Source organism: Varroa destructor, unplaced genomic scaffold, assembly GCF_002443255.2.
Source record: "Varroa destructor unplaced genomic scaffold, Vdes_3.0 BEIS01000001.1, whole genome shotgun sequence".
Classification (NCBI taxonomy): domain Eukaryota; kingdom Metazoa; phylum Arthropoda; class Arachnida; order Mesostigmata; family Varroidae; genus Varroa; species Varroa destructor.
Genome location: NW_019211454.1, coordinates 61,909,712 through 61,981,800, shown reverse-complemented (window position 1 = coordinate 61,981,800; position 72,089 = coordinate 61,909,712). Strand labels below are relative to the sequence as shown.

General features: G+C 42.5%; 2 protein-coding genes and 4 long non-coding RNA genes across 13 annotated transcripts in view; 4 read left to right on the top strand and 2 right to left on the bottom strand.

The window, feature by feature from the left end:
* Positions 1–5,620, top strand: part of Mulk (acylglycerol kinase-like protein Mulk) — a 13,966-nt gene extending 8,346 nt beyond the window's left edge. For 2 of the 4 annotated variants that reach the window (XM_022798033.2, XM_022798051.2), the window contains exons 2-9: positions 406–525; positions 769–964; positions 1,273–1,524; positions 1,981–2,210; positions 2,722–2,966; positions 3,511–3,679; positions 4,042–4,126; positions 4,493–5,620. In XM_022798033.2, coding sequence (XP_022653768.1) covers positions 406–525; positions 769–964; positions 1,273–1,524; positions 1,981–2,210; positions 2,722–2,966; positions 3,511–3,679; positions 4,042–4,126; positions 4,493–4,657 — 1,462 coding nt within the window. In that variant the 3' untranslated portion in view covers positions 4,658–5,620. Of the gene's footprint in view, positions 1–381; positions 526–768; positions 965–1,272; positions 1,525–1,980; positions 2,211–2,721; positions 2,967–3,510; positions 3,680–4,041; positions 4,127–4,492 lie in introns of all 4 variants that reach the window. The other 2 variants (XM_022798042.2, XM_022798060.2) reach the window with 2 other exon arrangements.
* Positions 5,621–5,718: 98 nt separating this feature from the next.
* On the bottom strand, positions 5,719–7,068 carry ubl (Ubiquitin-like protein 5). The gene is made up of 2 exons (XM_086979738.1): positions 6,864–7,068; positions 5,719–6,076 (listed from the first exon to the last, which is right to left on the bottom strand). The coding sequence occupies exons 1-2, from the start codon at positions 6,917–6,919 to the stop codon at positions 5,911–5,913; spliced, it is 222 nt and encodes a 73-aa protein (XP_086835864.1). The 5' UTR covers positions 6,920–7,068; the 3' UTR covers positions 5,719–5,910.
* A 13,001-nt stretch (positions 7,069–20,069) lies between these two features.
* Positions 20,070–46,522, top strand: LOC147758917 (uncharacterized). Of its 5 annotated transcripts, XR_015320717.1 has the most exons (5): positions 20,105–20,558; positions 20,708–20,845; positions 25,025–30,706; positions 31,706–35,278; positions 35,588–46,522. It is a non-coding gene; the product is annotated as an uncharacterized LOC147758917 (long non-coding RNA). The 5 variants fall into 5 exon arrangements; XR_015320708.1 differs by having other exon boundaries at positions 20,070–20,558; positions 20,708–20,815; positions 25,025–25,191; positions 31,706–46,522; XR_015320702.1 differs by having other exon boundaries at positions 20,070–20,558; positions 25,025–25,191; positions 31,706–46,522.
* LOC147758916 (uncharacterized) lies at positions 46,214–47,759 on the bottom strand. The gene is made up of 3 exons (XR_015320732.1): positions 47,479–47,759; positions 46,743–46,919; positions 46,214–46,345 (listed from the first exon to the last, which is right to left on the bottom strand). It is a non-coding gene; the product is annotated as an uncharacterized LOC147758916 (long non-coding RNA).
* A 346-nt stretch (positions 47,760–48,105) lies between these two features.
* LOC147758915 (uncharacterized) lies at positions 48,106–49,790 on the top strand. Its single transcript, XR_015318495.1, has 2 exons — positions 48,106–48,319; positions 49,446–49,790. It is a non-coding gene; the product is annotated as an uncharacterized LOC147758915 (long non-coding RNA).
* Positions 49,791–52,410: 2,620 nt separating this feature from the next.
* On the top strand, positions 52,411–55,356 carry LOC147758914 (uncharacterized). Its single transcript, XR_015318494.1, has 2 exons — positions 52,411–52,860; positions 54,186–55,356. It is a non-coding gene; the product is annotated as an uncharacterized LOC147758914 (long non-coding RNA).
* Positions 55,357–72,089: the final 16,733 nt, after the last annotated feature.

Below are 72,089 nucleotides of genomic sequence, written 5' to 3'. Positions count from 1 at the left end.
TTGGTGTAGGGTTATAAAGTAATATAATCCTAATGCGATGGTTCACTGAGGCCACTTATGGTATTAAGTAATCGAATCTACAACAATTGTCCGCCAGAGATATCAGATTTAGAATATGTATATATAACGTATTTAACATGATGCCGTATTGCATCATTTATCATAAATAGTTGAATGAAATAATTGATTGAAACGCATACTTTGTAATGAGTTTTTGTGAACACTAAGTACAGAGGATTTCACGTTTTTGAACTGTCTAACAAATTTTCTTGATTGTTACTGGAAACAGATACGGTATGCGTTACCATTCCGTAGTTAAGGCGCTCGATAAATTCTTGAAAAATTTAAACGACCCTCACGCAAGTGATTAATTTTTTTTAGTACATTCTGATAAGTGATTTGCAGGGTGCGGCTGATGATGCGAGCCTATTGCCGGGAAGCACAAGACTTCGGTGAACAAATCTGTCCCCAAGGAGATACACCTCGTCACGTGACGGTCATTTTAAATCCGAAAACGAAGGGCAGGTTGGTTGTCATAATTATCTTGTAGCTATCCACCACCATTCTGAATTACTTTACAGAACAACATTTCGTGCAAATTTTGCAAGTTTTCGTTTACTATGTTAGAAATATGTTAGAAATTGAACCAGGATGATTGGTCTTTTGAACTATTCTTGCGCACTTTTTAGGTTTTTCCCTGCTAAATTTTTCCTGGGTGATATAATTACAAAATTTGTTATTAAAACGCGCCTAAATCGACTTTTTCAGTAAAAACCTGTACGAGAATTATGCGGCCCCACTTCTGTATCTATCTGGCATGAAAGTGTCTGTTTTTCGTACTGAACATGCAGGGCAGGCAAAGGATCTAATGAAGATCATGGATAACACCGACGCCGTCGTTGTAGCTGGGGGCGACGGAACACTTTCGGAGGCCGTCACTGGACTCTTGTCTAGGGAAGATCGGGTATAGCGATGACAAACAGTTGTGAATTATACAGTAGTAGTAAGAGCAACTTTCATCAGAAATTATTTCCTAAAAAGTGACACAACCATTTCATTAGGATGAATAAAACAGCGCATTCACTTAGCACCCCTTGACTTTATCAGAAAAGCAAGGCGTGCTTCTTAATTATATATAATATTCTATATAAGCTGCTACATAGAAACGGTCATGTTCAAGAGATGGAGGCTTTGGGTATCATTGCGCCTATGACCGCAGATATGTCGGCAATGAATTAAATGTAACTTATTTTACACCGTTCTTGATTACAGCTGGAGGCATCGGAGCGATTCCCAATGGGTTTTGTACCTACGGGAAAAACCAATACGCTGGTGCGAAGGCTATTCTACCGAGACGGTATGAGAGAGCAGCAGCTAGCCGCTGAAGCGGCCATGGCCGTTATTCGTGGTGTAAAAGCCAGAATTTCTGCGTACAAGGTTGAATTCCACAACCAAAAACTATGGGCTAGTAAAGACGATCTGTATGAAAAGAAACTGATGCAACTAAGCCAAAAGGATTATGAAGTGAGTGTTGAGAAGGCAGAGCCACCTGCGCCACTTGCGACTTCGTCTGTTTTTCATTTATGTCTATTTCGGCATCTACTAATTCTAGTCTATTACTTCTTGTTTGTATTAGACGACATTTCCATAGCCACTTCAGAGTTTGATAGCTATGCTAAGCTGAGCTTTCTCCAAGCAGTAGCTTTACATACATGTACATTACACATTAGAAAGGTCAAAATCCGGATCGTGACTTCCGAAATAAATATTTGCTGAATTCAATGCATTCGAGGTTGAGTACTTGATGATTATAGGAAATATAATTGAATAAAGCGGAAGTTTAAATTTTAGAGAAATGGGTATTATGTTCAGGGATTCCTAACTTTTGCATTGAGCATTTAAATCAATCCAACTATTAGTATCCAACGGAGTTTTAATAGCTTACAACGATTCTCGTGCTTTTTAATGTTATTTTTCCAGGACGATGGGATCGTTAGTAAAGTAGATTCTAAATCCAATAACTTTCCTGACCAGTCAATGAAGGAAATCAGTAACATTACACAGGCGCCATCTGAGATTAACCAAAAAATTATTGAGGTCAAACAGGAAGCAGCTGAGAAGCAGCCAAACTTTAAACAAGTTGATCCCGTTTACGGGGTAGGAAAGATTGAATACGGTTTATTCCGCGATATAGACGCAAATATTGAACGGTAAGTTAAGTAAGTCCTATTCATACTACTCGACTGGAATTCAAGGTACGAACTTTACTGACTCATTTTTAAATTTACAATAAGGGCAAATTGAAAATATTTCTTATTTTGAACCTACCTGAGCAGTGTTGAATTAGTTTTTTAATACTATTTTTTATCGTATCACTATCATCTTATTCGATTAGGAATAGGGTTGCGATTGTTCGGTTAAATAATAAATAATTTTACTTATGTGCAGGATATGTATAAGGAATAATGCATTCAGAAAAGCCTTCCAGGCCTACACGACGTACGCATTTTCTCTTAAGTATTACAACGATCAGGAAAGCAGTAAGCGGTTCTAGAGACAGTCAAATTATATGGTGTCAACGGGCGGGTTGTTAACGAAAATCTATTTTTTTCGAAAAAAACGCAAAAATAGAAAATACCGAATGTTAACTGTTGTAACGCCCCGTTTTAACACGAACCTTATTATTTTGCATTCACATATGCAAATTCACATATGTTTCAGATACTGGTATTTCGGGCCGCTTCGCACCCGTGCAGCTTACTTCTTTCAGAGCCTGAGACGAAAAATAGCTTCCGAAGAAACCGAGATTCAGTTTAGTAATGCGTGTTCGGGCTGCAAACGCTGTGTGATGCGTGAGTTAAAAAAAGGCGAGATTAAAGCGGAAGAAGAGAAAGAAGAGGAAACCTTTTCTGGCGGAAGTAGATGGTGGAGTAGTTATGTCAAAAAGAACTTAAAGCCGAAAAAAGGTATGACTAGCGTAGAATAGATAAGAGATACATAATGGTGCGCAAGCCTTTCTGAAAAATACTATTCGATCTACTAGTCTGAATCACTCGGTCAAGTGACTCATAGTCTATCTCATGTCTTTGCTTTACGGTATACCGAGGCCACACATTGCTAATTTCAATTTATTGCACTTGAAATAAAAATGCTAACTTATAACTAGATTTTAAATCTAACTAGATAGCCCCGGTTGGATAGCCGGGTGTTGTGGGGCGTTTAGTTAGCAGAGATTTACGTGAATTCACTGTAAAGCATATCTTTTTATGTCGTTACATGGTTTTCCCGTGAAGCCGTTACTAAAAAACAACGCAAATTGCGACTTTAGGCACCAAAAACTCAATCACAAATTATCGAAACAACGCGTCACGATTCCTAGTGGCATAGCCTGACAAAAACGTTTAGTCCAAAAATTACAGGGTACCCAATGATGTCTGTTGCTGTAATAAATATATTACTGATAGCTGACAATCGTCTAATGCAAATAACAAGCGTCGGTTTCTCTTGCAGCTCCGGTAAACCCGCTTGAAAGATACAACTCAGTGGAAAACGAAAAATGCGGACAGATGTACGACACGTACATCTGCTATTCCAACCTCGAAATCGAACCTGTTAATGGTGCCCTTGTCGTACGAGCGTCACCAGCGAATCTGAGCACCTGCGCCGTAATGTTTGATGGGTACGTTGCAAACGAACGATAAAAGTCGTCGATATATTTTGTATAATATTAAGAATCGAATTATCTTTTACTTTCTTGGTTAAATTGAATGGGCACACATTACCTGATCTAGCATCCAAATTGTGTATAGTTTAGGAGGTTACTACCAATTGTCAGTTACATCACGGCCTATCAATAATATTTTTTAGAGATGCTTCTATTTTGTTCCAGTAGCTTTTTAGTTGTTGAATTATTTATTCAACTGCACTTGTACATGTCGTAGACCGTTGCAGTCTGTCACGATGGTTGTGTCGCAATATGACCGTCTGATTTATTACTATAATGTGAATATGAATAAACACATCGGTTGTTGACTTATTTAGTTTCAAGCGCCACAGTTCGTACGTAACGCCGTGCGTTACCGACCAGCTTCATGTTGGTGAAGTGCACTTCAACTTCCCACAAGAGGTATGTACTTGTCTTGACTGAAACCCCTGTTTCTATTGTTTTCTAGAGGTGCGATATGTACCTGAGCGCGCAAATAAAACATTTAAAGACGCGTAGTTTTTTCTAACACGCCGATACCGCCGTTAATATGCCTCGTACACGCTTTCAAAATTCTAATTATATATGTTCTACAAAGGGGGTAAAGGTTTGCAATGAGAAAAACTGACTGTCCTCGAAAGTCTGCGGACCTGGTGCAAAGCTTGCTTTGCACTAGGTCCGCAGACTTGTTGTGATTGAGATTTTAAATCTTATATACTTTTAAAAAAGTTATTTCGAACGTTACCTAGAAACTGTCGTAATTCACCTTTAATATTCTTCCCTTTTTAGGAGTTGAGCGGTTCTTCATACATTCCAACGCCAAAAGAAGACCGCAGTCCTGAGCTTCGACTAAAAGGCGCGAAAATCAACATCGATTCGAATGTATTCGCTCGACAACCCCTTAGCGTTACACTTTACCCACAGGCAATCAACGTATTTGTGGCAGCTAGATAATTTTAATAAAATTATAGAATTTTATAAATATAGACACACACACACATTTGGTTAAAAAAAAAATATTACAAAAGTTTTATATGGAGTTTCCAGTAGGATTTTCTTTAAAAAAACTAAGAAATTTTTTTTAAAAACAAAGAAATAAGATATGTTTAGTAGCACTTTACATCTGATGTTGTTGTATTTTTCTTAATTTCTGTATTTATTCTTCTTACCCCTTCTTGTAGATGATTTCAACGATGGGCAATAATGCAATACAGTCTCAACGAAAATATTTTCTGTTTTGAATTGACTGTAATATTCAATTTGAGGTTCTTTCATGTAGCGTCTTTCTGCCGATGTACAACAGGTCATCAATTTTTGGCATTAATGGAAACAATGGCGAAATGGAGTAGATCGTGTGTCCTGGCTTTAAACGTGAGTGGAGCAAAGATGTCGAGGGTATTTGATTTAGGTGTATGAAGAAGCTCGTTACTCAATAAAAAATACTATATATATATATATATATATATATACATATGTATATGTATATATATTAATAATAAGCAGATATATAAATGTAAAAGGCCACTTTTCAAAAGCTATTTATGGTTTATTGCGCTCATGCGCGTCCTTTAAACCGTATCGCTGCTAATGAAGTGTGGGCCAGGAATAATGTAGATTTATAAAGAACGGTGCCTAGGTTTTGGGATGATGTCATAGTGAAGCGTTGTTTGACAACAACATTGAAAACAACTGTTCAGTGTTAACATCAAATCATGTCGACTGCATCGACTGCAGTCGCCACGAGATGAACATGGAGAACGGTGCGCTCTCTGAGGAATTTTCTCGCTGGCTACGACTTTTCATTTTTGAAAAAATATGAAAATCACATGCATGTTCTTGACCTATATCGCCCTGCCACCCTTGCACCTCAAGGATCGGATCATATGTTGCGACCTTAAATAAAAATACCTAAAAGAATATACTATTTTATCTATGTAGATTCCTAAGTTATTAATAATAAGTTTCTAAGATCCTATGTAAAACCCTAGGCTATTTTTAGAATTAATGAAGAGCAGTGAAGAGCTATATACTGACGGCATTTATTCGTTCATTTACACAAGTAGAATAACATCAGCAATATAACTTATAGTAATTATTATATACAGGTCTAAACCAACACATGACAAGTGCAAAGTTTTGTTTCTGAACGGGTTAAATTCCTTAGTTTGCCTATTACGAATTTTTTGGCAAAATTAAAGTTTTGATTATTATTGATAGTATAGTTCCAGGTTCATACCATCGTGAATTTCGTAATCGGCGAGCGTAATGTTGTCTTTGAAGATTGTATACCACTTTTTTAGGACGATCTTGTCATATCGCGTGCCTGTCTGTGCTGCGATAAGTTTCTTCAGGTCTCCCACAGTATCATCTGGGCTAAAAGATTTTAGTTAAAGGGACATAGGTTTAGAATGTTTTATTCATGCCTATGTGTAAATTAATCATGACGCACAAGAGGGTGTAGTGTACCAGTAAGGTATAAATAGCGAAATGTCTCATGTGGGTTTATGTCATGTCCTCGTGTTTCTTTTTAAATTAATTTTTTACTACGGTTACACAAGACAACTATAAGATATTTTGAGAATTTAATGGCTTGATCTCTAAATAGCCCACCCAGAACGTCTTTTTAATTTATGAAAGGGAATATTATTCCCTGTAAACAAATTGAGGTGTCTCCGTAAATTGCATCGTACGGGACTTGTATTCTATGTGAACTTCTAAAATAGACTATAGACGCTTTACATTAAGTGCTTAGGCCATGAAATAATCAATATGTTTTGCTTAAAGATGTTTCGTTAAAATGAATTGCTAAATCCAGTTCAATCTCGAGTCGTGAATGGCAGCGAAAGCTCTACTTCAACAACTATATTGCAATTCGTAGGACAATAAATGAAGACAGAAAGCCTGGGTACGCAAGGAATTATATCAGTATTTATAATAAAAGTAATATAAGCGATGACGTGATGGAAGAAGAGCAAATATATTTATTACACATTTAAAAGGCGCACCTTTGACCTGAAAATTTGAAAGTCAAACTCTAAATACAGATTAATACGTCGCATATAGAAGTTAAACCCATTAGCTAAAGTTTCTTTCTTTAATATAAAGTTTCATTCTTGAGCTTTCGTCGATAACGATGACGTTTTCGTATTTAAATACTTACTTGCACTTAATGCGGACTTTTTTGCCCAGCCGATCGTTGCATGTAACCTCGATCATTTTTTTTAATGCACTTTGAATTTTAGTGAACAAATTCAAACAAGCATTAGCACTGCCGTTTGTCAAGTTTTGAGCAATGCACCTCTACTCCAACTTACGCAGCTAAGGAACAATATTCTGAAATGGTGTTGACAGCGTTAAATGCAGACCGGCTCGGCTGATTCTGTATGTAGTGACCCGCCAAATTTAAAACAAAGCTGTGCCTGCGTATTCCTTAGGTGTGCGTTGTGGGCAAGCACTATAGTATTACATAAAATAATATGTATTATGAACGAAGTCATTTTTTGTATTACATAATGTATTTTAGCCAATAAAATAAAATATGCTAGATGATATATGATTGAAAATTTTGTCAAATATTTGAATTCAAGCTTTCCAGCTATTTGGTAGGATTTGATTATATCAGTGATATCCTATTAACAACACAATACAAGGCACTTTTAAAAACACCGCACTAATGAAATCGTGCTTAAAAACTTCAGGTATTCAGGGATATAGTTTATGAAAACAAACTATTTCTTATAATAAAATAAGTGACCATTTTATTGCGCAACAAACATGGTTATAGTGATTCAATAAACGCCTTATTAATATTAATGTAGATCATTGCATTTCTGGTTCTAGAAAGTAACAACTATCCAAAGCGTCATTCTAAAAACGGAAATGTACATTGCTACAAACGATGATCACCACTAATGTTACATGAGTGCACATTCATATGTGCGTTTACTAGCTTTGACTGCGAAGTCCATATCTCGTATCATTTAGGTACCATATGGGTACTTGACGTGATGAACATGGCTTCAATTGTTAATGGGAGCTCAACAGTTATAGTCGTATGTTTTTTTGACAATACAAAACAAATTCATGCGTATTTAAATAGAGAAGCCTTAGAAACATATCATCTACCAAGTACCGTCTACCCACCAAAAAAGAACAACGGAGCCTTAAAGATGCTGCCCTTGGGATCTTTTTGATGTGACTGAAACGAAACTCTTTCGTCCTTCACTTTAACTTCGCTTACTTGAAGACTACTTCTGCATATTATGTCCAACGCAGATCTGTCAAGGGTGCATACGCGCCATAACGTAATCTCTCGCTTAAGTAAAGTTTTAGTTTCAGTAAGTAGTTCTCACATTCTGAACATCTTCCAAAATGGATTTGAACCAGTTGTAATGTTTACATCCTCCGTTTCGAAAACAACGACATAATTTAGAGAAGGCAGGGTACTCTGCGTATCTTCAGGGCCTATCATCGATATGGCCAGCAAGGTTTTCGAAGTTCAAATTTGAATCTTTCATAAGCTTTAGGGTGCTTTGGAATACCATGTACTAATAAATGAATCATGAAAGCATTTGGATTCCAGTAGCTAAGGACTAACCAAATGGAGCACAGAAGGGCAATCCAGTCGAAAAAACTGATCGACTGGTTTTTGCTCGCTTACCAGCCAGTCCATATCTTTCTATTACATACTTTTCGAGCTGAATGTTAGAGGCACGCCTTCGAGTTATACTGTACAACTGAAATATACTTTCAAGGACGTACCCAGCCTTTAAATTAAATTATTAATTATTTTATCTTTCTAAAATCTAAAATTAAATAAAAAAATCTAAAATTAAATAAAACAATAAAAGGCTAAAACAAAAGAAATTGCAATTAAAAGTTGGCATTTACAGTTTCGAAGCATTAATCAACCGCATTTTACTATAAATTACTTGTCGAAATGTTTGTCAAGCCTATTTGACCTTTAGACAATAAGTGCATAGATTAGCAGCCTACCCAGGCCAACTCACATTTAAAGATAGACGCTGTGGGTAGATAGCGCAAAAAATGCAGTTAACCCCTTGTTGTTTCCTCCTTGCTTTCCTCCTCGTTCATAACAGTCCGTTGCATGTCACGTACTTTGGGCGGGGGGGGGGGGGGTGCTTTACCCGAGGCCGGGAGACGGCTACTTAACAAACAAAAAGTTGCTTAACTTTTGCCAGCGGGTGAGTCGGTGTCAGTAGTCCATTTGCCATTTTAAGAGCGTTAGTCGCGATAGCGGCTATCATGAAGTTGACAAGCGAGCCAGTATAAGTGGTGGAGTACTGTGGGTGAAAAAAGGCCCGTTGAAAATCGCTCGGACGATGGGGAATAGCGAGGAACCGTTCCGGGATTCATTGCTGAGCGTCCTATGTAGCGCCTATTGCTCCCGATGCTTTGGCAAGCTTAAGGCCTGAGGCCTTGAGATTTAGAGTTCATGAGTGCCTTTACCACGCCGCGCAAGTCTGGGATCAACCAGGCGTGCGTGGCATCCGGTCTCTTCTGGCCGCTTAAATCCTGAAGAAGCCAGCTTGGTGTTCTGTCCGGACTGTCGTGTCGTTATTATGTGAGTGTATCTGTGTAATGTGTACGCTAGCTTAATGCTGCTCTTATTTTGGGTTCTTCTACACCGCTTGCCACGTCCCCGTTGCAGCTAGCCGTCACAGATGACAACATCACAGCGATGACGACAACAACAACAATAACAGCCGCGTTCGCACCAACCAAAACGACAATAACTACAGTAGAATGGTGACCTCAAAGGATGTTGCCAATCTGTTCCCGGCTCATCCAAGCCCATCCCTTGAGTACTCGTCGGTTTGCACCGTAATATTATTTTTCGGTCCCGGACCTCTTTGTTTTGAGGGTAACGGAGCTTCAGTTGAGGCTTGTCCTTGCTAAACTTGGCTAGCAAAACCACTATAACGGCTTCCAGCAGCACATAAAACAGGCAGACGGAAAGATGTACTTTCGGGTTACTTTGAAGCCCCGGCTTGGTGTCTTTTGATGGCGCATTACCCCTCGATGGCAGAAATTTAAGGCAACCTGGTCGACTAAGGATTTGCGGCTGGGCTCTGTTTGCGGATATTACTTCTAGCGGTGCCAAGGAACATGTGTAGCACCGAGTGTGCGAGGCCGTCATTTTGTTGCGGTGGATGTTTGTCTGTGTGTATGTAGGTGTTACTCGGGAGAGGATGAGCAGCTTGTCAAAAAAGCAACTCGACTGGTAGCGTCGTCGGGGTGGTCATCCGTTATCCTCGACCAACAACTTCTGCATTTGAGCATCGTATTTTCTGTAAAGTAAAAGACCGTCCAGGCGAAGCCAGCAACCGCGACATCTCGCAAATAACGAGTTAGTTTGCTCAGTTGCCCACCAGCTTTTATATATTTTTCAAGTTCAATCGTGGGACGTAAATCGATTAATTCTGTAAAACGTTTCTGCTGTTGGGTTGTATCTAATTCTGCCGAAATGAGCCGCACCAAATTAGGATAGTCGCAAGAGACAAATTGACGAGGATTTTAGATGAAGGAAAACGTACGGTGTTACTCAATAAACCGGAAAAAGGTGCAACAATACCTAAAACTTTTGGCTTGCACATAAGTTCCACGGTCTAAACACTTCTTCCCTGAAGTTACTGGATACAAGCTTGTTAGGCCATCAAGCTACTAGTCCGTCGTACGGTATCGATTTTCAAATCGTAGATATGTCGTACGAAATCGACTGGAGTGAATATCATTCGAATAAGAAAAGATATGTAATGAGTTTTAACGAAGACAATTTATAGCAGGTACATGAGTATTCATTTTTAGCGATTTTAGTGGCTTATGACAGTCAAAGCTTACGAGACGTAATTATGTCTACATATTTCCAACGGCGGCAAGTTTTAGTGTAGTTACGAAAAGCGCTGGCCTGATTTGGAAACGCTCTTTCTGCAGCAGATGAGCAAGTCATTTGCTACGTTTTCATATGGGTACTTTTTTATAAACCATTATACAGATATTTAAGTTGAGACTTCTGCTCCCTCATAGCTGACTCCAGAAGCGTTAGCTTTGCACTGTGAGTTTGTTTCGATGTAAGAAATCGCTCGAGCGAGAACGAGAAAATGATTTAGGGACAGTCCATTAATTTAATTGTTCCATTGCTTTTGGCTGCGGCACTGCCACCAAACAGTCTCCCAGCGTGTTTATCAGAATATGCGTATATCTTCTTGTTTGTTTGTAGGTGCGTACGCATGTGCGAATACACCGCATGTTTGTGATGCTCAACTGTCTCTATTCCGAAGTGTTGTTTACTTTTACTTGCACATCGCTACCAATGATGCCGAAAGGCACACTTTGACGAATTAACTTTCCCCCAAATCCCCTCTTTCTATTATTTTCCCTATTTTGAGGTTGTATCCACCTTGTTTCTTATTTTTTTTAACCTCAATTTCCAACCCACTTCGGCATCCGCTCAGCTGCCACCCAGCCACTCACTTTTACCACTGCAGGCAATACGGCACCAACGGCTATGGCATCCTCGAGATGTAAGATTAATTTCTGCTTTGCCCTCATCTACAGTGTAATGCTCTAGTGCCGCTAGCAAGACGCTTGCAGGGAAACGTGAATGGAAGAAGTAATGCACTTTGCTCAAGACCTGGAAAAACATCCAAGGGGCGTCTGGGAAGCGAGTATCCGTCTCAGTTGATTTCAACTTGGTCCGCCTCATATCTTGTTGTGCCTACCGCATATGAGCGTCAAATGCTCCACAGCATAGCCTGGGGGGAGGTGGGAGGGTAATTCTAAAAGTGAAAGGTTTGCCTAAAGGAATAATGGTTTCTGATCGGTACGATTTTTTTCTAACTTTTGGGATATTAGTCAATGATGATCTGAATAGTGTATTTTTCCTTTTCATTGAATTAGCCCATTTTATTCTGATTATCACACCAGTAATTACATTCTGAATTAACAAATTGGTAAACAAATTTAATAACTAGCTTTAACCCTCTTAACTTAACTCATTCTTCAATGCAAATAATAGTATACTCGACAACTTTTTTTACTTACTCCTCAGTATCTTAGTTAGGCCGGGATTAGTTTTTAGTGCGTTGAGCTAAAGTATTTTTAGGGTGTAATCGTTGGTGTATCGGAACAGAAATTTTAGAGCAGTCCTCCATGAGCTGCTGTCTGTTTTAAAGCGTATTCTTCACGAGTTTTTTTCGAGGAGCTGCCCACTATTGCGGCTTGGCTGTGAACGCTTCAGGAAGCAACGCAGGGATTCTACGGGGTGGGGTACAGCGAGGACAAATTATCGACAGGGATCTTCCATGAGGTCCCTTATGTAGTAGCCATCATATCGGTGGCGGTAAGGGAGTTTGCTTTATCTCTGGTGATTATAGCAGGAATGACCAGGCATGGATGCCAACGACAACAACAGCTGCTATTGAGGAAACTATCCGCCCACGACACGACCAAGCGTCTGCGGAGTGCATAGGGATGTCCGAGGTCAATGCTCCAAGAACCTACCGAGCCATCGGGCAAAGAACTAAGTGGGGCTTCAGGAACACTTTGACATCGAAACGAGCAACCAATGTAAACGTAGTCCCAGTAATGAGAATAAAATACCTTTACATTGTCGCTTGTATGAACAGAGATGTGCACAGAGACACATCCACCCACATATCCACTCCCATGTGCCTATCGTCGACTAGTAACAACGGACCCGAATAAGTTGGACAAGAACGCAGCGCATAACCAATCGTGATAGGCAAGATGGCGAATACTTGACCGAATGTGTTGTATAGGTAGACATTTTTTATTGGCCCTTGGCCAATAAAAAGTGTCCACCTGTAAGGCGCGAAACCTTTTGCCAAGCTCCGTATATCTAGCCGATACGATAAAAAACCTAATGTGCAGAATATTGAGTGCGAGAACACGACTCGGCCATACCACATCTATGCGCTCCCGCCTTGAGCATTAGTTCTACGAGACAGTCTAGGCGGAAGCCATACTTCCTATCAATTTCCGTACCGGTCGTCGAGAACGCCATTCATTCACTCGCTTGTGCGGCCGAGATATCAACTAACGTCATAGTAAACTATGTAACTGTGCAGCGACCAAGCTATTTATCCGCGCAGTATAGTTAATTGATATTAAGGTAGCTGCGCGAGGTCTCAACAGAATCGGAAAGACGATCGTCAAACACCTTATCACATTGAAATTAAGCGGTATGCGTCAGCGGCAGTTATTAATCTGTACATTATTAGGTTACCAGATACAAACCTGGGAAGTTACCGACGACCTAATTATCAAAAGAAGACACATGTGATTTTGTATAGCGCGAATAACTATTTATGCTGAAAGCCTTAAGAGATTTATTTGATTATTGGGGAACCCACTTACTTATATCTTCGTGCTAGTGTGTAACGAACGAGGACAACTAAATACGTCTAACATTTGATAAAAAGCAATAGTTTAAGTGATTATAAAAGCAACCAGTTAGGAAAGCATTGTCGAATTCTTGTATAGGTGAGGGCTTATCCTATATCAAAAAACGACTGTGGATCTGTTTCTTTAATTTTCTAATTTTCAAAACACAAGCAGACAACCGACTTTTAGCGGAAGCAGACAGAATCAACAAAAATAAACAAGAAACTCTAAACAATGAGAGAAATAAAGATTTCATTTTTACATATTGCTAATTCGCTTCGTGCGGTCACTCCGTTACACGTTACCGCTAATTTATTTTTGATAATAATTTGGAAAAAAAAATCACACTTTTAGCGAATAAATATTTTTGAATTTGACGAAATCAATATTCGGATGATTATAAAAGTTTTAAGGATGAAGATTTATGATGTTTTGTTGTTGGTGATAGTCTTATTTATAGGCTGTATATTGTTGTATCGTATTTGCGGAGCGGGGGTTAGCAAAGGTTGTACTTCTACGCCCACTGTTCTATAAACAGCTACAAAGTATGGCCTAGTGGATTCAGAAAAGGTAGAGTTAGCTGACTTGTTGATACAAGGTTGACTGTTAATGCACGCAACAAATAAGTGAGGCAATAGAGCCCTTGTCTAACAAAAAAGCAGAGGATAGTTTCCCATATCGTATACGCACTCTGTGTAAGAACGCACATAACAACAATCAAGCAATACTTTCGTCACTAGACGTTAAATATTTAATACACACTGCACACAATTTTGCAGAGGCTCTCACAATTTTGCAAAGAGTATTCGGTTTCGCTATGTCTAAGTATTTCAAAGGCAATTTCGTCTCTATTCATTAATCCAATCTTATGTCCTAAAAAGTGGTCAGTATGGTTTAATATTGTCGGCACAAACAGCCACTACCGAGTAATCGGCCACTACCACAGGCTCCTCGTCACTCTATATATACCTCGCCCCCTACATTTCGGTCGAAATTAGCATGTTAATAATAGTATGGGATGATACTGCCACAACAGCAACAACAACAATTGGCCCATAACGCCAGCAGCAATGGCCCGTCAATACATAAATGCGGAAAAACCTTTGCTGAATAGCTGAGCTAATGCTACCTTACCAAGATGAAAGACGTCGACGCTGTACCAGTATGGTGTTTTACCCAAAGTGCCCCATCGTTCAACCCAACCGATAATACTATACATTGCAGGTGATTACTAGCACCGCGTCATTTAGCGAGCTCGGGTTGTGTCCTATCGCCGCGTGTATACAGACATTTATACACTTGCGCATACGTAGAAACCTACACGTCCGTATGCACTGTTCGAAGATCTCGTCTGCATCAGGCGGACGAAGGTTCGGCCTTCCGCATTAAGCTCGGTCAATGCCCACGACTCGGTGAATGAAGTTGTTGGGAAAGAGCCACGTACGGCTTTTGTAGGCGGAGCCAGTGCTTGACGAGAAAGGACGCGCGGTAAAGAGGGAACGCAGGCCAGTGTGGATATCATCACCTGGTAGAACCTCGTGTCGATGACGACGACAACAACGGCACCAGTGGCATCAGAATGTTGAAGGGTACGCGCGCTGCAGTATTGGATTATCGAGCCGTTGTTCTCTGGCTCGGCTATCGGTCGCTCGGTTGCGCTATTGTGGCTACTACAACTACTACGACGTTTTCTATCATGACCAGCATTACAGCTCTGTAGCTTGATCGTCAGGCACAACTGTAGGGCATGCAGACAGTAAATAGCACGAAGAGACTAGGTCGCTATACCGTTCAGGCGAGCACATGCGCCGCTTCTATTTCGGTTGCTGCCGTTTCTATGGAGAATGGACTTGGGCACGGCCGACTCGTCAACTGCGAAACGAAAGTGAGAGCAAGAGGCAAGGAGAGCGTCAGTCGGCAGCCGAGGGGTGCCAAATTACCCAGAGATGAGGCGGCGATCGCGACGGGGTCTGGCCGGCGACAAGCCACCATGAGGATGACGACGACGCCTTTTTGGGATTGCGAGCGACCGACCGACCGCGTTCGGATGGTTGAGTAAGCTAGCGCTAGCGCACAAGTGAATGGCTAAAGCGTTTGGCATGAGCGAGGCGTTCCAATGAGGCAGGCTGTCTAGCTGGCTGACTGGCTCGTCCTGGCTGCTCATTCTACTCGTTCTGCCGATCTGCTAAATACGATATTAGCATACAAGCTGCCCCCTGCCCCAGATTTTTTTCTCCCCTGCAGCTCCTATGCCCTATTGATGCTTTCGCACATACATACACGCCCCTTTCTAGCATCGTCGGGTCACTCAAGCCGTTCTGTCTCATTCATTTTCCCTTTTCGTGGTGTTTGGGCACTTCTCATACCTCCCATCTTTAGCCTTTTCTCGCATCAGCCCCAAACATGCTTACCGTCGTCAGTACGCTTCCCATCCCAACCCATACACAATTCTGTTTCCCCACCGTAATGCCCCCGTGCTACTTTGGGCAGCCGTGATTTCGTTTACCCCATTCTTTCTCACTCCGGTTTTCTTAGCCTGCTTCCTCGATTTCTTGGTTATAGTCTTCCTAAGAGGCAGAAGCTTGCTGAGTCTGGTCCTGAGTCCTGAGCCCTGCAAGCACTTTGTGGCTTGGCATCTTTCCACGCCCGGACATCGTTGGGCAGGCCAACATCCCGAATCTATCTCCCCCTGTCCTGGTCAAAACCACCTCTTCGTGCTTCTTCCCTTAAGCCTTTTTGGGAGCCCAACGAAGGGTGGGGTCGCTAAAAAGATGCACCACAACGAGGCTTATTACTCTGCTCGTTCCCCTCGCTTCATTCTGGTCAGGCGGCTGCTCCTGAGGGCAAGCAAACGCCCGAGCTAGCTCGATCGATCAGCCTTTCTGGGATTCCTCCCTGCATGAAAGCGCCTGCGGTTCTTAATGACCGCAGGCTTCGACTTTGGCTTGCTTGTATCTCACCATTTTCCCGAGACACTTCTATACTTGTTTAGGTTCACTCAAACATACTTGTCGTCTACAGAAATACTATATCATCTCATAGCAAAAAAAAAAACGTTATACGTATTTATGATACGTCAAATAAACATTCTATTCTTACTGCGACCTCTTTCTCGACTGCTCACATATATATCCATGTCAATTATCAACCACAATTTATTTCCGTGTAGGTGCGGCAGTCGTGCATAATCAATTGTATTCGCACCGTCTAATAACTACGAATTTTGTGTCCTGTAGCGTGATAATATAGTACCTATTAGACGTTTAAGGCTGACTCGATCCTTTGTTTTATGGTTTAAGTGCAAAATGCTAGAGTTTGATTTAAAAGGTAGCTGTTACTACCCTGCTGAGGCTCACGTGACATAACGTTTCAGACAGTCGTCAATTGATCTTTCAGGGTTTGTTGTTAGATTTAATCCACTGTGAATTGTCGTTTCTTTGGAGTGAAAAGGCACACCGTGATGTAAGAATGTAAGATAAATAATAGTTCCGATAGCATATCACAATAATCAATAACTATACTATTAGCCCCATAATAGTAATATAAGGCTTCGTAAGCTCTGAATTCAGCCCTTTAATTAACTGTTCATAGACGAACGTGTAGAGCTCCAGTTGATCGGGTTATCGTTATTTAAGTACTCTATGTTCCGTTCCAAAGCTATGTCAGGACTGAAGACTTCCCATTAAGCATCCTCTCTCGGGTTTCTGGATGCCCATTCTCACAGCTGAAGCGTGCTTCCGATGCAGATATGCAATATAAAGCTAGTAGTAAGATAAATGCGGCCAAAGGACCCACAAAAGTATACGGGGCTAGTCTGGAAATTGTTGTTATTTTTGTACAGCCAGTTTTCCTAAATTAAGGTGGTTGTATAAATTGCCATTGCGTTCTTGCAATAGTTATAGAGCTCCCTATAGAAAAGTGGGACGCAAGTTTCTTAGGACGTAGCACGTCATATGAATAGGAACTGGATAGTTTTAGTTCCAACTTTATTCGTTTATGGCTTGCCTTCTTTTCTTCAGCGATTTAGGGAATTCATGAAACGACCGACGCATGCATGACCACGTGCAGGATGTCTCGTAAAGGCCCATCTTGCAAGCAGACCTGTGGGTTAGATGTACTATTCAGCGTACTATTAAAATCGTATTACGTGAAGCTACTTGAGTCATGTAATGACGCACCTGAGTCTAAATAATAACGATAGTTTCAGTTTAGTTTCCTCCTGTTGTGTTTCCGGGTGGCTCATAAGCTAGGCGTTCGGGTTGTCTTATCGGGTAGTAACCACGATTTGACAACCCACATAATCTGGGTTTAATAGCTTGACCTTGTCACGTTCACTTTCAGTATGCTCGCTAGCCGCGTTCGTATAATGGCAATAACATAAGAAGAGAAGAAAAGCGTCCCATCTTTAAAGCATTTGCTACTGATTTTGTTTCGTAGGTTGGTCCATGATTATCACATCGCAGGGGTGAGGATGAGGTAAATGGCTGTCGCGTGTGTGATGATAATCTACGCATTACAAGGTAACCTCAACACAATCGCCTTCCCTTATCACTCATAGCTAGCCTTTTACCCGTTCCTTTATATTATCTGTAACACCGGAAACCGCAGTGCGTCGACTATAAGATGAGTCGGCATCTACTTTTCTCCGGTTTTTCGAGGTTTTTTGCTTGCGACTTATCCCTGGGCCTTGCTTGTTTTTTTTACCTAACTCTTTACCTTAGTTCCCACTGTCGTCATCTTTCTATTTAGTTTTTTTTTTTTTCTAATTTTGTTCTACGCTCATTTTCCTGATTCGTCTCCGACTACTTTGCGCACACGATATTTGGATTTCGCGTCTGCACCATGTGAACGGCTTCCGGCTCCCTGTTTTTTTCTTCGTAATGATCATATCCCCGGCTGTCGTTATCTGCCATGTACATGAAGCGCTTTCGTTGTGTATTATATTTATGATGGGTTGGGTTAAGGAGGACGGAGATGAGAGATGACTACGGCACAATTTCACGGCGACTTCGTTTCTGCCGTTTTTTGTCTTAGGGATTGCCAACTCAACCCGGCCCACAGACCAAATCTTCCTTCAACACAGCCAACAAAACTTTTCCTGTTTTCAGTGCATCTCCTAATAATGCCGTGTTACTATGGCAGTAATCGCAACTGCGCCAACGGTAGCCGCTGTAACAGTCGTAATTATGCGATGTTCATATTCTTTTTCACACTCGTTCGCGTGCAATGTGTTATAAACATATACTATGGGCGCAGGCGTTTTCGTTTCAGCCTCCCCCGTTTTCCCTATTCACCCGTGCTATTTTACGGTACACGTCGCTGTTCATGCGGTCGTCGTGCGTTTTACACGATTCGAGGAGAGCACACAAGAATTGTACAGTGCACTACAGCTGTTCGAAGCTGACAGCAGAGGGGCTATGCTTAGCGATTCGTGCGTATGAATGTTTCTCGCCTTCTCTCTGCAACTGTTCCGTGTGACAGCTTCATTTCCGTTCCCTAGTATTAGGGCGCGCTCATCGAGCCGTTCTAGTGTATCTGCGTATTCCACTCAACTATCCCACAACCAGATCTTCGCACAGAAACGGACTATGCGGGGAGAAAAACCCTTTCCCATCCCCTGAAGGCCGCCACTAGTAAAGGCAGATGACACCCTCGTTGTCTTATGTGCTAGCGGGCTTCATTGTATTTTTCTATTCACGTATTTAGGGGATCTGTCGACGTGATTAGGGAGTATGCATATCTCCACACGGACACATGTACAATACGAAGTGGAAAAAATCAATGTTGAAAAGATGAAACTGTACGAAATAAAACTGTAAGATCCTAGTGTGCGGGAAAAAGTATGTCTTTAAATATAATGAACCGACTTTATAGTTGCTAAGATTGCTAACTAAAGATGAGATGATGAGTTTTGAGGTGGTAACAACAACTCTACGATAACAATGCCTGGAAGTAACAGCAAAGTTAGAGGAACACAGAGTTTAATAGGTAAAACACGTATTTAGCATCGACATACAATGGTAAACTATCTTATACGATAGAATATGGTGATAAGCTGAAAATAGAAGATGATGTTATTCGTAGAAAGAGCCGAATAGATTTTTCTGCTTATGGCCCCAACCGTAGTTCTTTTAAATGTAACTGTTACTGCAGACAGCTGACCACATCAAACCGAAAGAAATGACTTCTATTGTAAGCTATGCGTTTCGTGTATAATCTTGTTATCTTTAAAATTCAACTTGGTCATTGCTACGAAGCGTGGTGTCGTGCGGCGTGTGTGCCACGAAGACATTGAAAGGATCTTGATTTGTGTTCAGTATTCTAAAATGTGCTAGGTATAGGGACAAAGGAGAACGAAGGAGTTTTTAACTAGGACTATCAAAAGAACTATTTGCGTAAATGCGCCAAATGACTTTTCAAGTAAAACGGGAGATTTAACCCCTGAATTAGTGCTGAGTTTCGGTGGCAGTCTAAAAACAGGCCGGGGCGAACACGCTGTCTAACTCACAAGTTACACGTTGCCTGTCTACAATTCTAGTTCCTATGGGATACCTACACAAAGTAGGGATGCGTTGCTTGTATCATCAACATGCTTATTCCATGACCATTAGGGTCTCCTGTTCTGTAGCGCTCTGTTTCTTTGTAGCTACTTCGACTCTGTCTCGGTTTTTTGTTTACTGTCAGAAGGCAATGACATGGAGCCAACTTACTCTTCAGCAGCGATTTTTTAATGCCTGCAAACCAACCTATTTTTTTCGTTTTCTTCTGCCCCTTCTCCTCCTCTTGTTACGGCGGTTTGTCACGCAACAATAATGCTTATCTCTGGTAGCGAAGGGTAACGGTTGTTTTCTAGGCAGTGATTATTAGACACATCGACATCCATATAGTCTCCTATAGCCACGAGCATCAGCATCGTTCGCCAGTATAGCAGTAAGAGCCAATGTGGCCTAACAACTCTGTCGAACGCTTTTCCACTTTGGCCCACCGCTTCTTGGCAGACTGCTGAATGGCTGCTCCTTCTTTCTATGTAGTCCTAATTCGCTGCAGTCCCGGCTACGCCTCTATCAGAAAACCAACTCAGGTGCGTCGTCACATCCGAAAGGGCGTAGTAAGGAGTGAATCTTGCCGTTCGTTCACTTACTAAGACGGGAAGCCACGGCTTTTCTGGCCTTTCCAGTTGCCGTAATCGCTGTTTTTCTTCTCTAGCAAACCACGACAGCAATCTGTAACTGCTTTTTCCTCTCTACCGGGAACTCTGCTGCACCGCAAGTGGCAGGAACACACTACGGCCACCACTGCCACGATCACAACCAACTCTGTAGATTCAGTGGCCATGTTTACCATTACGGCTTCCGTTGCCAAAGCAGCCTACGCAGCGCAGTCCACTGCCGATCGGAAAGCCAACTAGCCAGCTGCGCAAGTAACATCAGTGAGTGCATGACATTACTTTTTCCATGGCCAATAGCAGCAGTAGCAGGATCAATACCAACACCGCCATGACTAGCGGCAGCGGTGCCGTGAATAAAATACGCCATTTTATGACTGTTCTTTCTCTCTCTTCTCATTTTTGTCTTGCAGTGAGTTTTTCTCCGTTTCCAGTCAACCGGTCAACTATTCGCCCAACTCGACCCTGTGTCGACTATTGACACACGAACTCCCCCCATGCCGCGTCGTTCCTCACTATTCGTAACTATCCCATTTGCCGAAGCTCTCCAGGTATCTGTATTTTGCTTTCTTTTTTCTCTTCTGGTGCTTCGCTTTCATGCCGGCACATTGTAAGCCGACTTTTCGTGCTTGTGCTCAATGTTCTCTAGTAGCAACGTTTGTGGTAGTGTTTCTCGATTGGCCTTCAGTTCTTCGATATCAAGACGATACATGTAACTATCTGACTTTTTTGGCCGAGTAACTGGCTAACTGGGGGAGAAAAAACGAAATGAAAAAATAGGTCGAGTTACCCCCACTACTTTGTGTGCTGCTTGCCGCCTTCAGCATCTTACTGCCAACATGGCAACAACAACAACAACTGTATCTTTTGCCAACGCAATCGTCTGACCAACGAACTCTACTACTAAAGCTAACGTCAAAAATGACCACAACTGAGAGAGAAGGATAAGAAAGATAGAAAACAGACGTGGGATAAAAGACGAATGGCCTTTACTTCCTTCTCGTCGTTTTGCCCCTTTCCCCGACGTCAGTGTCTTGTCGATTTTCTTCTTTAGCTTCCGCCACTACCGCGAGAACACAGCAAGTGAGAGTGAGCTTTGAGCCTCTCATTGCTGCCGCACCTCTTGCGCCTACGCCAAGAAAGAAAAGCTAGAGGCGGCGCGAGATAATGCGAGGTGGACGAAATCACCTCCTTTCGTTGCTTTTTCCCGTCTGAATTCGAAGCACTTACACAGGCGTAAAGAGATTATTACTGTTGTTGTCTGCTTCTCAGCCGGCGCAGTTGCCAGCACTACCCCATGCGCTGGCTGCAAGGGAATATGACGCAAAGGAGCTATTTGAGCAGAGGAAAGAGTGGGATAGGGCTCCTCAACGACGATACTACTGCTGCTGCTGCTGTTGCTGCTTTTAAATAACGCTCACTGCATGTGCCGTGCTAGGGAAGTGCAGTAACATACGCAGGTTAGAGCCATACAGCGGCATGCTAGCGGCCATGAATCCGCGACGCACAAACTTACTTTAGTTGGTTAGCCGCTTGTATCGGACACGCCAGCACCATCAATAAGAGAATACACTTGTTTGTCATAACCTACTTGGTGGTGCTTCTGGAGCTAGTAACTTTCCGTCTTGATTTTTCCCGCAAGCCCGCTCCGCAGGCCCACTGTTCGGCCGCCCATAAGGTACATGAGCGAGCCATGAGGAGCTGGTGATGCCTCTTCGCCTTGTTTCATATCACTGCTGCTGTTTATTCTGTTCGTCATGCGTGTGTATTAGTTGCGGTTCTTCTCGAGCATCTCTATCGGAACGATTATTCGTATGGCGTTGGCGTGCTGCTAGGTCTGTAATGTTAGCGTGTCGACGACGGCCACGTTTGTTGATATGGACGCGACCTAGCAGAGTGATCTTGGAAACTAGGCCGCTGTTCTTGTTACTGTTGTAAAAGTAGAAGAATAGAAAGGGGTTGCAAGTACTTCGGCTTTCGCTAGTGGAAATCGCGGCAATAAATCGTAAATAATCTCGTAAGACGACAAGGCCTGCACAAAAAAATCAATCATGTTTAGCCAACCATAAATCGAAGTTACACCACTAAATAATAGTACAAGTAGTAGACGGGGAGCAAAGCGTGATAATTAACAGCGTTAGTGTGCTCAGTAGAGAGGTAAGCGCATATAAACAAGACGAGTAGAAGGCTTCAATTGCTGCTCATAAAGAGAACAACGTAAGTATTTACCTCCCTTAGGAAATGCACAATTAAAGCAGCCTAGTCAACTTGATACCGAACCCAGGCTGCTGTGTACTAAAAGGGTAGACGTTTGTTAGAAGAGCTTGGTGCTAATTAAAAGATATGCTCCAAAAAAGATAAAACTAAATCATTGATTTTCAACTATAGTATAACTCTTCTCAGTCCCAGTACTGAATATACACGCAGAGAAGACCAATTAGTTTTTGCTGTTTCAAGACCCTCGCCGAAAAGCATATGCGTTCAAGCATATTGGTGCTATCAAGCATCACAAGTGATTTAGCGACTAGCAGAAGAGCAGTTAAGTCGCTCGACTGACGGACTCACAAGTCCGACTCGACCGAGCAAGCCAGAGCCAGCTGCTTACCCTGTCCGTACTCTAACAAAGCAAACGGGGCAGCTTTTTAAGGCTGGAATCTCACTGGCTAAAGGAAGAGGGCGCAGAAGATACATGGAACCGGCAGGCGGTACCAGATTTATTCGCTGGGAAAATAAACAAAATGCAGCGACAGCTACGGAACAAAGTGCAGGAAAAGCAGAGCAAAAGTCACTTCGTACTCAACCGCTCCGGCCACTTTGCCCGTTTTCTCTCTTAACAGGGTCGCGCGTAGTGGTAGTGATTGAACGCGAGAGCGTCGAGTCGAGGTCTTGAGGTTGGGTAAACATCATGTGCAAAATCAGCAGCGAAAAAGAGAGGAGGGCACGAGAGGGGCAGGGGGCAAAAAAAAAAGACGACAAGGAGGAGCATGAGAAAGATGAAGGGGTGGCCATTTGCGCAGGGAGAGAAGTGTAAACGGAGAAAAACTTCGTGGAAAGAATTCTGGCTTGGGGCATATGGTGTTGATTCTGCCGCGCATTCAGCTTAAAGCGTTAAGGTTTTCTCCTGTTTCCCAAATGGGCCACTGTGCATGGCAGGATTGGCGGGAGTGCACTTAGAACAGTCATGCGTCTACATCGCCACCATTTTTGGTCCCTAGCTTCCTTCCTTACTCTGCCTTTTCGGCGTTCGTCTTCCAGCCGAAAGGAACTGTTACCCATTCGCTGTCAACTTTGCGATGCTTTTAGGCAAATTTTTGATGCTCTGTCCAAGCAACGCTCAAACAGAATAACTCGTTTAGCTGGCTGGCGTTTCTGCTTGTCGTTGGTTGCTTTATGATAAGTGAGTGACTGAAAAGAACATCTCTATCTTGCTGCACCGGAACAATGTTCCATCGTCTGACCGAAGTAAGGAAAGTCGAAGCGAATCCACATGCGGGGTGAGCGAAAATTTCACTATTGATATCTCTGATAATTGTGTTAAACATTGCCAAGTATTATGTGAGTGACGTTTAACCAGTTCCTTGATCAGTATTTGAATGTACTAGAAAGCGCCGGAACGTCGATAAGAGCGGGACCCATTCGTATTATAAAAAATCTGTCACTTCGCCCTATGCATTTTTTCTATAATTCCCACAGCTGCCCAACCGCTAGCTCGATATCATCATACAGCAACTACATTATATAATAGCAGACTTAATGCGGCGCGTGTGGCTATTTTAGGTCTTCTTTCAAAAGTACCTGTAGTTTTATTATTCGATTTGTTTCGTTAGAAATTCAACTTACGGCGCCTACAATTTTGGCGATTGCCAGTAATTGCGGTAAGTTTCTAGCATCGACGGAGAAACTGCCATTTGATGGTATGGCGAGAGAGATATCCAAGAAAACTGAGCCGTTCTACAAAAGTAAAAAGTAGTCCACTGATAGCACTAAGGAAGCCATGTCTGTTATGATCCAGTAGAAGGCGTCAGAAAAAGTCGAGTTCGCTTAATACTACCGAACTACTAGCAAAAAACTAATGCTACCATGTACCTGGCGAGCGACTTTGTCACCCTGATTATGCTAAGTGGCAACGTATGAGTTAGCTCGGATCGTGTGTTTCCTCTAGTTCTTCGCAGGACACGGAAATTGTCAGATACGCCTGGAAGCAAAACGTTATTGGGCAGCATGGTTTTCTTTCACACGGATAGGGGGCATTCCGTTGCCCCCCGATGGGAAGGGACCTAGACAGAGAAAAGTAAAAAAGGATGCAATATGAGTATCTATGTGGGTAAGCATGTGCGTATGTTTGCCTTCGGTCTTTCTTGTGTACCGACGGTATTTAGATGGCAGCCGCATAGAGCACCACACTGAAAGACTGTAGCGCCCGATACTAAATGGAGGGCAGCGAAGAAAAGGCTTGTTAGATGTTTGGGTCTCTTTACTCGCCTTTTCATCCACCAGCCTACCTACCTACCTTCTATTAGTCTCTCTCCGCCCCGGTTTCTTCCAGTTGCTGTTGGCTGGTGTTCGTTCCCAAGCCCGACAAAGGCTTCAGGCTTCCACACCATAGGGGCTATCTAAGCCTAATGTTCCGCTTACCTGTAGCCTTCTTTTTTCTAAGTTATACTGACTCCCTTTTTCTCATTTTCTCACTATCACCCCTTCGTTATTTTTGTTGTCTCCCGCTCTTGCAGACCCTCTTCGTATCGCTTTCGGCCATCGCATCATTTCCATCGAAGGCGCATCAGTCCGCTGTCTTGAGACAGCTACCGGCCATCCTAGCCGCGTCCCGTGTGCGTTTTTCCGCGCGAACAAAGAAGGGGAGGCCACAAAGATCCTCAGGGAGTCGAACGATGCATCGGTAAGGCTGCGTCTCGCATCGTAGTCAGAATTGGACATATGGTACCTCTCATTTGATTTGTTCCTTGCCCATTCTTTTTTCCTAACTACTGGATGGCCGATTCGCTCTAACGGCCTTCCCTAAGTCTTAAACTGCTACTGCTTGCTACACTTGAAATTTTGTTTGAGCGCCGCGGCCGCCGCTGCTGCTACTTCTGATTCTTACATAACCAGCGCTACAGCCGTCACTCTTGTGGGCGGCTCCTTTTCACTGACGCACGTGTGCGAACGTAGAGTAGCCGCATTTCATAACAACCTGTCATGCGGAAAATCGTGCGGGAGCAGCGAACATCCGTTAGGGTGGCGGTTGTGCTTAAAGTGTAGACAGAGGGCCAGTTCGCTGATCCGTAACAGTGAGTTGTCTGCCCAAAGATAACGGCCGAGTAGAGCGCTAATTTGTCGGTTGGTCGGCGGACAGATGCGGTCATTGCCTGGTCACGAGGATGCTGGTGACCGCCCTGAAATAGGCATTTGCTGATGGGACACCTTGATGCGAAAATGCAACAATAGTTTTCAGCGTCCTATGTAGGCTACACAGATGAGAAAACTGAAATGAGTCTTGTAGCACAAGCTGCACACAAATTCGGCCATGGATAAATTGTGCGCATCGTAGCAAAAAAATGTTTTTTTTTTGCTCTTACGAAGATGTTAGACAAGGTGAGTTTGGGTTTTGACGAATTTGTTGCAAATGAAGCACGAGAATTAAAATATCGGAATGACGTAAGCTCCTTGCTTTTGATGTACTGACGATTCACATAACTTCGTATGGTAGGAGTAGGAACATACGCATAGCTTAGGTAGAATCTGAGTAGATTTATTAATATGTATTCACCATGCATGACGGTATATTGTGACTTCAAACAAGCGTGATCCCTACTGTTGGAATTGCGCCCGACTTGTTGTTATTGAGGCACGACATAATTTGTTACTGTGAAAATTCGATTTGCTACCACTTTGTTAGCAAATTGAAGGGTGCGGGCTTAAACAAGTTATACACGTACACGCCATTTTGTAACAACTAGGGTCTATGAGGTCGACTTCTGCGATGTAAGTCTGGCTATTGGTTATGTCATTTAAACTAGAAATAATATATTGAAATAACTCGTCTATTTTGAAAATTCCACAGGAGCAGTAGACTCCGTACAGTTGTATTGTAGCTTATAAAAATCGAAGGCGTATTTCTAAAGAGCACCCATCGACAACATTATTGCCTTGCATTTGGCCAGGCTGGATGAAGCCAGTATGTAATAAACGAATTTTTATATATACGAAGTATATTGCTTGTACACTGTAGCTGAAGTGATAGAAAATAAGCACGACGCATGTCGACAAAAGGGCTTCTTTTGTAGTTAGTTCAAAACATGTCATTCAAAACGTCCGACGACCAGCATGGAATAAAGCGCGTCGACGTTAGGCTTCAAACCTAGATCACGTTGAGGAGACACACACGTTAGCCACGATGCCATCACCTGACTAATTAGCGCGCCAAAAAGAACGTCACAGAGCGAATAAGCCTGAAGAACTTGGTTATTTACCACACCTTTAACCAGTTCCGAAGATAAATAATTTAGAAATATTATTTGCAACATACAACATCGTCATCAGAAAACATGTGAGTACGATAAAATACCTTCATTTTTTGCTAATCTAACAGAGAAAATTGCGTCCATATGAAATCCCTTAGCGTTTATTATGTTACTTATCGTCCACGTACCAAGTTACGATAACAGAGCACCTTTTGAGCCTCGCGATCCTTACAAGAGCAGTAAACCTCTCACTCAACGGCGTGGTCTGGTTACCACCTGTGCCTGTACAGCGAGCTGACTTGTTTTTTTCATTCTTTCTCCACGCACACGTACCGTCCGTTACAGCTGAAACACCGCTGAGTGAATCTAGTATTATATATCAGATACTTTGCATTCGAAGACTTTTGTCCTTGGTAGGTCTTGCCGATCCTGCTGCCACTGTTACCGCTGATAGAAGGGGGCGGGATGTCTGGGCTAGCGCTTGTTCAGGACGGCCAAGTGGAAGCTTAAGGCAAAGGCGGAAGCAAACAGGGTTCGATGGAGAATCTTATAGTTTTCGATAGCGACGAGAGGAGACGAACCGGTGGACGCACCGCTGGAGGTGTCGAGACGGTGCCACATTATGTGGTCTTGCTGATGGTAGTAGCGGGGCTGTCGGGCTCTACCAGAGTAAAATCCGACTACCATTCGGTTGAGTTTCTGGCGCCCGATCAGATCGAGTTGTAGGACAGGCAGACACGAACGAGTGGACGAAAGTACGGCTGTTTCTACTACTGCTGCCGCTATTGCTGTTGGTGCTACTGAAACGCGCTTTTCGATGGCTGCTTTTCTGTGTAGTGGTATCGATAGTGCCAACGGAGTCTCCAATCGCGTAGAGTGCATCATACTGAGTTGGGACACGTACACACTCTCAACTTCTTCTCTACTTCAATTTCAACTCGTCCTTGCACTAACCTTATCGGGACCGGGCCACTGGACGGGTTACGACCAGCTAGCAGCGACTGTCTACCAGCTGTACAATGGCAATCGTGAAAGCTGGCATGCTGGCGGCGGACCGCTGGATGCTATACATTGGGTTACGTTCGGCCCCTATTGGGTGGGCGATAAACAAGAAAGCATACGGCTGGTAGAGCCGTGGCAAAGCTGGCTAGTTCAGCGTCGGTTTGTTGAGATGAGCTCCGACAGTTGGGACAAATCCGTGCCCCACAGAAACAACTCTCGTGACCACTTCAATTACGACGATGACAGTGAAACTGTTTGAGACTGCATATGCCTACACTAAAAAGAGGGGGCACGTTAAAAGATTAGATAGAAGTTCTGATGAAGGAGCAATGGTGACATGTAAAACAATTCCCACAAAACTTGATGTTCGATAAACTGGCAAACAGATACAACTTAAAATCGATTTCTGGATGATTATCAAGTACCTGCTAGTTCCATATGAGCTCTAAGTGCGTTGGAGGTGTATTGGGATCTTAATAAATTTAAACATGGTTCGCGTAGCTGTAGAGGACTTTTGATGTAGCACTATATTAATTTTTCTATTTTGATTGACCATCTTTTATCAAGATAAATTTCTGGTACGTTGTACCTAGAATAAGTCACAGTGCCTTATATATTCTTGCGATAAATTACAACGACACTTTTGATTCAGTTTACTAAGTGTCAGTGGGCAAATGACAACTACACTGATGCTTTTACCGTGATCAATTATAATTATATAAGTAGTTTATAGCTGGCGCACATTGCTCCATTTACCACTGTACAAAATTTTTCGCACTCAGTTTTACGCACTAAAATTTTAGTTATTTATTTATATATATTGAGCCTAACTTAAGACGATTTTCACTTCAATTGACATTGCCATACATACTAGCAAAGGAAAACGGATTACCACCAGTTCTTCAATCATTTGACAGTGCTACATCTGCTAAAAATAACTATGTTATATTGCTACGCTGAAGTGATGCCATCAGTGAAGTATAGTCATTAATGAAAAGTATACTTATCATGCAGCACTTATACTATTTTTCTAAATTTCTATTTATTTATTTATTTATTTTTATTTATTTATGATCTAATTTGACGAAGTGAACAATTATAAGACTACCAAGAAGACGAATTCTATTACGAAGCGTCAACGTCGAAAGCTGTCAAGCCCAAATCGCAGTTTGTTTCCGTGTTTGCAAATCTTATATATCCGCTTCAAATGATTGCATGAAGTTTCCTTTCTAAGCTAAAAATATTGCGTTTCACCTGTTCTATAAGATGCTAAACCATGCCATCCAATCTCATACATATTCTGGTCAACTTTTGTGTTAGATTGTCAACTAATTACTAGTCGTTAAGCGTTGAGATAGACGTAGATTAACTGCGTATAAATAACCAAAGATGTCACCATAGTTTCGACTTGGAGAGGAACAAAATATATATACATATAAGCACTCGGGAGTAATACCCAGTGGCATGTGCCATCTGTATCTTCCTGCTCTGCTTTCCCAACAGTCTTTCTAACAAGACGGGTAATGCCGAGAAACAATTTATGCCGTTGCGCTACCTACCTGTTGCAATGGAAGGGCGCCGGCTAGCTTCGTTCCTCCCTTAAATTCGTCCCATTTCATTTTACTCTTCGTACCAAACCGCTCGCAGCAGGACGCGAGGTTAAAAGATTTCACATCTCGACGTACGCAGGTTATTCATATCTGCGATAACGGCTGATAGAGAAGTCGAAAGTGCGTTCCGCTTCCATCGTCGTCATTACTTTGTGGAACCTCTATGGAGTGAAACGTTAGCGGCATGAGATCTCCTGTGTTGTGCCCAGGGGATGTCTCTCTTGACGATTTGGCTGCTCAGCTGTCCTATTCCGTTCGTTTGCATGTCCTTTGCCGACGGGCTCGTCGTTCCCGTGTCTAGCTGCCTTCGCTGCCCCCATGCTACAGTTGCTGTTGTAGCAGGTTTGCACTCCAGGGTAACTGAGTAGTACGGCAAACATGCCCGCCCCGTCACACCACACCTTATTACTGATTGTGTCCAGAAGGGAGTGAAGCTGAGAAATGATTTCTATAAATTCCGATTCGCCGCGTAAAACGGTCGGTACGTTCGACTGCCGCCGACGGCAGACGAACCCTGGCGCGGCTTGGCACGGGCCTGGCTATAGGAAAGCATTGGGGCTGTCGTCTGTTTTCATGTTGTAGTAAGGACTTTGAAGCTTGCCGGGAAAAAAGGTTGAGGTCGATTTGAATTGCAAACTCTCCGTTGGTCGATGGGGCAAAGCTAGAGGAGATGCTGCCTCGTCTCCTCTTCCTTCGAGGATCTTACCCTTCGTCTGCTATTCTCTCTCCCTAGTATGTGAGCATCGTTGGTCCTCCCCTCTCCCCATTTTCTCTCCAGCTGACTGGTTCGCCTGTGCCGCCAGCCTGTTACCGCAGCGTCGATCGTTGGTCGGTATAGGAGAAACGCCTGTGTCGCCTTCGAAGTGTTGTTGCCAGTCGCTTGATCTTTTAGTGAAGCCGCTAAGTTGACGGGCTTCCCCGTCTCCATCACTGCAAGCTGAGAATCCTTGGAGGACCACAAGCATTGATATGACGATACACGTGATGTACACAATACACAAGTACACACGCGCATTGCATTCAATAGTCGTATTGTGCATGCAATAACATAGGACATAAACAGAGGGACGAACATACGGGTTGCACAGGTGATATGGCGAAGGTCGTGTAGCAGCATCGGTAGCAGGAAACGTTTGGAGCTGCTCACAAGATTATAAAACGCACGTTTGCGTTTGTCTGATCCATCTACCGCATTACTGTCGCATCTTCTAGCAGAGCCTTTCAGCTTACCTGGAGTGGACCTGCAAGGCCGTTAAGTTTTAGAGAAGTACAGCCCTTAGAAGTAGAGGAGAGGACGCCATTTACTCTAGTGCGCTTTCACGCAAATATTGCTCGTATGGTAAATTAGACTTTTTTTTACTTTTTGAATGATGATTGATCAAAACCATTAGGTTGACGATAAAGCTGTTTCCCTGTAAGATTTGATTGAATATATAACTAAATGCAAAAAGGACAACAAGGCAACACGGCGTTATGCATTCTCTTGCTGCTTTGAAAGCTTGATCATGGCCCTTTGAAATATTATCTGCCTGTACGCGTATGTAGTAGTTAAGTGCACGTACGTTCATATGTTGATTGATATTTATCATATACAAGGCTTTTAATTTAAGGACACTTAATTTAATTAATTATTAATTTTAAGTTAAATATGTATCTTCTAAAGTTGATTATTGTCTCGACAAGCTGGCAAATATCTCGGGGAAATTTACAATATGATTACCTTCAAAGATGGCTAAAATGAAAGAAAATGTAGACACGGGTAGGGCTTTCTGCACAAAACAAGCAAAGTTTCTGTCATCTTTTTTATACCTGTTTTCTGAATTCTCTTGATATTTTCAACAACATGCCTCGCCGGGATCCGCATATCAGTGCAAACGAGCAAAAAACGTAAGCAGGAGTGGGGTTTTCCATACAAAAAAGCCAAAGTCCTACTTTAGTATCCTTTTCTGCTACAAAAACTATAGCGGTGAGACTGGCTAACTGTGTAGTAAGTTGTCTAAGTTAGCTTTTGACGATAAGTTTATACAGTATATATATGCATGAAAATTAGATGTTTTCTTCTTCTAATGCCTAGGAAGCATCAAATGACTGTTATCGGTTACTGCTAACTATTATATGATTTAACAAAGATTTAGAGCGATTGTTTTCCTCAGATGTTTATTCATTTTTTCTCAAGAAAGGTCAAAGATCTTTTTGTATTTTCTGCTGCTGAAGGTCCAGTTATTCTAATATCTTATGCAGGAAAAATTGTTTGAAAATATAAAAGCAAGGCCGTAGAGAGTAGTTATCGGCCTTGTACTATTAATTATATTCTTTGTGTTTGTTTTAAAATTTTCAGGATCCTTCAGGTTCGTCAAATATGAACATTAATTACTCAGTTTGCTAATGGGATGTAGGTAGACTGCAGACTAACGTCTAATGTGAAACGTACGTGAGAATCAAGCAATATTCTTCTTTATTGTTAAGAGAAAAAATGTTTTGGACACGTGGAGTACTCCGATAGCAGTCTTTTCTAGTGGCATAAGTATCATAAATTATTTCAGGAGAATGCTTAAAACGTACTTTATTTTAACTGAAAATGAAGGAGAAAAATGACGGCCTGGCGTTCTTACAGCTTGCAGCTGGGGCTGAATGGAACTTAGGGTAAAATTTGGAGATAACAAAGGTTTGAAAAGAGCATCTCCGATGCTATCCGTGGATGGCGCGAGCAGCAGTCATCGTTGTACCACTGCAATGTCGTCGATGGGGCGTTGCTTCACTGCATGGTCGGAGCGAATGATTGAGTAAGAACAGCGCAGAAAAAGCAAAACCAACGGTGGCAGGAGGATGAGAAGACACAAAATGGCCTTAAGTATAGGCAGCTGACTGACTTATTTAGGCTACCTTGGCCCATGAGCCATTCAGTTAACTTACATATTTAGCTTGGTACCTATTTTTTTCGAACCTGTTAGCGTACCTAGTGACCGACGGCGTCAAAACGGCCAACTACCTATAGCCACCACCGATGTCGTATGCTGCTACTGCTGCTGGGCTACTACCGCCGTTCGAGCTGTCGTCGTGCCTTTTGAGAGGTGATAGAGTTGCTGACCTCAACTCCGGATTTTCCTTCGTTGTAACTTCTTCCGGCAATTCAGTGTATAGACTGGTTGCTACCGGCAAGCGGCCGCTTCTGGAGACAACTCGCTAGTGGCGATGGTGGCTACCGAGATCATCGTCGGTTCCTTCGCGCTGCATTGCTCGTTTCTTGTTGGTCGCATTCAGTTGCTCTCTCCTTCGTTTGCTGTTTATCTGTCACTCTATCGTTCTTCTTGCGTGCTGTGATGGTCGATGTTAAAAAGAAGGAAAAGGAGAACCAGCAGGAAGAGCATAGAGCAAAAGAAGAGAGAGAGGCGGGCAAGGCGTCGGTTAGCGGAAGATGACAGGGACAAAGGCTCTGCTGACGTGTGTCACTGCGTTCGCTTCTGCTTAAGACGACGACGACACAAAGTATGATCCTGCTACTGTCATCGCTACTAGTGCGTTCAGTACTGCCTCATCCTTCATCGAGTGATACGTCTCCCTTGACCATGCCGGGGTCCCTGCCAACCCTGACTGGCCAATTCTTGCAACCGAATCGTTAAAAGAGCCAACTTTTCTTCAGACAGAAGGAAAACTGGCGACTCAACTAGTACCCCCCTCCCCCCTTCCTGCCGCCTATCCTTTAGTCGACCGGTCCGTCCGTTTGTACAGGTATGCTGCATCGGCAAGGATGTATCGAACTCGATTTGATTCGATTGATGCTGGTATTACTGTTTTGCTCAAAAAAAGAAGGTTAGATCACTGTAGGTTATCTGGCGAGCAGGCGGCCAACCAGCCAAGCGGGATGGAGCCAGAGGAGGCATAGGCATTAACAAACGAAACAACAGCGATCGATTAGGATGGAAGGCCTCTCCCCTTCTTTGCTTGGGCCCAACATCCTTGGTGTCGTGCTTGCTCCTGAGTTTGGTTGCTCTTGTCTCTGGCAAGCCAAGCAGCGTCCCTATCCTGCCTCGCAGTCGGGCCAGTTGCAGCGGGCCGTCAAGCCGAGGTCGTCTTTGTAGGTCCAATGTCCTTCTGCTGCCAGGCAGGTTCCGCCATGGACCAATCGGCTCCCTGTCGCGTCCCCATAGCGCCAAACATCCGACTAGCAGTCGTTGGGCAAAGAACGACAACAATTGCATTAATCTCCGCCGAGGCGCCCTGATACCACATGCGCACTCTCCCAGCTAGCAGGCTTGCTGTCTCACTGTGCCTCGCCGCCTATCGTCGCTTCTGGGGCTGCCATAGCTGAAGCGACTGCTGCCGCCGTGCCTCGATGGCGCCGCAGGTATGTTTATCATAAGTCAATTCGCCAACAGGACAAACGTCTGAACCAGGCGGCAGTGCACAGGAGGAGAATTATGGTAGCAGTGGTTGCTAGGATGGTGGGACGAAGCCGAGACCAAGTAATCTAAGAGTTCATCGCGGGAATGGAGGCGACGGTGCAAGGGGATGCTTTCAGAGTAGCAGGGTGTCATCTGCCACTCTCGGGCAATGGGAATGAAAAAAGGCACAGGAAAATATCTTGTGACCACGCGGAGTGGCTAAGGTAGCATATCGACATGGATGGTAGACCCGAACGCAGGCTACGCTTCGACTTACCGAACCGACATGCACTCGCCTTCATCAAAGAAAGGCGGCTGACTCCAGGAGGCGGAAAGACACGCTGAGGTAAACAGCAGATCTGTGTTCAGCTTTTAGCATGCAGCAGTAGCAACAGCAGTAGCGACCGGGTAAGCCAGACAGTGCCGAATTGAGCGTATACAGAGAACTTCGAGCAAGTAACTATGCTAGATATCAGATCTGCGTCTACCCAAAAAGGAGCGACAATTGGTAGTACGTGAGAGAAGGGACTCAGCCCGCTTTGGCCCGCCACGTCGATCTATGAATGCTACAAAAGCTAGCAAATATAGGTATATAGAAGGCTGGAGCTCGAAGAAAGAGGAGTTGCAGCTGGCAACCAAGAGCAACACCGACTGACAGATACTCGTCACACTCGGCGGGTCCTTGGGTTGGATGTAGGTGGCGGTGGTGGCGTATTGGGCGGCTGCGTAACAAGCCATAGGCTTCAGTCGCTGGCAGGCGAAAACATTGATCTGTCAGACCATCATCCACGGGAGAGGGGACGCTCTTCTGCGTGACACTGGCAACCGTTGTGCAAGTAGAACGCTTCATTGGTCGATGCCCAATGCCCGGAACTCAGTTGCTATTGCTGGTGTCACCAACGAGGACGCGGCTAAAAGGGAAACGGGAGCCACCCGGCAACTACTGTTGACTAGAGTGGACTCTTTGGTCGAACTACCCAATGGGGAACTGAATCGTTCCTCACTTCAGCAGCCCATTTTACCCTGGAGTCCCTCTGCTGAAGCTTTATCGGCCAACCACGTCGCTTCATTAAAGATATGAACTGTTGCTGTACCAACGTACGCCCATGTGCATTTAGCTGGATGTGTGTATGAACCACACACAATGAAGCCAGCGAGGTGTGGTTCAATTCAAGAGTTATGGCTGTTCTCCGAGCTCTCTTCGCTGCTACCGCAGACGTTGCTACTTCAGTAGCTACTGTTACTACAGATGCCGTACTCCTCCTGCCACAGCTACTATGCAGTTGTATGGGAATAGCGAGGACGTCACAATAGGACGGGGACGTCGCTGCTGCTGGGGTCAACAGTATAATGACATAACCGACAAAAATGTTGTTAATAGAAATAAACATCGAACGACGCATCACTACTTCTAATTAAACTGGAATATAAAGGGAAGGATGATGAGCGAAAGAGGATGAAGAAACGAAGAGGCTCCCAGGTCAAGTCAAAAAAGCATCTCAGAACTCTTCGCTCGTATGTATAATAAGGTAAGATTAAATTGATCATACGTCTTAAATAAAAACAAACAGTATAATGGTTCAAAGCAACAATCGGTATCCTATTCGTTAAGCGACCAAAATTACCTTTCTGAAGTCCGCATTGTTCTCTATTACAGTGTATGTAGCAAATCATTTTATCTCTTTTATATGAAATATCTAAAATATTAACGCTGCTACCATTAGACTTCCTTTTACATAGCTTGGAAGAAGCTTCAAGATGTATTATATATATATATATATTATATACATGTATATAATAATCTAATTGATTTCTACTTAATTCTCGATGATCTTCAGATATTGACCGTTCTGCGCCGATGACAACCTCTGGCAATTCCTCTTAAATTTTGTAACACGATAGCGACTGTACTAACATGCGTTTCCGACTCATGATTGTAAGATATTTCAGCATGCACTGGTCTTTTGAGCTTTCAGTAGCTCCGACGATGTAATTTGCTATGGGGCAATCTGATCGGATTTAATGAATTGTTATGAGAAGGACACTTGCTTTCCGAAACTTCTGATTGGAATGTTTGTCAGCCTCCATTGAACCAGTTCTAAAGTCCACTTTAAAATAACTTTACTATCTACTACGAATATAACTTGTCTACCGTTCCTCTGATCGGTTTTCCAAGAGTTTTGAAAGACCCAGATTCCTTTTCGTCAGTGTTCAAAGATGTACTGGGATTTCTCTTTGGCCTATACGAGTGTCTACTTTAATTATACTAATATTGCTACAATCAGTGTAATAGAATGCGTCGGAGAAAGTGGGCGAAAGAGAATAGCTTAGAGTTACCAATTTCAAAAATATCCAACTCTTTGAACCGAGCGTACTCTAAAGCCGGTGCTAACAGGTTGAGCCGGCTTGCCTAGCTACCTTTTAAAATGTCATCTTGAAGGTTGAAGACACCGGCTACAATTGAACAGACGATCTACACGGGAACTGTAAGGCCGTGCACGGTGTGTAAACAGACAATGAAAAAGAACTGCGGCAACAAAAGAACGGCGCAAAAAACGCTTGTCCACGCGCCCTATTTAAGTATGCCATACATGATGGCATAACGAACTGACAAAGTGTCACCTCATTGGCAAAATTAGCCATTGCTGACAAGCAGGAAGAAAAACAAGTAACAGATCACCTACCAGCTCCCGGGAGCCTGTCGCAAAAGCTTGTCGGCAGAAGGTGACTTAGATCCACAGTGTAAGCTCTCGTTGCTATCTCTCCATTTTTCTAACTACATACTGTATATAGCTGTTCTCCTTTCTCGGCTGCCTATTGTCTACCTGGTGTGGGATGTTCGGTACGTTCGTTCGCTCGCTCGCGCCCGTCTTATGGGAAGCCATATCTAAAGCTGGCCGGTGCGTCCACGACGCAGTCGTTCAACGGGTGTGACAAATGCGATGCTGTTCCCAGGCAGCCAAATCTATATCTCTCTAGTCATGCCGGCCCGTCTTACATCGTTCTTCAGCCCCAAGGCTACCATACCCAACTTCACTTTTCGCTAAGTCCACAATCGCGTGTTCTGTCCGCCCTTGCCGCTAGCCACACGCCGTCCGACCAGCTGGCCAAGTTGGATCAGGAGTAGCCGAGACCCCTTTCTCTTTAGCCGTACGAGCCAGTCAGCAGCTTGCGTACGGTTATCGTAGTCCGTTTGCTTTTCATATCGCTACAAGCAGTGTCATCCCTCGACCCTATACTAACACACCCTCGGCTTGCCGTCCATCTCGAGATAGCGTGTCCTTCGTCCTTAAAGGACCAGCAACGGCCGCGGCGGTATTGGCAGTAACAACAAACGAAACCGGTGCCGTGGTGGAATCTTCTGTTAGGCCTATCTGTCTGGTATTGTGGGCGTATCGAATTCAAATCAGGAAACCGGCAGCCCAAGCGAGTGTAATGCTTCTCTGTCCACCTAACAGCGCTGCTCTGCTGTGCGTATCCTATTCTGGCCTGCAAACAGCCTTTGCAATCGACCGTTCCCCGACCCTCCCTCTCTCTCTGCCGATTTCTTAGTGGTTTTGGGTAGTATCTCCCCCTTTTTTGATACCTCCTTTGCCCTATTCGCTTTGGAAGCGGTCGCTTTCTTTTTTCGGCGATGTCACCGTGGTTGGTCGCATCTATAGCAAATCATCGCCATTGAAATAGTAAGCATAGCTTGCTTGAAAGGACGCGCGCACCATAGGCAATAAAAAGGTGCATTGTGTGGCTGAAAATTAGAATAGTCGAGTACGGAATCGAATCCGCGTGTTGAGGCACTTGTTTGTTGCTTAAACTAAGAAGAGCTAATAAAAAAATATTTTACTATGCATTGTGAGTTTGAAACAAAAATCGCATACCATCGTTTGTAATGATAATTAAGGATCTTAGTCATGTTTTGCAAAAATATTTCTTGGAAAAGCTAACTCAAGGCCCACAGCGCAGCTGTTCTTGTGAAAGTATTGCTTTTTAAAGCTCGAGATGTTTATGAATCAGAGTGAAAAAGCAACGTACCGTGTAATTATATTTTAATCAATTAAAATTTTGGCGCACACGTTGGTTTTTGTCGTAAATACTGAGCTCTTTGATGGAAGGCCTGGTATCCCTCCTCATGAGTGAGGTAAGTATTAGAAGGGTCGAAATTCCAAGCTTAAGAAAGGTAGTGTAATGGTGGTTATTATTACTGCTCATTTCAAGAATGACTAAATTTCATCAAGCCCCAGTGAAAGGACTTCTCCGCAGCATTTCTATACAGCTTATCTGAAATATCGATGGAATATATTCTTACTCAGTAATGTCGATGTAATTTCGTTCCTCTCGATGTATTTATTGCGATATGAGTGTTAGCATTTGCCTGTCGTTCCGTTGAGGTTTGTTGTGAAGGTTGTTACTGTCCAATACTTAATGAATCAGTGTAGCAGGCACGGTTCCATGTCTGTTCCAGGTGTTGCGAAACCCTAACTAGCCAGTTAAAAATTTCCTATTCCATATACTTTAGATGAGAGTCTGTGGCGATATAATAGGACATGTGTTCTCTGGGCCATAATACGAATGAAAGCTTTGCTTCTTTTCTCGACAGAAGCGGAACTAAGGCATGGGGTGATATTCTTGGTTGAACCCTTTACCTAAGTTGCTGTATGCAATCCTACCGATCCCGTTTAAGCCAAGTGCAACTTTCCGATAACTTCTCTTATAGCTTCTGGTATTTAGGATAGACAAGGCTATTCCCAACGGTCCTCAGCAAATACAGACTACTCGCTGGGAACTTCTACTCGTTGACGTCACGACCACCTTCTACTAAATGATTGTGACTGTCAATTCATGTCTTTTACGTGGACTCTGTCGACGAAGAATAGTATGACTTTGCGCAAAGATGTTCCAAAGCTCCCTCTGACGAATAAACTGTGATAAAGAAACTTGTTTTGAATAGTGAATGAACTTTTTTAATTGGTAGTACGAGCCATGTACGCGCTGTCTTTAAAAGTGTGCTGTAAACACTAAAAATGTCTAAATAGTATCAATTGAAGCTTGATTGAAAGAGTGATTTCTCTCAATCAAGGAAATCAAGGTCCCGGAAGTTTTATCGCAGAAGGACAATGTCTCATGTGACTTGACCAACAACAAATAGGGGTGGTCTTAATTGGTCTGGCTAAATTAGGAAGGCGCTTTACTAGACAACGGGGACTCACGTCTCGCAACGATCGAGGGATGGATAACGGTCGGTTGCATATTCGCATATCGCCTGCAGTGCGAGTGCCAGTCAATGCATCCGAAAGGTTTCCCTACCACTTACACAGCTACCCAGAGTGCTCTAATCAGGTATGCCCCTCGAGTCGCTGGCCTGTTTTCCCCTTTTTGTCCATATTCCATCCTTCCTAACCCTGTAAGTGGCTTCTAGTGTTCTAAATTGCATAACTACTGGCTATCTGTGAGGATGTGCCAGCCATGCTTGGGAGCCAACGTAGGTGGAATATGCCCAGGTATGGTGCGTTAAGATGCATAAGAAAACCAAGTAGACTATCTAGCTGAATATCTGTTATTTACTGAGAAGAGAAAGCCAGCAAAAACGTTCGTTATGGTAATCAATATGATAGGTGGTAACAGACGACACGCGGCTGATCATGTCTAGGGCCTTATTTTGCATCAAGGGGCGGAATGCGCTGTGCCGCCTTGAACCAGTAAGCTACGTATTCTGAAAAATGCCCCTACTATGCTTCCGCCATCGCTGTTTACAGAAGAGTATCGCCGAGCCAAAGTACGTAGGGTCTCACATGCATCAATTGTCTAAATCCCAATAGCACCCGTTGAAATAATAAACACAGAATTTAAGTGCGAACACCAGCGCTTTCTAGTAATTAAAATAATTTTTCCACTTAACTTTAAGATCTGCCTTCGTTGTTCTCGGACACTCCTTCACTTCTTATCATCTGTAATGACCCGCTGGAAGGTTAAGTGTGTTAAGGCTAACCTAAGATAGTTGTTGCCCGAAGTGTAGATACTGCGGCTCACTCATTCAAAATGTAATAAAATGGCTCGTGTGGAACGTATAACTGTTCTATGAGGTCTCTGGAAGTGATTTGGAGGTCCGTTTAGAAGAAGCGTCTCTGCGTTTGCGACGTTTCACCTGTATTCGCCGGTATGACAAGTTGCCCAGGAATCCATTAGTACCATTCGCACAGTTGGGATTTATCTTTAGCCCGTGGATCCCAGAAGCCTTTGGCAGCATTGCCATCAACTGCCAATATTTATTATTAAAAATGTTTTTATTATTAATAAATAAATGTGCATATAGCGATGCGCACTGTTTGCATTCCATTTGTGTTTTCCAAATATTGAAAAGCAGCCCAAGGTCACATTTAGAAAGTACCTCGAAGTTCTCTAAAATGTATCTTTAATACTGCAGACAAACAAGAAAACGTTGCACCACATGCTCTGTTACGAGTTAGATTTTTGCTGGCAAAATTCGGGTGTTTTATCAACACCTCTTCGAGCCAGTATTATGTTATGTTACTTGCTATTGATAGTACCATGTCGACCAAGCGGAGAACACCTAAATACAGCAAAAGTCCATAATATTTATGCGTTCATACTCTACAGTTTTTCTAGAAAAGAAAAAAACAATAAAATTTAATGACATTTCTTATAATCCGACATGCACTGATAGCGATAAACGTTAATTTTTTTCCAGTTAAAATGACCGTCAACTATTCAGCTCAATTTTCGGTACACATAGCATAGGATCTTTATTATTATCAATTACTGAAGTAGTTATTCACCCCCTTCACTTCGACGTTAACCACACTGAATGCGTACACTCAGGCAACGAAGTTTTCAGGAGGACCAGCGCTCTGTGAAAACAAAAACCCTCCCTCGGCGCATTACCTTTCTGGCACGCTTTACTGCAGGACCGCGAAATGTCAAGTCGAAGCTAAGAAAGTGAGTGGTCAGATATATATTGGCCCGGTGTCGAAGGAAGAATTTGAATGATTGTTAAAAACTCAGATCCAGAGAACTTTCCTTGTCTCTAGAATATTTACTTCGATGAACTTTAGGCTTTTTCAGCTAAAATTACCAGACTTACGAGATAGTTGAGTAGGAATAGTAGTGAGCTTACCATTGCGTTACAAGAAATTACTTTGTGCTTTCATTAGCCCATGAGAATTCAGATCCCATGGGAGCCACGCCCCCGTTGATTTCTACACTCGCAACAATGTCAACCTACAACGAATTATTATTTAACATCAATGTAAGCGCAAAATAGGATGTGTTGGGCGCTTATGACTATTATGAGGATTAAATCAGAATCATAAATAAGTCGCTTATCGGCCACGTGCAGCTAAGACAGGTAAATAGTCTATAACGGTCTATCTAAACACATGATCCCGACACCCGACAAGTTTTGTCATACATTGCTGGTTTAAGATTCAGAGTGTATAGACGGTGTCGGCTATTTGTTTTCAATACCTTGTCTTGACTGTGACATTCAATGAAACAGCGGCATGGTTTTTTGCAATAGCAACACTACGATCACAAATCCAATAAAAAAACGTTTAATTTTTATTTTTTGTATATTGAAATACCTTGAATCTGTAACATTACTACGACGGTCATATAGGAAAGGATTTACGGCATAAATAGGCCCATTTCAGTTAGGCCGCCGAAACCCGCGAAGGGCAGGCTCACATTGGAAAGTGTCAGCACGTGTGTGATATACTAAACAGGGTATGGCAAAACTGTATTCAAATAAAACACACGCAATTTAATTAAAATGTGCTAGAAGTATCATTCTCGGCAACCATATTTGTTCAGTGTAATGATTATTCATCAGGCTAGAGTTTGTCTTTGGGATGCAGACCGCTCACTAGTAATTCTTAAAATATTCGTTCTGTAGTCTAAGAAAGAAACTATTTAAAAGTAAGTGCGCGCCAGGCGATACTGGCAAATATATACGCGTTTGAGTGTTTGAATGCGCTGCATACAGATACTCCAAATGGGGTCAGAGATTTGGGTTGGTAGCGGCCAAAGGTTAGAAAAATGTAACATCCCAATATGGCCCAAAAATCTAAAAGGGCGCAAAAAGGCACGAAAAATCTTAAAAAGACTAATCCCTATAGCATGTCCGGACGACCCAATGAAAGAAACGATTGAAATTTCCTTGTTCAAACCGACTGCTAAATTTCTGCATCAGAAACGCTGGTGTATCAAAATTGACTTTACATTAATAATAATGCATTTTTTAGTCTTTTCAATGTGAAACCTAATGACGATTTTCTGATTCGCCTAATGAAGATTTTCTATTATTTCAAAACCGCATGAAAAGTGACAGCAGCGTAAACCGTTAATTCCGAGAAGGGAAGAAGGTTTTTAATTTTGGTGGGACTTTTTCCAGCGCGAAATGACGCGTTGTTTTGTTGTTAACGCTCGTTATTTTATTCCAGAAAAGAGGACTTTTCTCTACTTCGAAAGGTGGCGCACGAGTGCGTGCCCATTACAATAAAGAGTCCGGCAAAGTTTGCACCTATTTAGATGTACTGTCCGTTCCTCTTTGTATTGGTTGTTGGCTGTGCGGTCTAAGCGGGTCTAACGAGATTCTTTAACAGACTTATGAAACGGTATGCTAACAACAATATGGTATAATAACTATTCTACCAACTCTGAAATTTAAATAAGCTATTACCGTACGATCATGACTACCATAGTAGCGCACTCTTTGAGTGCATTAGCACTTAGTTTCACTGATATTTAATCCTGGAACAATATGACGGCTAAGCTTGTTTATGCTCGACTAAATTTAGGCTACACTCCGCTCCCATAAATATCGTACGAAGAAACAACTTTGATATTCTAAAACTGTTAAAATTATTACTATTTTTCATCTTCGTACTGACCGCACTGAATGCATCAAGCGCAAGCAGCACTGCTTTCGGGGAGGTCAAAACTACTATGAGAAAGTAAATTTAGTTAGTTGACAAAATGGCGATACAGTTAAAGTAGCTGAAAGTTATTATACTGGAGTAAACAAAAATCAATTTATGCAGAATGGAATAAGTAAACCAATGCTATGAGCAAAATCGATATCATCCTTTGTTTAAAAATGAACGAGTCGTTTGAATTTACGCGCTACTGAACAGGGCTTACATTGATGAAATTTCGTAAGAAACTAATACAATATCGTGTTTCGGTAAAGTTAGGAATATCTCTGTATGGGGCGTTCTACAATTTTTCTTAAATGGAGCAACAAGCGTGCATTAGTTATAGTTTTAAACAGAAAATTAGCGATGTCGATAATGCGAATCTTACCGAATGTCCAAGGAGATCAGACGTTGACCAAAATTCAAGCGGACAAATGGTTCAAGCGTTTCGAAAACGGACAAAAGTATCGAAGATGATTTTGATCGTAGAACGCCTACGGCAGCAATCGCGAACGAGAACGTAGACAAGGAAAAATGGCTCATGTATGCTGCCAACCGTAAAAGCACCACAAGAGAGCCAACAGAAATGGAAAGGATTTCAACTGGCTCTTGTTGGTTTCTTGTGACTGAACGGTTAGACATCAAAAGGCTCGCGGCAAACATCATACCGAAACGGCCGAATACTCTGTAGATCGACGAGAACGAACCACGACGGAGGAAAGTCTTGTGATCCAAGTCTAAAACCAAGATATTCCTCACGGTTGGCTTTGACCATGGGGGAATTGTCTATTATAAATTCGGGCCTTCGTATGGCTCCTCAATCATTATGTAGTAATGCTAAGAATCTTTAAGAAGGATGCGGAGGGTCTGTTCGACAAAACGGACCAGAATTGTGGCACAACAAGTTTCGAGTTTTCATTACGACAACCATTTTTTTCAAAAACTTTATTATAAAATGTATTATCGGTACCCACATGTATTTTCTGTTTTCAAAAACTGAAAGAAGGCAAGGTTTACTTGGTGCGGAACAAGCTGAAAAACGTTTACATAAACTTTACTCATAAATAGAACTTATCGATCTGAAACGATCTGAACTTATTTTTATCTTGAACAAACATGTTAAACGAGCACAGCAATGCTCAAAAGTTTTTAGCAAGTCCGCACTATGAACCTAACGATACAACGATGAGACCAGAACTCATATCACGAAGTTCGCTGTTCTTAGACGGGATGAGCTGGCAGCATAAGCGGTTTGAACACTTTAATTAGAGTGGCGTTAAAGTCGCGAAAGCGACCAGCCCGTCAAAACAGCTGAAGATGGTGACGCGAATATGCATGGGTGCAAGTGACGAGTCTCTGCTACAACTCGAAAGATCGCCGTTCACAAATACATTGGCTAGATCAAAAGAGTTATTTGGCCGTTTCGGCCCACTAAGGGTTCCTGCGAATAAAAATTAAATAAAATACGAAATGAGCATAGTTAAACTAGAAGTGCAATTCGTAATAGTTGGATAAATCACTCTTAATTATATAGTACAGTAAAACGTGGTGAATGCAACAATAGCCATTTAAAACAGATCGAAAGACGCGGACGAAACTTAAAAGGGTTTTCCTAAGGCTGAGATACGTGGGTCTTAATCTGCTTTAATCAGCTTTAATCTGAAAATTCCAGGGGAAAGATACAGGCACAAAAGGCAGAGGCAAATCTTCTATCGATCTTGCGCTAATACATTAAAAACACGGATAAGAAAATGAAGGCAAATGAATCGTGGCTAGCAATCACAATGTTTTAGTACTTCAATGATATAATACACTGTCTATCCAGCAAAAAAAAAGAAGATAAATAGAATTAACTTAGCTAGCGGATCTTTGCTTCCAAGAAGAAAGTAAAGTTCGAGGTAATCTTACCTTGCAGTATACATAGATTTGAAAGACTGCCATAAAATTGCGGTCAATATAATGCCGGCTACCAGTGCTGCAAAGCTAATAGCTGAAATAGAGTCTCTATGTTTTAAGTTTTGTCACCGGTGTCACCGTTAAGCATTCCATCAAGCAACTGACTACCATCCGTGTCTACGCCCAGGCTTGAAGCTAAACCGCAACGTTTCTCTAAAATTCGCAGGGAGACACATTACCCACTACGCTGTCACGTGGACAACCAGAATACATCTATAAGAACATAAGCAGCTTATAAACCTGATGAACTATAAGTACAATTTACGTAAATAAAAAGAACGACATCGTAGCATTGGAGTAGGTTTTAACAAAACAAAGTTACTGACCTTACCGAATTACCATCAAACGTGGTAGGTGAGGAACGAAACATTTTTGGCGAGTATTTTAAGTGACTCAATGATCAAGCGCTGGATCAAAAAACATGGGATGAAAAGGCTATACCTAGTTCAGAAATGGGTGTTGAATAAATAGTTGTTTTCGCACTAGGAAAATATAACATTAATGAGGTAAAAGATGAGCGCAAAAAGTGTATCTTGGTTGGAGGACCACAACTGTGCAAGACAAAATAATTATCGGTGGAAACGAAAAATCGCTCGATGAAAGGAGCTGGTTCTATCGAGCTTTCAAAAACGATGGGTGGATAAGCCTATATTTATATGTGTTACAATACAGATCAGTAAAAAATATCACGGAAACCTAGAGTAGAGGATTGGCTAAAGCATGAGGCACACGAACCTAACTTTTGAAATGGACCTCTCATTACGGTCAAAACTACAATGTAACATGTATTTGCAGGCGTACTAAGGGGGTGGCAACAGAATGAGATTATCTTGAAACTTAGCTTGGCTATCGCAAACTGGATTTAGGCCATGGAAAAGTGGATTCAGGCCGGCACAAAAAATAGAAGACTACCTGAGTGTATGTTTCGATAGATAGCATGCGACTGGACAGACGGCTGGAACTGGGCAAAGCAAATAAAATGGGGAACTTAACACCGATGATACAGTCAGTTAAGGGATCCTGAGGGAAAATATGATACAAGGCGAGGCATAAATAGAAGTATTTGGAAAGATTTATTGATTAACTTACGTCTCTTTTAGAATTTGATAAAACTGTGTTTCAACCAGGCAAAATACGTGGGAGAGAAGTATAGTAAATTCCAATTCAGGAAAATGTAGTGCTCATTGAAAAGCGCAATATTTACTCAAAAAAATGAAAACAGAATTCAGCGAGGGATGTGAGTATTCAAGGGTCGGATTAGTAAATAGCAAAAACTATTTAAAAAAATAGGACAACCCAAAGAAGGAAAGATTAAATGAGGGACAATAAAGAGTAAACATAAAATTTTTGATATGCTGTAATGAGTTTCTGAGTAAATGTTTTCTTCACCTAATGACAACTGTTGTATACTATAGGTCATTGGCGACCCTTCGTAGATTTATACCTACAATAAGGTACGCTAATTCAGTCGTAACAATATATGATATATAGCAACAAATAGATTGTGTGTAGTAGCAAGCAGCTGGGTGGCATTTGCCCGATGTAGTACATGAGTGCACCGCAATTATGGGTTGTTTCCAACAAAAAAGAAGATCCACTTTTTGAGCCTACAAATCGACGGGGACGTGGATGGTCCGGGACAGTGGTGATTAAAGCCAAAGCCTTACATATCGAATGAATCAAAAACATGCCAGGCAACTGAGATCGAAGGTCCTGCAGAGAAAGCGCATTAGCTGAGTATAGGAATAACTACAGATAACGTGAACGAAACTGTATGTGGGGCCGTAATAGAAAGATGGGATAACGAGGCAGGAGGGTCTCTTTTTAAAGCTGTCGAACGAGAAGTGTAATGCAAATATCGAAATTTAAATAAAAAAATAAAACAAACGACTTGAAGAAGATATCATCAATTAGTAAAACGCATATATACAAATTTGAAAAAACAAACACAAAAAATCGTAATGCTCAGGTGATAATAACTAGAATAATAATAACTGCGTAAATACGGATATCCGCTACAAGTATATAAGTGTTATAATGAATTGAGGGAAGGTATTATATACCTTTATAGCAGTGACGACACACTAGTACTGACATAAATGCGACTTACTCACTGTACATCTTGTCGATATATAGAACTGCCGACAAGATATGAAAAAAATGCACTATCCACGTCAACGTGCATTTCAAAACCGTTCATGAGCTAGGGCTTTCGTAAAAGTCTGCCCTGTGTGTGAGATGACACTAGTTGACGCCTAGGCGTACGTACGGTAGAATTGCAGGTGTCCTTTAATACAAGAAGGCGTGGGAGTACATGAGTTCGAACCTTCTAGGCTTCAGGTTTCAACAACCTATATACGTACTGTATCACGGTTGCATTCCTCTAAGTCACCTTTCTAATTAGTGGTTTTCGATAAAAGCCATAAAGACGAAACCGAATAATTGCGGTTTCCATTATTCTTTTGAGACTAATTAAGAGCTTAAGTTTAAGTGTAAGTAATTAAAGTTTTCATTTTCATAGATGCGTCTGTAGGCTATAACATACTTGAAACGTGGACGAGCAGGTAATGTAAGGCAGACCATCACTGCTACGCCAACCATTATAGAAGCAGTATAAGCCATTATATAACACCCGATCATCTACATATAACGTTTTGCCTCTATTTTTCTTCACTCCTACATTCTGCAATTATGTACAACGTAGATCGCAATTATAATTACGTAGAGGATCATTAATACTTCAGAGAAGCTATATATTTCTAGAACTACGACAGAGTACTTATGGAATAGATCTAGTAGAGATCGAACAGCAATAACAGCATTTTGTCATCTTTATATGTGCATACCAGTTCCTTCTCGCTGGGATCAATTTTTGCACTGGCGAGGGCCGTGGTAGTTTTTTTCGAATAGGAGGAACCATCATAGCACGCGATGATTCCTTTCAGAAGCTAAACTAGTGGCACAAAAGCAGAATGAAAGGGCTTCTTGGAGGCGATGGCCTGCTTGTTTGAGATACGCCCATGCCGGCATGAAGCGTTCTTTATGGAAATAATAGTATTGTCGTCGACGCACGCTGAATTTGCAGATCGCTATCGGCATTCGATAAATGGTCTTGCACTCTTCTCGGACGAACCAGGCCTGCAGGATATCAACTTGAACTTCCTTTGACTAGCTAGCCAACTCGTTTCCCCTTATAAACATGTCCTGCCATGACGAAAATGCAACTACTCTACAAACGCTGGCCACTTCCAGGCTTCTCTATGAAATCTAATCATTGTTGCTGAATAAAATGACATTGTGATAGTACATACGATAGCATTGATTTCTACGTAAAACTAGCTGTCTATTCAGGTCAAGAAATTGGACGAGATACGCAGCGACATCGTGTGGCTGGATGTGTGTCTTTTTGAACATGATATAACCGCACTGCGTCCCTAACTCTATAAAAAAAATGCCACTATGTATAACACACAGCAGGTCATGCTCGAGAATGATACTTTCCAGGCAAGGAGGACCTTTATCGCTGGCCCAATCTAGTGTGCTGTAAGCGAGCGTTTTCTTGGCCTATCACTGTGCACCGATACATCATTTTCACATGACTCAAAGGACTTATGAACCGGTGGCATGATATATTCATTCATAAAAAGCTCGATTCTAACACCGGCCAAACTAAATTTAGAAGTTCAGGTATGTTTGAATGTGTCGTCTTGTTTGCGTCGGACTTCTACAGCTGAGCAAGCTCTTTACTAAGCTGATGTCTTTACTAAGCATTTTTTCGTTTTGCCAGTTTTAAACTTCAAACATTGTACTTCTTAACACACATAACCCCCCAACCATTTATAGAATAGAAAGACTTTGTACTAAAAAAAATTGCTTCGTTAATATGTATATCACCTGGTCGCCTTTAGGCTAAGAAGGCAGAAGTATCTTTGATTAACGCAAATACATTACACGTATTTGTTTAAGTTGATACCTACCTTTATTCAAAAAAACACTTCAACGAACACCTTGGTGTTTGCGCATGCGGTTCAATGACTGCGAAAGAGCATTAGCCAGAAACTTTGAAAACACTATTTGAATAGAGCCAACGTAAGAGAGTAAACTTCTAAATGAATAACTAACGTGCTCTCCATTGCGGTTACATATTAACACTTGTTTTTGTAAAAATAACAACTGTTTTCAATAAAAAAAATAGTAATTGACGTCTTGCCTCAACTCCAGTGTACATTGGACCCCATTGTATTTGAGGTCTTGTTTCTGGCGAAAAACAAAAGCAAAGAGTTTCAACAAGCTCAGCTCGAGCGAGTCCAACGTCATAGTTTTATGAATCCTCTTTGTGGGAAACACCGCATACGAACATTGTAACTGCGGAAAAGACTTGTAAAGAAAGCATATTTAGACTATGGCATACACACTTCTCATTTATTGAACGCATCCACATAATTATGGGCCACAAAGACTCATTCACACGCAAATACTGTCTACGACCCTTCCAACTGGTTTTATTTATCATGCTCGTGCGAATAGCCTGATGGAGGCTGCTTTCATCTCAAATATCTCTTCATTTACAAATATCGTATTTTAGATAAGTAATTTTAACAATATAAAATCTACTTCATTGAAAATAAACATCCCACCTATACTTGTAATAAAAAAAAGACGACGAAAAGCACTTTCGATTTAATGATGATAGATAGTTATGGTTTCACGGTGCTCAACCGTATTTTGAAGATCTTGCGGCCAGTGGACGGTTTAGGTTCTTGGAGCGGTGCTAACGATTCCTGTCAGTAAGTAGTTCCGGTTCACTTTACAGGGCGGTAGAACGGGTGTACGAGGGCGAGTCGAGCAGCTCATGAAGTTGGAACAAGGTCCGCTTTGTATAGAATCATCGATGCTTTTATCGCAATAGAGGATACTCCACTGCAGTTCTGCCTGCGTGCACCCTTCCCGGTCTCGGCAACCCTATCAGGGGTTAGTCCATTGTCTGTTTACTCGGCCAATTCTTTAGATCGAATCATGGACTCGCAGGGGCTTTGCGGGCTCGCTGTAGCACTCATTCGGCCGATGTCGTCGGTTACCAACGGCTGAAAGACAGCATTTCCTATCATTTCAGCTATATCGTTTTAACTTCGTGAAATAAAGGCATATGTCTGCCCAACCGTTGTCGTTATTGCTTTCCTAGCCTGATCACTGTTTCCCGGTATGTCCTGAGTACTTCCTCCATCTAAGCTTCTGCTACTCTTCTATAATATACAAGGATCCTTTCAAGCCTTCTCTTAGTAGTCGTTGTCGCCGTCGTTTGTCTGATCGTCCTGCCGTCGTGGTTGTTTGAAATTAGCCTGCTGCAAAGCAGCTGACGGATTGCCTTCGCTTCTCCGCAGCTGCCGAGTCCCTGCAAATGGCTCTCCTAGCACTCCTACAGCGATAGCCGTCCGCTGCAATGGAAGCAAACAAGCCAGGAAAAGACTCAAGAAGCTCAGGAGGATTTCTTGGTATCCTGTAATCTTCTGACCGAAGCAGTCTCCGTTCGTGCGGAGGTGGGGCACAGGGCTCTTCGCCAGCCTCATTGAACCCTTTTGTGGAACTTTGATCGATCCGGGTTTAAGAAGACATGGAAGGTAGTCACAAATATCTAGGAGTGTACGAGTACACTTATTTTAAAGCCAAAAAATCGCCGCGTTTCTTGCAGACGTATAAGAAGTTTGAATGAATAAATAGTGACCAAATGAAAGGTTTTTCGTTTACGACAGTTCTCCCTAAATCGTCGATTAGGACGTTAGGTATTTATCCCTGGGCCTTTACATGAATTCCTAACATAATCTGCGAATAATATTTAAGAAAACCAACAAACCGCATTAGCTAAACATGATCTGCATACGCCCCTTCTTTTATTGCAACAATACAACGAAAAATTGTCATCAATTCAATTGTGTTTAATAGGACAGTTTTAGGTACAGGAACGGTAGTGATGCACTGACCAATATACATAGGGAATATTTTGTTCGTTTATATCAAACACTACAACCCTCAGATTGCTGTGAATAAAATACTTATAACGGTAAACCATTCTTTTCGTCTGACGCCTTTCATGCCCTTAGATTGACGAACTGAGATGTAATACTGCTGAACGCATAGATACTCTTTGTCGATGCCTCGCCATTTTGTCGGTCTCTGCGTTTGTTCGTCTTCTATTACTCTCTCCGAACACAGCAAAGGGAAAATTAAATTAAAAGATAATCCGCAGATGAGTGATGCCCGCTGCTTTTCCGGAAGCGACGCACCAATCGTTCACGTAGCTCAGATTTAGCCGGGGCTGGTGAGTGAAAGCATCTATGGGATAGGGAAAATGCATGGCCAACGGTTTGATCTCGAGTGATCCTATCTTAAAATAAAGCGCCATAAATAGCAAATACTAGCATATGAAAGCGATTTCTATAGGGATATAGAGAGAAAAGTCAGCACTTTTATCTGACATTGTTCCAATTCAGAAACCCTGTCAAAGCTGTGATTTGCATTCAGGGCATAATTGTAGTATGTCGAACAAGACGAACGGGGCTTTACAAACGAATCATGTTTCTTTTCTCGTGCTTGTCTTCAAAGTGCTTTTGTAATGCCTATTTAAAAAAAAAACTTACCAAAGAGTAAGATAGGATTGTCTCTGTGCTAAAAATATTAATGCCGGCAAAAAACCACTGAGAAAGATGGAGTATCGTTGAAAACGGTTAGATAGAGGACGGCTTCCGTCTGGTCTCAGAGTGGATAATATATTCCCGTTCGACATATTATACTATCTTGTAAACATATATAACACAAAAAGTACACTTAAACTAACTGTAGGCTTTATCATAGACCAGTAGTTTGAAAAAATACAAATGTTGTCCGATTATTTTATTCCTAGAAAGTGTTGGAAGAGTGTAATCCTTGCCATAAGTGTCAAACATCTAAAACAAATGACTCATATTTAGACGTAAGTTTTATAATCAGTGTATTAATCAAACTACAAACTTCGGTTTGTCGGTAAGAACATTAACTTCTATGTTGAATACTTTATTTTTTTGGCTGGTTCCTCTTTACCTTCTATGTAATACTTTCGTGCTCCATACTAACCTATGTATGATAGAGTCCCATTATTAAGCATGTCAGTATCGCGTAAGCTTTGTATTTCTACTAGATTGAATCCTCGTTATCATGCCGCCACCTGCAGTACACATCCGTTCAAGTGTGTATTTCCCTATAATTTTCCTAATATTTGCTATTCCGGTTAGTGAAATCAGTGCAATTTTTTTAATGGAAGCCTAAATAACTGTGCCCTGATATCGGTTTAGTTGGACCCAACAACAGATATTGTGTACACTCTTTTGGTTAGGTACGCCTGTGCTCGATATACAGAACGTAAATACACTAGCTGCCTCTAATCGTACAACAACATGGAGAAAAAAGGCCATAAGCTTGGGCTGAGTATAGTCCCAGGAGCTGAAACCAGAAATGCAGTAGGTGGGCAAAGCTGAAGTCTTTAACGAGTGATAACATGTGAGTACGGAGACCGATAGGTTGTCGTTAAACGTTGGTAGTGCGAAGAGCAAATGATGACTATGCCGCCACTGCTGCGCCTGTTATTGGTGCTGCTACTCGCGTGTATTGAATCGACATGTCTGACAGACGCGTCTTTTCTATACCATGATCCTCTTACGAGCCAGCCATCCATCCCTCTCTAGTCTTCACCCTGCTACCTCAACTAGGTCCGATTTGCTTCCCTTGTTCTGCGTGTGGAGTAGGGATTGAGCGCCTGCGGGCAGCCTAGTACATGACCGGCCAGTCAGCGGAGTTTAAAATTCAAACATTCGCACTTACATACGCGTGTTTCGCATTCGTCCCGCTGACTGCCTAGCAATGTCGAGGTGTCGAAAGGGATGACGTTAGAGGGGAGGCGAGAGTTCATTCTCGAAGGCTCGCGGAGAACAAACGTGGGAAAGGCGGGGTAGCGAGGGCTTATACGAGAGTTAGGGAACGGCCTAGGCGAAACGAAAACAAACCCTCCTCGCTTATTCGTATACTTGGTCTGAATTTTTCGGTATAAACACTCAAACCTTTGCTAGGTTCTGTCGTCCCATGTGCGAGTAAGGGCAAAGAAGGAGCGGTAAGAGAGGACAAGAGACAACGTGTATCTGTGCGTGTGTATACGCCCTGTAACTTCGCTCGGGTCTCTGGTTTATGGAATTCCTGAGGAGGTGAGCTCTTTGGTAGCGGCGGTAGCAACAGCAGTAACGACATTGAGGTGGTAATGAATGGTGGGCACATGGATACAGTGCAGAATATACGGGGTGGGCACGATACGGGGCGCAACTGACGAAGACAAGCACGATCGTGAAAGCAGACAGCGCAAGGCAAGTAGCGGGCCGCATAAAGAGAGAATGAAACAGAGTCCAAGTGATAAAGGATAGTAAGAAACAAGATGGCTACGATGACGATAGTGAAGAACGGCTGACGAAAAGGCAGCAGCAGGGATTCGTTGTACTCACTGCTCATGAATTTGTTATTGCGAACTACATCAGTACGTACATAGCTAGGAATACGCGAGAAAAGGAAGGACGGTCGGTAGCTTGGTCGCTCGGTTTGTGATTACTGTCTTGTGAAGACGACACGGGTGCAATCCAAGCTAGCCGTTCAGATAGCCAGCCAGGAGCAAAGAAAACGAAGAGAATATACAAACGAAAGGTGGATGCTGACTTGTGCGACAAATAGGGGTACAGCGGAATTGGAAAAAGGGAACAAGGGCGAGGGTACAGACAAAACAAATTAAAAGAAATCCTGCGACTGGCTCTGGATGTGGCCTATCCTGCTCATCACAGTACCAGTATTCTTCTATAACACAGGACAACGTTTTTCCCCTCTCTCTTGCTCTATCTCTCTCTCTCTCGCGCTCTCTGGCTCTCTTCTTCTGGTTTGCTTCACCGTTTCCCGAAGCTAGCGGGACTGGCAAGTCAGTGAAATTGTCTTGTTTTATCGCCTGTAGCAAGTGTCCGTATGAAGCGCAATACAAAGTTGGGAAGACACTCAAGCTTAGAAGAAGGAGGGGAATCTCACTCCCACGAGGAATGCCAGCTCCTAAAAGAGTAAAGTCAACGGGCTAGAATTGTGTTGGAACATGACAGAAAATCGTATCTGTATCTACATTAAGCACACTTGCACTTAGTTACTCATACGCACACACGCTCGCCGAAACTAAATTAGCTTGATGAGTTCTACAGCAATGAGCTTTGTGTTTTTTTAGACGTTGGAATGTTGAGTGGTAAACTTTTAAGGCAAATTCAAGTTAAAGTAGACATTTACATGCGCACAATTTTATATCATGTATATTAATTTCAGTGTTTTTGGTTTATTTGGGAAATTAACTTTTTTATATATTAGGTCGGAAATAAAGCTCCCGAGCCTTAAAGAAGCTTTTTTTTCGCATTAATCGTTACTAATCGTTTATGATAAACCTTCGTAAACACTCTTCTTGCTCTATGAACTACTGTAACAATATTGTGTTGGGTTGCTATTGCGATTTCAGCTCCAAAGGACTCCTCGAAGATGAGTATTCCCGGTAGAAAGAAAGTGCGTTCTCGACGCCTTCTCTACTCTGGATTTCGTCGAGGCCCAAACGCTGTCCAAACAGCCTTGTGCAAAGTAATCACGCTATCGCAAAAAAACTGCTCAAAAATGGTTTATTAAATTTGAGAACGGTACCTGGAACCTAGAGGATGATTTCACTTTGACCGACAGCTTAAGCTTGCTGACGGCGATCTGAAGACATTTTTGAAGGAAGAGAACTGACGAGCAAATAGGGAATTGGCTGATCAGATGAATTGCAACCACATAACTGTCGTTAACTATTTTAAGTCTCTTGGGTTTACTCAGAAACTTGGAATTTGGGTAGCTCTTTTGAGTCTAACATGGAATTACGGTTTAACGCTGCATCCCATCATATTTCTCGGCATTGATTCTTATTCAACTTTGGTAACTGATTTTTGCACAGAATTGTCATTGGTAGTGCAAAAAGGTGTTTATGAACTAATATGAAGCAGATATTCGAACGGGTGACTCTAGGAGAGAAGTCAAGGTTTAAAATTGAACCGGATTTTCAGCCGAAGAAGGTTATGGTTTGTGTTTCGTAAACCTAGGGCCTGATTTATTGGGAATCGCTTTCTACGGAGCAGACAATTGATCGACACCTTAATTTGTCCCAGTTGTATTAACTGGCCATTTAAAAAAATTGTGAGTAGGTCATGCTACCCAAAGCTAAGTGCGAGGCCACGCACAAAAAAAACATAGTCAAAAGTGCCCTCTCAAATTTTGAATAGGATTTTTTTGCTGCACCCTTCATATTTTCCGGATTATATGCCGATGGACTTTAACTTTTCCATTAGCTGGGAAATAACCTTTGTAGTCTTATCTTAAACACGCTTCAAGGGTTCAATGTATGGTTGGAGAACTTCTTCGAAACAGAGCCTTCTGATATTGGAAATGACTGGCGGACCTCAAAAGGCCTTCACTATATCACCCATAACAATTATTGTATCACTTACCTAACACTATTACTTTGTTTAAACCTGAACTGCGTATTGATTGGACTCCTGATCTAATAGATAGACATTAAAATATGTTTGTCTACTGTCTAAGAGCGTTTTCTCCTCACCTATCCCCTTTTCCAAAAAGTAAAGATTTGTTTTGTATAGAGGGAAGCATCTGTTTTTTGTTTCTTAGAATATATAAGAGCTTATTATGAATGGTTGATACCACACATTTGGTAGCGAAATTCATTGGTTTGTATCACATGTTCAATAATGCCATATTTGTTCAATTAGTAACGGGAAGTTTTAGTCTCTGAATACGTAAGCTATTAGTACTACTCGACAAGAAAATTGAGAAATGTAGCTTTGGAAAGGAGATCGGAATGGCACGTGCTATCGCAGCTTCTGGTATGTGTCTGATGTACTCTAGCAAAGCAGTGGTCAGTTAGCAATCACTCTTGATCCTTCTTTGTCAGTCAGGTGCTGCTGCAAAGGGACCGCGGCACTAGTCGTCCTGTTGCCCGAATCTCAGGAGACGAAGACGCTGTACAAGAGTGCCTAAGGACCCGGGACAGGGAGTCTGAGGCGACTGAGCTCATCAAGCCAGCGTGGATTGGTGCACACATCGGTATCAGCCTCTGTTACGATTAACGCGGCTACTACAGGCTTGCGGAAGCAGTTTACGAAAAGGTCGAAATGCGTATAGGCTCGTCCTCGTGGGTCGAAAGGGAGAGGCTAGAGGCAGAAGCCAAAGCTTCTGCTGCTACAAGACGTGCCGGAAGTCGTTTGGACAGCGAGTAGCAGCGAGTTATGTTCTTAGTTGCCAATACTGCGTTACCCCTGAAGGGTTCGTGAAAGGATAAGAAGGGCATGGTGAACTAAAACGAGGCTCGGGATCGGCGTGGTAGTGACTTTTTAGAGCATCCCTAAGTCATTTTGATAACCGGCGCTTCTTCTAGCCACCCCCACAGCCAGCGTTACTGTTCGCTGGTCCCTCGTATAGTTAGCACACGGTCCTCGCATTTCGTGCCATTTTCTCACTCTCCTCGTTTTTCAGCCAACAACAGCATAGAGGCGCTGGAGGCATGTACCGCATAAGAATTGCACTGACTAGCCTCAACTTGGAGGGGTGCCATTCGTGCCACCTAGTAAGGCGGACCCCTCTTCCATTGAGAAGCATTGCTGGGGTAGCGTCCTGTCCATCTACTCTACCGCGGAAGCTCGTGTCCCTTTATCCTACAAGTGTGGGACGAGCTACTAATGGCCGGAATGACAACAACGTAGCTAAGTACGTACGCAACACGTTTGCAACTTTAGCCTGATGCTGACCGGGCAATGATCTAACGCAAAAAAACAACAGTAACAAAACAGTAACACATGATGAGAAGGCGGACGGATTGTCACTTCAGTTTGATCGCAAATCCAAGAAACCATATTCTGCAATTGAACTGTCACAAGTGCACGTCGTCTTTGGAAGCCGAGTAACTTTTTTTGTCTACCTGAGTTTTTTACGGGCTGTTTGAAGACAACAAGTGTCGTCTTGGGTATTCGATCCTATTGAACTAGTAAGCATAAGATTTACCAACAGACAACTTTCTTTTCTATTTCAGGTAGGAAAATTTAAATTGTACCATTGAGTTAAATTTTTATAAAATCCTATAACTTCTATGTTTCAAGGTTCTGAATCTGAGTATATGTTTCATCAGATTGCCGTGTATTAGCAAAGCTATAATCTGAAAAATTCGCTTTAGAATCTCTAGAAGATGCGTACAAATTATAAAGGGCTTAAAATAACTAACTGTCACTAATGATTTTCTTCAGGTATAGGTTAAAAGGTCAGTAAACTATTTGACACGCTGATAAATTTTAGCAAATAGATTTGCGACAAGGTAGCATAAAAACTACATACAATGAGCCTATTAATGTTAGCTAGTTCTACATTTAGCTAGATAGCTGAAAGTCTTATTTTATCATCAAATACACAAAACTTTTAAATTAAGGGGATTCATTTTCATTAATCTTGATTGACTTTATTGTGTTATAAAAACACAATGAATTATGTGGTATGCTAAAGGGGCAGTAGGTAAAACTGCTCTACTTGTTCTGCATAAATAGTAAATCAGCTGGTATGAAGGAAAGTGAATCTGCGTCTGAAACAACACGTGACACACGTGTAAAAGATCAATATCCCCATGGATAGAGTCCTTAGATGGCTCCTTTCGATACAAAAAACAGCAAGCTAACACCGATCAAAGGCCATCCGTGAAACAAACGTTGATTCTCGATATAATTAAGTGATAATTAAAATGGGTAAAGTAATTAGAAGTATGTTACTGCTCGCGAACTCAAAGTTAATCAAAGACATTTGTATCAACATCGAAAACTTACTCCATTGATAGTTTGAAAAAATAAATTTGTACGATGCTTTTTGCTTTTTTTTTTTATGTGACTGTATGCTGTCTACTTAATAGTAACTCTCACTCCTGTCGTCATTTGTTCTGGGCATATTTGGTTTACAATGTTTGTCCACGTATACATTTATGTCTACTAAAATAAACAATTTGTAGCAATGAAACATGGCGTCGTTTCTACTTAAATGAAAACTTTATGTTCTAATAAAGTGCACTGCAAAAGTTTTAAGAGTGTGTTCTTGACGGATGTAACGACCGATAACTAATCAATATCAATCAAGGCTTTGTAAGCATGCTAGTGATGAGATGATATCCAACCGAGGTTAGGCAAATTTAGTGTAGAATTATACTAAGCATGTAAATTTGATGTTTTATAAAGGATTTGCTGAGTAATAGTAATGGTATTCTGTGTCGATAAATTTCTGCTCAAAATAATTTTCATAATAATAACAGAAACAATTTTATAAACCCTACATTTTGGGAGGTCGAAACAAAATTGCGCTTTTTCATCAGAATGAGATTACACAGTTTGTTTATCGCAGTACTGACGGCACGTAGAGACTGGGCTTACTGGCGCTCCACTGAATTGCCGCTGGGTCCTGAGGGTTTACCTAAAGTTAGATTTTTGTGAGTCAGTCTTCCTTAATATGTTCTCTTCGTTGTTAAGCTCGAAACAAGAGGAATTGCTGGTACAGTCCAGCCGTCGATGATTGTGCGTCTTTCTATAAATTGAAGCCACGGCGTATCGGGCTTAGGAAATAGAAAGAAAGGGTCAAATGGGGCAGAGAGCGACGATGGAGACTATACGACGAGTTCGTTTGTAGAGGTGAGCGAGATGGCGTGTAGGAATAGAATGAAGTAAAATACTTTTCATCGGCGTTCCATTTCTCCTTTCGTTTTTTGCTCAGTTCCTTTGCCGGTTCGCTGCATCGCTTACGGTTCCATCGGATCCCCCAAGTCCCGCTCAACTTCGCTATTGCTCCCGGTTACATCTCTAGGGAGAAGACCTCGTCTTTTCTCTATCTGCATTCAGGTTTGCCTCTACTAACGCCGATGCCATCTGTGTTCTTTCTTCGTTTTGTCTCCATCTTTACTTTCGCATGATTTGCTTTCCATTAATTTCTTTGTCATTCGTTATTCCGTCGACTCTGGGTTTTTTCTCGGCCGTTCCTCTAAACTGATTGATATTGACATTCCTTAAAATGTCCTTCCAGTGAACCACTTCTTCCTGGCAGCGAAGAGTCACTCACGCTGTTCGCTTTTCGGCCATTCGATCGGCTACCTCCGTTCAAACTAACGTTACCCAAACGCATTTTTTTTTTTGTGAACCAAGAAAGAGCCAAGTGCTATTGAACAAACATCGGCTCTCGGAGTACGACAATTTACCGCGCTCAGGTCAAGCGTGTCCTTCGATCTCGTACTTGAGTTTACAACTGGCGGCTGTCTGCTAGCGGTTTAATTGTCTATCAATATTGAGCTAGTAGTACACACCCTGACTGGCATGTTTTTGCTACGACCTAAATACGATCAAGCTAGCGTACCATCTGCATCGATTTCTCAATGTAAGAAACCAAGAGAAATCATCAATAATAAAAAATAGTTAGCGTTGTCCGTTAGCTCGAGCTATGTCAACTTCCGTTGTCTCTATTAGATTCCCTAAGATTGCGGACTTGCAGGAAGTGTCAGCAAATTGCAGCAAGGAAGCTATAATTATTTTATCTTTCGTAACACACGAAAAAGAGCTATGTTAGAGCGTGCATATGGGACAATACTGAGTTACTAACACCTTTCTTGCAGCCCATAATTCAAGCCGTTTATGGAAGGTAATTAGTCAAGTAAAGAGATGTCTTAATATGAAAGGTATCCAATAATAATCAATAGAAATGTTCTCTACGAAAAATTTTACATAATACGTTGTTTGTAATCGATTCTGCCATGCTGCCTCACACACAGTTCGTTAAAAAAATAGAAACATCATAAATATGCACAACGGAGTCTACACTTGTCACTTTTGAGATCCTCAAAGGATCAAATTTGTTTTCATGCTTAACTCTACGACACTGCTCAAATTATAAGCTCAGCCATATATAAATAATAGAAATGAAAAAAACAAATATATAAGCAACTTTTGATGAAGCTATATGATATGTTCCTTACGTTTTGTGCGCTTCCTACTCCCTCCCAGGTTCCGCCTCTCATTTCTCCTTTTTTTAGCATCTATGCCCACATCTGCGCACAAAGCGCACCGAATGCCGGCTTCAGCAAGTGATTCTCCTCTTGAGAGGACACCGGTTCCATCGAATATATAACTGTACATTGCTCTGTCAAAACGAAGGCTGAGTGGAGAATGTCTGATGAAGCTGTAGCAGCAGAAGGTTGATATGAAAATTCCCTTTTATATCCTATTTTTCCGGCATCCAGTTGGTCCGTTCTACGATAGTCAAGGCTGGTCTTCTTTTTGCTTTTTCATTGGCTTGATCTTTTTCGACCAAAGGCCGAAGTGCAGAATGGATCTCTAGCTTTGACGGCAACACGTTGACAAAAAGAGTTGTCAGTGACTCCGCGCCGCTGTTCGGTCCATACCGCGAGAATATGCATAGAAGAAGATCCCGGAGCGCTGCCGTTGCGGTCAGCCTTGTTCCGCTTACAAACCAGACTCAAGATCAGATTTGATCCATGTGATAGGACGGGAGGACAACGGAATACAATAGTAGCTGCAGACTTGAATGCATGACGCGTGTGACGTCGTATGCTCTTATGTAGGCACTGTGGGGGTGATAGTTTACGACTTCTCCTCGTATTGTACGCCCCACTATCCATGACGCTGGTACAGCTAACTCTCTTTCGCATTGTTACCACAGCTACTCTCGCGGGTGTTTCTATAAGCACACTATTGGTACATTGCTAAATGAAGCGGTAACATATTTGCGAGGTAAGCAGACCAGTGGCAACGTTACACGTATACGTATAAACGTTCATATGTACATATAGGGACATGTTCGAACGTAGGCACATACAGAGACGTGAACGCCTTTGGAGACGAGGTATCTTCGTCGCCTGCGCCGTCTGAACACCCACAAAACAGATGGTAATCAATATAACTAGTAATACTATCTTACTGCCCTTGTTCCTCCTTTGGTGACCGGCTTCGATTTGACCGGGCCTTATGGAACGAATAAGGATAGGTACTGCCTAAGCCACGCTGCATGCGATGCAGCGGCAAAATATAAACATACAGAGATTTGAGTAATAATAACGTAAAGCCAAAACGGTTACGTCGAAAATGTTATCGTTATATGCTTTATGTTTTACAGCTTCTACAGTTATTTTATAGCGGAATACAATGATGAGGCTCAAAAATGGCTGATTGAAGAAATGACGTAATCAATGACAGACTGTACGTTTTCCAACAGCAAATATATTCCAAATAAGCGGGACGCTTTGATGAGAAACTTAACTTAAAAAAAAATGCAGTATACTTTATTGACAAGCAAAACTGGCTTTCTTTAGTTATTCTATCACATTTATAATTCATTATAATTCTATAAGACGTTCACGGATTATGTAATCCTGCGAGACTGATCGAAGTTGACGCTTCTGATAGTTCTACTTATTTCTGTTCATTTTTTTAAGATGAGCGTTTACTATTCTAACAAGTAAAGTTAAAAGATCGCAGAAGATCATCTGATAGCAATGAGAGTAAAGTTTTCGTTAAATCTGCCGGTAGAACTCTGAGCATCTATCCTCTGTGGCGCCTTCTCTGAACTATATAGACAGGTAGTTATAGGTGAGACGGAGATAGATAATCGAGCGAGAGGTTCTCATAAAAATCGTCAAATTTTGGTCAGTGTTTTGTTGTATCATACAAGCGCGATCTAAAACCAGGTTTGCTAGATAGCTACGATTCATGATCGTTTAATTAGAGCTGTAAAAATGAACAGTTATCTTTGAATACGGGGAACGCGTCATAGAAAAAGCCCAGATTACATAAAAAATTCGCAAGATTTTTGTTCCATTCGTATCCGGTGACACTATATCCGACAGTCTGCTCCAGGAACTTTTTCCCCATATAAGTGTGATTTTATCGATCTCCAGTCGAGGCTAAAATGAATCAATGATTGAGAAGTAGTTTCCCGATGAAGCCAAGCCAAATGTACGTTTTTGTATATTATAGATATATCGTAAATATTGCTATTATACACTGTACACTGCTACTGTAGTCGTTGCAAGTATATGTATATATATCCTAATCTCGATGAAGCTGACAGATGTTTATGGCTTACATTCTAGACCCAACAAATAGAGGGGCATCGAGTTCGCGCGAAAGTCAACTAAATGAAATCAACATTATCGCCAGTTTTTATTAAAATTACGGTACGACTTGAAAATTAATCTAAATCGATCAAAGATAATGTTTAATATACTTGAATATTTTATATAAAAATTAACTAAGATTATTAGAGTTGGATCGTTCAGATAAGATTCAATGATTAAACCTTTGGATTTTCTAACCATTTTGACTTCTTGTACTTTTCCTATTTATGGCCCGGTGTCAGGCCAAAATCCAATTTGGCTGGTATTTTTCGTATGTAGTTTATCCAAACGACGCTAACTAGCGATGTAAAATCGTGATATTGTTTGTACGTATTGTTACTATTAAAAATTATTTACAAATTAAAGAAAAAATATTCTGAAAGTGAGTGGCTTAAATTTCAAGATAAAATTATAATCGCGATTAATGATGGTTCTATTGAATAAACATCACCGTCGGGAATGATTTTTCTAGCACATGTAAAAATATTCGTTGAAATGTGTGTTTTAGTTCAGATAGAGTTTTAGAAACAATGCATAAAAAAGATCCTGGATTTGGACGGAGTATTCAACACATTTACATATATATATATATATATATATATATTGAAGAAGTTCCCAGTCTACTGGTACTCGATTGGTTGGTCGGAAGCTCACAAGTTAGGTCATTCGGTAAACACTAGTATGAAAGGAAGAGAGGACTTACCGGCAAGGATAAGCGTGCGAAGACTCTCTTACGCATACTAGATCAGCCGTCATGTATTGCGAGCGATTTGCATTGAAGCTACAAAAAGTGGCACGAAGTTTAGCATGGCAAACCAGAAGACAAGCGTACAAGATCAATAATTCGAGCAGTCTTCTTGGACTTTAAATATAGGCTTGCGTTTCGGCAGCGCTATATACAGATCAGGGCAAGAAGACACTTCGTATAGATCTGCCCACAGGAGCGGAGAACGAGAGGTTAGCGAAAGAAAAAGGACGCATCAGAAAAATGCTTCTTGATCGCTGGCGAGCTCTCGGTATACCGTCTGCTATTTGCATTTAGCTACGGATTCTACCAGCTAAAAAAGTGGTGTCAGAGCACTATGCAATACTGTTTGCGCGGACTATGGCTGATTTTGCACGTTATACACCCTTGCTATCCGGTTGCATAGCTCAGCTCAAGCAACTTTGGGTACGGCCTTCTCTGACCTAATGTTAGACATACCTGTTATGTCGTTTTCTCAGGCGTCCTCACTTTCGATTATAATCTATTATATAAACATATTGTCCAAAAAATTAAAGGTGCCTAATGTTGTCAGTTAACTAATATCTTAGGAAGCTGTAACTTCATTCGAAGTTAAATTCAAATGTAAAAGAAAAAGGTTTCGCTTTCTGCAGGGAAAAATACTGCTTCCTACAACTTGTGCAATGACATACAGCTAAAAAAATATAATAACTAAAATATTTGCGTCGGATGATTTTTTAATTCACGGTCGTAAATATCTAAAGCACAAGAAAATAAGGCTACAATCTAGGAAAACAAGCAAAACATTCGTGAATTTTTCGACTTGTGATTGTGTGCATAATTAGCTATTATGTGAATTGTTCCCCATAGGAAAAGAAGCGAAATTGCTGGGTGATCGTTGCAATTATTCTTACTGCAGTATATCCTTATTGAGATGAATAGGTCGGTGCTTGGTTTTCAGCCGAGCATTCGTGCGCAGCTTCATCAATGAGCTTTTAAATTTCTGATCGTTGTAGGAAGCCACGTCGCAAACAAGTCCGCTACAGCTGCCTCTTAATAGTTATCTGATCGGTGATTTGTTGAACGAGTTGTGGAAAGTTGACGAAAGCAGTAACCGAGCGACGAGGCTGACGGTCGCTTTCCGCGTACAAACGGATGAACCCCATAGAACGATTGAGTCAAACGAAAAAAACCCCATACCGAAGCAGGCGGTCATCGTTTTTCTGCTGAGACCGCTTGATAGTGCAGAACTGTTTTTGAGCCTATAATCAGCAGGTGGATGCGTGAACGATCCCATGACAAGAAAAGAACGAAGCTTGGGATATGCTATTATTTCGTTGCTGTTGCTCGGCTAAAATGGCGCCTTAAGAATGCGTGACACCGAAAGAAGCGACAACGTCAACAATGCTGTATCACATTCATTCCCTGGTTATCCGCATCCCTTTCTCTGCACTGCCCTGCCGCTGCATGTTCTTCGTCTAAAAACCGTAGACATCAGCTCCTTTGCGTGCCCGACGCCGGCTCCACTCACGATACCTGTCTGTGACCTTCCTTTATTTGTATTGCCCACTCCCGTTTTTGCCTGTCGTCAACTTCTGTTGTCATTCACTCGGCCACTGGCGCGAGCGTTCGTACGTCACAGTTGATGTTGTCATGGGCCGAGTTCAACGGGATAATGACGACGACGATGGTGAATGGACGGTCAGCCCGACATCGACATTGAAGATAGCGAGCGCTAAGCGGCCTCGCTACATCCGCAGGCGAGCTTTTCTTTCTTTTTGTTAATTACGCGCTCGACCTTTGCAACGCAAGAAACTGTATCAACGCCGGAATACGACTTGCGCAGAGGTCGACGATGAATGAGTGACTGAGAGCTTCGACCGTGTCGAGCTTCAGTGAAAAGAAGCGGAAAAAACGGAAGACGAGAAACTTGACTTGAAATACACGAGGAGAAGGAAGCGAAAAGCGGAGGATGAGCCTGCAGACGAATACTCGTCTTTGTTTGTGCGTGTGCGTGCGTCGAGGAATAGGAGCTGGCACATGGAGAACGGGCAGCCAGGGAGAAAATACGGAAAATAGGGGTTTGTGTCACTTGAAGAGGTCCGACAGCTACCAGCACGCGAAGCATGCAGACTAACAGACACTCACATTGTGAGAGGTACCGTGAAAGTTGTGGGCGGCGACGAGCACAATTCAGTGAGAGATCTCATTAAGTAAACCGTCGTCTTAGTACGGACAGCAGGCAAGGGGGCGTTCCGGGAGCTTGGATCAAGGCCCGACAGCTTTAAGACGATGGGAGAAGGGAAAGACAAGCGGTTTAGGGCCGACTGAGTAGCAGAAAAAAAATTGGCCGTTCGGGTCAAGTCTTTAGTGTACTTTGAGTTCCATGACCCGTCTTCCTACCCCTTGAGCTGGAAAGCATCGACGGAAGGTTTTAAGCCCCCATTAATCGTAACGATGGCCGCTCACTTACCTCTCGTTAACGCAGAAGTCCTAAGACTATCGAATGCTACGGACGAGGACTTTGGCCAACAATAGCCGAGCGGCACAGTTGAAGGGCCTCTCATTTAACTGGATGCCTTACTATGACTAGATACGTACTTTAGCTAGAAAAAGCTCAGGTATAGATGTGATGATATCGTCAATGAACACTGTCACAGTAATTGTGACGCCCGACCTTTGTACGTGTTGACATAACCGCTTTGCTAAGCACGTAGAAAATTAGTCTTCATTAAATGAATAGCGTATTATGACCTAGCTAAAAGTAAACATTTAGTGACAGAAGGGGCTCAGACAACTTTGTTCACTGCACGTCGTACTCTCATGGTTAAATCCCACTGCAGTGCTTGTTTAATCTAAACAACCTATTATAGAATAGTCCTACTAGTACATTTAGCTTTGAAAAAACCTACTTATATAAATAAGTAGGCTTCATATTCGTTTCATTGAATGGGTATCATATAGAATGCTGTCGCCTTTTAAAAAATTCAACCTTCAATACCGAACTGGAACGATAATCGTCTTATAATCGCATAATACGAGGTGACAAATGGTTTTTAAGGCTAGGTTTTCCTATTCAGTATTGGGCAAGGAGCGTACATACAAGCATTTACTCATAGAATTTAAAACAGCTTCATTCTACGGCAGGAAGCAGCCAGTAAGATTCAGTGCAGATTTTTTGCACTAAAACACTCGATGAATATTTACAGAGTATGAACGGTAGGAAGTCGCCGACTGAATCTGGCGACTATTCTAATTCAAAGAGAGCCAAAGCTTCGGCGGTAAATCTAATTTATCTATAGTAAACATGGTACAAGAATCACTCAAAGCGGAGCATTCTAATAATAATCGTAATAATAATAACTGTGTCGCTCATTTTTTGGCACTTAAGGTACGACTGCAACATATGCCTGATGTTGTATAAACAGCTTCAAACCCGTACAATCCTAAAAGGATCTTAAACAGATCTCATTTGAAGTTTTTAAAGCTTAGTGACTCGGTTTCGTCTTCAAGTTCAATAAATCATGTAGTAACTCTAATCGGAATATCGCCTAATCCCTACTTTGCTTGTCTAAACTTGGCCTCCCAAAAATATATCAGAAACGTGTAGCACTGCAATAATTTACGAATCATATATGTAAGATATATACTAAGGGAATGCAAGTATTATATGTACGAAATACTTACTTTTGGGCTGTCACAAATGTAAGCTTAACGAGATATGATTTACCTAAAAACATAAGACGAGAACCCAATTAAGAAAATTTCTCAGTTTACATTTATGGGGTAACTTGCACTACGGCCTACTGAACGCTGATACCCATATATAAGCATAATCAACATGCTCGAATTAACTAAGCATGCTAGTTCCGACGAGATCTCTGTAGAAGAATCCGTTTTCCACACACAATGCACAAATCTCGATGGCATGTCCAGAGGTCAACAGCGAACAGCGGCCGAAGCCCTTCGCTTACCATCCAACTCAACGACTTGTGTCAGGAAACGATGTGCTATACAATTTAACTGAATAAAGTAAAAAAGATACTTTTCAGTTACTTCCCAGTAGCTGGCGCCTCGCCTGCCTGCCTGCCTGCCTGCCTGCCTGCCTGCCTCGGCTCTCGGTTGTTCATAGCCGCTGGTCCATAATCTTCGTCTTCGTAGTTTATCCTTCCACTCGTATTCGATCCATTACTCCGGCCTCCATGTGGCTAGACTCGACCTCGCCTTCGCAGGGTTTGGCCCCTGTTCGTTATATGCTGCTTCCAAAGGAACTAAAAGACATATTAATAATGAATATGGTCACCGATGCTCCTGCTGCTATTGTAGTGGTTTCGGCTGCTACTGCTAGTGGAGCTCTTCAGTCTCTTGTGCAGCGTGAGGCTCCACGGACCACCAAGTGCTCGCAGGCCTTTCTTCCCCGTTGCGCGAAAAGACTTCAAGGCCGGCCAAGACCCTCAAGAGCCTTGCGCACCCACTTAGCCCGACCGTGGTTGCCGTCGTCGTCCTGTTATGCGAACAAGAAAACCTATGTATATATGGCTTTGATATTGTGCACTTTGAAGCGCAGGCGATGCTTCATCTCGTTTTAATGATGTCCTCCTTTGCTTGGCCGCTTCCTCTTCTAGCCGCCATTAAGCGGGGAGATCGTGGGAACGTGGAAAGTAGGGACGGCTGCAGATATCAGGTCAAAGGAAATTGTGGCTAGTGGTGGTACTATCAGCAGCTGCTGGTGTAGCCGTAAACGCGGTGGCGGAAGCTGTGTTTGCAAAAGCGGCCCTACGTACCCATCCAGGAAAGACCGAACACGACGTCAAGACAAGCGATCCGTTGAAATAGTCATTCAGAAGAGCGGGCCCAGCAGGAAAACAGTCTTTGGCTTTCTTCTTCTTCTTCTTCCTCTGCTTACTTGCAGAGAGCAGCAACAGATGACCACAGTGTCGTAACATCAGTTTACTGAATGCATCAGGTAATCTGCCATGCGTTTGAATGCCCTCACGCAAACATCGCTGTATATGTGTATGTCTATCAGTTAGGTTCTATTACTGTCATAAATACATACACTCATTAGCGCCGACCGGAGCGTAAATAATAAGCAAAGACTTGTACGAAGTAGAAGACAGGCGACCGTCATTCAGAGTCACTCATTTAGGCCTACCAACCTGTCAGCGAATTGAAATCAAAATCCTGCCGTACGATAATTTAACGTCACAAAGATGATGCTTTGGATAACGCATTTTGTATTCATTCTTTCAACTCTAACGATAAGTAAAAACTGACAGTCTCGTAAAAATTGACTCCTATAACAATGTAGCTAGAGACTGTAGAGAAACCTTAGTGAAAAGGAATTTTGCCGCGTACTAACTGAAAAAGCCCTCCAGCATCGAATAGCCCTTTGTTTTCGAGAGTGAATTACTTTCTTACTGCGTAAGAGCAATGGTGTCCGAAATGGTGCTAAGGATGGTCGTTATCGTTAGCTTTGTCATGAAGGCCGAGTCGGTGGGGTGGCTGAGGGTTGGCAGTTATCTACTTCTCTGTAGCCGGAGTACGACGGGATCGACCAGGAATATGTGTAGAGCAATCGTTTCTGCCGTGTTTAACAGCCCCGCGTTCATCTTCTTGTCTCTCCAGCGCCAGTCCCTTTCGAGCCACCTAAAAGCTGATGTGACTGTTGTCTTTTGGTGAGTGCGGGTCGCAAATGGCCTTCATCTGTGTCTTAGTGGCCGTAGTTTGGGTTACTTCGCAAGAATGGATGTTCTCATCAAGAGATACGCGTAGGACGAGTGCGGTGCTTCAGCGATACATTTCTCTTGTTTCATTTTGTTAATTGTTGAGGTTAGAATACCTTCAACATCTGAGGTTCTGTGAACAAACTCATCGCGTATAAAAGAACCTAGCTTAATAGGAACATTAAAAAAAAAGCTTTTTTCGTAGGAGAGCTCGCAGCTTTTAAAATTGTTAGGCGGTTTAAGCTTGATTAACCTTTAGTAAAGTAAATATGACCGCAGAGTTTGCCTACTCAGATAGCTTATGTTTCTAGCGTAAAAGGTATCCTTAAATAATTTCTGTAAACATGAAAAGTTATTGCATCCGTTATATGTATTATTGTACATGATCGACGAAGAACCTGTACACACCGATTTATTTGCCACTTGGAGCAAATGTGCAAGGAATGAATACGGAGATCCGACGAAGAGAATCGGGACAAGATTTGACCTTGGGTTAATCCTGGTCCTTGACGAGCGTCGAAACGGCGAAGTGGATAGGAGGCCACGGCTAGTTTATTAGGTGCAGAAGGGGGAAATGGATATATGGATACAAAGTTGCATCCTCGCCTTTTGATTCGTTTGTCCTGGGCGCTAGTCTAGTAGTAGAGAGAAATCTGCTCCACTGTAAGTCAAGGAGAACCAGCCAGGCTGAGCCGCATAGTTGACTTACTTTCGTAACTCACCCAGTGTACTGCTGCAGCGGCACTGGACACCTGCATTCGGTGTTGGCCTCTCTGCTTGCCTGTCCCAGTCAGACACAGGATGCGACGAACCTTCGTCGGCAAGAAAGGAATGCCAGCGACAGCAATACGGATAAGATTACACACATGCTGGCCACCTATCCACAGTCTGTCAATCCCCTGTTCTTAGCCCATTTCCCTATTGCCGACTAACCCTACTCCTTCTGTCCTACTGGCTTTCTTCCCCGACCGACGACACCCTTCTATAGTACTGGAAACTCATAGTGGTCCAGAAGCTACGTAAGTCCAAACCCAGTCTCTCCAGCCTATTTTCTCTCTCCCCCCTCTCCCTCTTCTCTCTCTGCCAGACCGTTACTGCTTTTGTACCCGTTAGCCTTACTACCGCAAATCTTGCCGCCGTAGTTGGGTCTTACGACATATAATACGAGACCGACATGCTGAATTTGGCCGCTAAAGGGCATATTGGTTGGCGTTGCCAACCCTTCCGGATTGCTAGCACGACTAGCACGTATTTTGGTGGTTCAGTATATCGCGTTCGTTCTCGCCTGCCTACTCGCTTGCCACAACGATGGCTATACTTCGAAACAAAAGGGGGCTTCTGGTGAGTAACTGACTAGTTGGTTGACTGGTGGACGCATCTATATGACCTCGAAGGGGATTTGGGCTTTTTCTGTTATTTCGCTGTTCGCTGAACCCCGTCGATCTCCAGATGTTCTTCTGCCTTTCCTATTTTTGCCCGTTGTAGCGATAGATGCCATATCGTAAAAGTGGTGCAGGTATCGGGAGCAAGCAATTGTCGGATGTCGCTCAGACAATGCGACTGTTGCAGAAAGGAGATACTGACATTATTACTATTATTATCAAATCTATCTCAAACAAGCAGTATTGCTTTGCTACTCTTGCTAGATGCAAACGATTCGGCTATGCTCTGTTCTAAGGTTCCGATGGTAAGTTTAGCTTTCGTCAGCCACCCTGGTAATGGGCATAGGCGATACCGATGAGCAACCAACCAAGCAAGCCATCTGCTCGGAGACGGGGTCCTTTGGGAAATGATCGGGACTCGTGTGGTTGTCATTGTTGCTGTTGTTGTTATTGCTGTTGCGGCCATTGTTCCAGCTTGAGCGCCTGTCATGTAGCGTCTAGTTTTCCGTGTTGCCCCTTAGGTTCTTGTTTTAGGAACACTTTGCCTCAGTGTTTACCCTACCAGGGTGTACCTGTTCCAACTGCCGTTATCGGCGCTTTTGCTGGCAACTGTAGACCATCACTATTTGAGTTCACGAATCATGAATGTCAATGGCTCAAGGTCTCAAGGTTTACTACAACTCTTTTTGCTATAGAAGCAGCAGTCGCAGTAAAGCTTACTGCAGCTGCAACTCGAATGCTTCGAAGCAGCTTCAAGTAACGACGACGAATCAGTTGAATGATTTGTTTCGGACTTTCCGAGTTCATAGCGTTGCAAACACGTCATCAGAGGGAAACGAGTTAGGGGAAGAAAACCGCAGCGGGAAAGCAGACGACTAGCCTCAGGTAAAACGAAGTCCAAAGCTGCAACTATAAAAACAAGGAAATAACAGTGGAAGAAATAGTCGGGGAAAGCTAATAGACAAAGGGACACGTGCTATGGTCTACACATTTGTTGGCTTTGGCGGTTTCGCATTGCGATGCGTATGCACACCCATACGCCTGCCCGGCCTGGTCTAGAAGGTCGATGAGGAACCACTACTAATGCATGGACAGCTGCACTATGCAACACGAACCGCTAGTCTCTGCAATCCTCCGGTGGAAAAGCTCGGCCCAACATGAAAACGGACGTTGTCCTGGGTGTCTTACAGAGATATCAGTGTGTCGTGTCACGTAATATTCGGTTCCTCTCTCTTTCTTTCTGTCTTTCTCTTTTGCTCTATATTCGCTTTTTCTCTTCGAAAAACGGTGGATAACTCTCGCGACCAAGGATTGGCCAACGTTGGATGGTCTCTACGAAAGACTCTGCTTGTGGTTTGCCGCTGCTTTTACCACTGCTGGTCGTCTGATCGTTCTCCATCTGCTGATCTGAATGAATGAGAGAAGCTGCGCTACTGCCAGCATTTGCGCGTCTGAAGCTGCGCCATCAGAAGCTACTAGTCAGATGGGAGCAACCCTATCAAAAGAAAAAAGAAGGGCACGACAGATCCAATGGAAAACGACGCCTTCTGCGCAATGCTCCGTTGGAATGAGATGGCAATTTTTTTTTTAAATAGACATTGACCGGTTGGCTGGTCCTACTTTTTTGGGCCGAATCTAAACCCCGGCCTTCACGGAGACAAATCGAAGCGATGCCATTTCTCCACAAGAGTCTTGGTCTCTGCGCAGGCCAAGCCGGGTAACCAGGCAAGGTTCAAGTTTGGATCACGACAAGATGAACTCGATGGGCTGGGCCAGTTGCGTCCTGCGCCGTTTCCAGCTTACGATGCGGCATGGGATCAAAACGGGGCGTACATCGATGAGACGGAAGCAGCCGTTGGCAGAGGGTGTTACGGGTGATAGTCGAATGGCTGTTTGGCTCTGCTTGACCAGTTACAGGATTGCGTGGGACCGTGAGATCAGTGGCGAAATAGTCCGATGACTGGGGGCGAAAACGCTCCGTCTACACCGAGTATCGGGACGAATAGGAGTCCGTTTTAAATTCAGTTTGTGCTGTGCCTTCGATCTCGTCGCAACTCCTACATACCATCGGTTTGCTTTACCCATGGCGTGATCTCTGTCCCAGAACGTACAAGAGCCGCCAGCTCAGCGCCCATCTAGCTGACCTGTAGGACATGGCGGCATTCAGAGGCGCCAAGGTGGCACGATGCCATGGCTGTAACAGTGGTGATAGTGGTAGAAGCGGTGAAACGTTAGCGACGGGCGGCGAACTTCATCTCCGTAGGTGACCGCCTGATCGGCTGCTACCTCATTGCCTGCATCATCCTACCTACCTACCCAGCTGTAGACATATTCGATTCGGTAGACA

Bases quoted from the DNA above. Each gene is read 5' to 3' on its own strand.
- ubl (XM_086979738.1), bottom strand. From the start codon at position 6,919: ATGATCGAGGTTACATGCAACGATCGGCTGGGCAAAAAAGTCCGCATT. The intron at 6,077-6,863 runs GTAAGTATTTAA...AAAATCTTTTAG, and splicing joins AAAGTCCGCATTAAGTGCAA to CCCAGATGATACTGTGGGAG.